This window comes from Callorhinchus milii, unplaced genomic scaffold, assembly GCF_018977255.1.
Source record: "Callorhinchus milii isolate IMCB2004 unplaced genomic scaffold, IMCB_Cmil_1.0 Scaffold510, whole genome shotgun sequence".
Lineage (NCBI taxonomy): Eukaryota > Metazoa > Chordata > Chondrichthyes > Chimaeriformes > Callorhinchidae > Callorhinchus > Callorhinchus milii.
The window spans coordinates 1-58,847 of NW_024705251.1; the positions used below are offsets into that span (position 1 = coordinate 1).

General features: G+C 48.2%; 1 long non-coding RNA gene across 1 annotated transcript; it reads right to left on the reverse strand.

Moving 5' to 3' along the window:
* Nucleotides 1-27,139: 27,139 nt before the first annotated feature.
* Nucleotides 27,140-31,192, reverse strand: LOC103171899. Its single transcript, XR_006086061.1, has 3 exons — nucleotides 31,169-31,192; nucleotides 27,632-27,799; nucleotides 27,140-27,465 (listed from the first exon to the last, which is right to left on the reverse strand). It is a non-coding gene; the product is annotated as an uncharacterized LOC103171899 (long non-coding RNA).
* Between the last annotated feature and the right edge of the window lie 27,655 nt (nucleotides 31,193-58,847).

Genomic DNA, 58,847 nt, shown 5'->3' on the forward strand with positions numbered 1-58,847 from the left:
TCCACACCAGGATCCCGCCACACTGTTCCTTATTTAGCTTAGCCGCTCAGCAAAGGAGCATAATAATAGTTATAATATCTTATGGGGCTACGTATGTAAGAAGGGTATCCTGAAATGCCTCCAGGTTAATATGCCTGGCAAAGGATTGTCGGATCATGTCTGGCCTTGTGGCGGTCAGTAATCCGGTACTATAGCCAAAAAATAAATATTAATATAATAAAAGACCCTCCTTATCGACCATGTCTTCGATCACCCTCCTTCCGCCCCTGCCCTACACCCTCCACAATCGCGTCCCCCAGCGCAAGTCCGAAGTATTCATCATCCAACGACTAGGAAATGCGCTATGAAAATGCAATTTTGCTGTTGCCTTTGGTCATTGTACAGTTATAATTGTGATGTTTAATGTTTTTACAACTACAATTAATCTTTGTAACCGTTTAGAATATAGTATAGCCATAAGCTTTGATAAGGTTTGTTTGGTTTAACGACTAGTTCAGGAGGGGTTAAAGTTCCGTTGCTGGACCGGAATAAGTCAACTTCTGATTAAAATACTGCAGCCTCAGCCATCTGCCTATCTCAATAGTGAGAAACAAACAGGCGGTGGGAGGCTTCCCAGAGGCTGTCCATATCTCCCTATCTCTGCAAAGCAGCGTGTGTAGTGTGGTGGCTATTTCTGTGAGGAGAGCAGCCGAAGTTAGAAACACGTAAAGAAAGATGTAATTTTATTTTGCTGACACAGGCACAGTTCGCCAAATGGTCTCTTTTTGTCCTGTATATTTCTATGATTATTTGAAATAGTTGGAGGAGTGGAGAGGCTCAGCGCAGTTCCCAGTGAAATCAATATCGCGTCTACTGTATCAATGTCTATGTAAAGGTGTGAGGAGATTTGCCACCAGTAAGAAAGTTACCAGCAAAAGAGAAAGCGAATTAGTGGGGTTCGTAAGGAGCGCTTTCTCCATTGAGAGTTTGGGTGTTGTTGTGGGTAGTAAACACTTTGATTGTTATGCTGGAAAAANCAGTGATGATATATTATCAAAATTAATGCAGACACTGTTGATGCTTGTGTTTGCATAATGGACTATTTACTTTGAATCTCTGTGTCACTTGTGTTGAGTAACCTGGTGTTCTGGCAAAGTAACGATGCAAAATTAACTGGGAGACAGAAAGCATATAATACGTAGCAAATGGTTGTTTTCCAGACTCTCGTGCACCCGGGGTTCGGTTTTAGGTCCACTGCTCTTTTTGGTATATGTGAATGACTTGATTATCAAAAGCGACGTTTAAAATTTTGGAGATTGCACTAAAGTATGGAACGTGGTGAAGAGTGAAGTGGATGGTAGAGGATGGGAGGAGGATATAGACAGACAGTTGAAACGGGCAGACATGCGGCAGATGACGTTTAATGTGGAGAAGTGTGAGTAGATGCATTTTTGGAGGAAGATTGATGAGAGCCATTCCATGCTAACAAAAACAAAATGCCTGTCTGCGTGTCTCCCAAGAAAGCAATAAACGAATGATGCATAGATATGATTTACACCTCATCGGAGAGGTCTCGCAAGGGGATGCAACGTGGGCATTGGTGGGGGGGGGGGCGAATTTCCTATCTCCTATATAAGCTATAATAAAAAGTATGTTAAAAAATTCTTCAAGCACCCAAAGAAGTGTGCATGGTATTCTGCAATAAAGTGGCGACATAGGACACACATTCTTCTGAGAGATGCACTTATCTGGAGTTATGTAGCTCAGTGGTTAGAACACGCATCTCGCAAGCGAGAGACCGAGGTACGATTCCCGGAAGGGCGAAATCTTGCATAAGTTTCCTCATCCTAAATGCCTGATATTAAACGGACAAGAATAAAAAAATTGACAACTTAGTCACTCAGTCTAATACTGAGAAATCAGTGGAACACTGCTGTGTCCAATTTTACGTCGCATATCGCCCTTAAATATCCAGTCAATGCACTTCACAGTATACTCTGGGAAGCACTTTGAAACTTCTCGAAGACGTGAAAATGCTGTACCAAATGCAAGGATTATTATTATTCTATTTTAATCTATACTATTAAAGAACAAATGTTTGTCTGTGTCCTCCAAACCTGTGGGTCATCTCTACCAGGGGTCCTCCCAACCAGTCGTGCTCCCAACAATGATTATTCCCACCGGGAATCCTCCAACAAGTGACCTTCGAACACGGGTTCTTCCCAAAAGGAATGCTTCCAACCAAGGCTCCTCACAACATGGAGTCCTCCTAACATGGAGTCCTCCCAAAAGAAGTTGTTCATCTGAGCCTTCCACACGGTTCTCACACAGGAGTCCTCCCGAAAGGATATATGTACAAGTATGAGAACAAGGAATGTCAGCGAGTTCAATAACACACTTTGCTTAATCTTAATTGACAAAATTGTCTGGGAGCGAAGATCAAGCCTTTTAAGGAAAAACAATAATGTAGATGAAAGAGAGAAGACCGATTCAATTAAAGTGATTACAAGCCGAGCGGCAAGGTTACAGAGAGGGAATTAGACGGTATCGTTTTAAAGGGAGTACAGGGGTAGAGAGACCTATGGATTCACAGACATAGGTTGATAAGGACAAGCGGGTAACAAAGTGCGTTTCCCCACTGTGATTAAATGGTACTTTTCAAAAATGTGTCCATGTCCTGTGTGTGTTAACCTTTCCACACTCCAATTCAACAGGAGCACTGCAGAGAAGGGAGGAACAAGGCCTACCTTGTAATTGTGACTTATAAAGAGGGGCAGAAGCCCAAGGTAGAGCAGGCTTGGTTCCTGCACCAAAGGGAAACGCAGAGATGCCTACCCAAGAACCAACCGCCGCCCCCCACCCCCCCCAGCACCCCCACACACACCATACACCACCCCACACACACAAACCATGCCCTCACACACAAGGGTGATCTGCTGTAATCTGTGATAACAGGATAAAAATACATTTGTTTTTTTTTCTTTCTGTTTAAGGATTGCTTGTTTGAAATGAATGTAAATGTATATTCTATCTACAAACAAATATATCTATATTGTTTTTAAACTAATAGCTGTTTATCGGGACTGTCTGGTTAAATGCTGCTGGTGTCACACAAATCTCGGGACGTTCAGTTCCATAGCGTGGGCTTCCCTGCTGAAAAGGGCAAAAGCAACATGTATATCTAACACAGCTGAAATATATCATAAACATGTAGCAGCAGTTCAAACTGTGTTGGTTTGTTTCACTAAATGCGTAAATTTGGTTTAAATACTGTTTATTTGAGCGGTAAAACCATATTGTATTGAGTTCACTTGTACACCATGTTCTGGGCGTTCCCCACACAGCCCAAAGCTGCAGTTCATATCTTTATTAACAGAGAAACAGCAGCATTCCCACAAACATAACATTTCCTCTCTTGGCCTCATTGAGTCTCTAACCAGTAACTGACTGTAATACAAATATATACAGAGAGAGTGCGAGATAACTGCATACAAAGACAGATTGACATAGAGGCATACTTTTACACACATAGAGACAGAAAGGAATACACAAAGATTGAGGAAAACACACATACAGACAGATAGATATACCCAGACAGTGAGCAATACAAATACAGACACACTCAGACACAGAGAGAGATCCAGAGACACAGAGACCCCTCTCGCTCAATCCCTCCGCATTGCCTCCTCCATTCCCACTTTCAAATCCTGGCTAAGTATCTTCCTTTTTGATCGTGCTAATGGTCACCTACCCCCTCTCTATCCCCGTAGATAGGGGTCAGACTCCACCACTGTCAAGTGCTCACTTCGTTAAGCGTGCTGTGTAAATGTACGTTGTTGTTGAAAGATACAGAACTCCACAAATCTGCAGATCTAAATTGAACTGGTGCTGAGGAAAAACAGTAATGTAAATGACGTTGAGGTAATTGATGCCCTCAGCCTACCTTGGTGCTGCTATATGTGGTCCAGTTGTTGACGCGGGTAAATTGTTTGCTCCTGGCCTCTCACTCTCTGAGCTGCCGATCTCCTGTTCAGAACAAATGAAATGTTCACTTGCTGATTCTACCTCAGACACAGTCACGTACAAAGCTGCTGCTGCTGAATGTCTGTCCTGTTTATGGTGACACTATCTTCTCTCAGAAACCTGGTTGGCCCCAGTTCCTCATAATGTGTTGCAAACATCTGATTGGTTTGATTAAAGAAGCCCATTCGGCCCAATAATCGCCTTTTTGAACCTGCACTTTCCCTCCTGCACATCACAGTACAGAGCTGTGTTTGTCACAGACTCCTTATCATAACCATCACACACCCCCACCACACCCTCACACCGAACCGCCACACCATTCCAGACGTTCCCGAGCCTCTTAGTAAACATGTGTAAAACTCTCAGTTAAGAGGCCCGGTGTCTGTGTAAGAAGGGTCTACTTGGAGCTGAACTGGCAATGGAATATCGGAAACATATCACCTCTAATATCATTATTAGTAGCAATGTTAATAATTCATGTTATTTTTCATACTTTTAGCAATATCAGTATCATAGTTTCAGTTGTAAAACCATACTGTAGCGAGTTCACTTTTGCCACCACAATTAGGGTGTTGCCCACACGGCACAGCCCTGCAGCTTATATCTTTATCAACAGACACACCATTCACTCTCTGAGCCTCAGTGAGCCTCGAACCAGTAAATAACTCTATGGCTATGGATCTTCTCATCAGTCACTCTTTGCCCTCACTGTTAGATTAGTTTAACAGTTGACAAGCTTGACCACGGAATGTCCGAATCGAGTCAGGTCTCTCTGACGGTCTCTAGTCCACTTTTTGAGCCAGGCTGGTCCAGGGTATTCCAGGGCACTGTTAGTGACAACACAGCCCAGCCTGGTTCATTGGCAGGATACGGAAGGGCCGACTAGTCGCTGGTCAGTGATTCTTGCATATCAGCTCCTGTTACCCCTGAAAACCAAAGCCAATGTGTAGGATGGTCGTAGCTGGACAAACAGCAGGAATGTTTGTCAGATAGCAATATCAATGGTAACCTGTGCAGTTTTAGCTCATTAGACTCCAACAATTACCCCAACACAAGCTCTTGGGGCCCCAAAGCACAGGTTGGCTCTTGCAACCTGTACTTTATACTCCAAGGAATTAGGTTAGCAGCAGTTGACCCTCCAGGAAGGGAGTGCACTTTCCAATCCAAAAATCTATCTCAGGAATATGCAGGTGGGATGCATGGAATTCTCTGTTTCGTTTGCAGACGCTTCATCACGGTGATGGGTTTCTGTGTATATTAGACACCTGGCTAAACAACAACAACAAAAATCTGAATCATAAACAACATGGCTTCCTTTGCACGGAGGACATGTCACTGGATATCTAGTCATCCATTATACTGCAACAAAACAATCATAGAATCTCATATTCCTTCAGTTCTGACAAACAAATGTGGAATTGAATTCACAGCCTGTGTCTTACAGACAGCTATTGTCCAACTAACTGACCCTTGTCATGTTTGTTGTCACTTAACACAAATAAATAGACGCTGCCACAAGACCGCGCTGTCTCCAGTCTCCTCGTCCCACTTCTGAAGCTTTCACATCCATTGTCTTACACCCATCCTGTTCCTCAGAATCGCCGGCCCAGAGAACTTCCTTATCACAAATGTTCCTGTATCTTTGTTTGTCTATGTTTGTGTCTTGTTTTCTCTGTGAGTCCAAGTGGCAGAAGGTGCTGTGAAAGGGAAGATGTGTGTGCCTGTTTTGTGCATGTGTGTGAGTGTCTGCAAACACCAGGACCTTGACCAGCAAGTCTTTATTCCATCTCTGTCACATTGCCAAGCTCCATCCGTACCTCACCAAAATCCCATGCACTTCCCGGCTGAAATTCCTTCACTTGGAATATTGTGTAAAGCTCTTGTCACTGCAAAATAAAAAGGATATTGCAGCGATTAGGGGGATACAGGGGAGGGCAGCCAAAATGATGGAGCGGTTGGAGCGACTGGACTACGAGGAGAAATGAGATAAGCTGTGCATTTTCACACCAGAGAAGAAATAGTGGAGGGGCAATACGACCGCCGTCTTTAAGATTCTGAAGGAAATACTTTATGTCAACCATGATCAGCTGCATTATCTTGTACAGTAGAACCACAAGACCCGGCAAGCCATTCAAAAGGTCTCAATTCAGAACAAGACTGTGGATACACTCGTTCAGTGAGCGAGAAGTAAATCTATGGAACAGGCTCCATCGGGACACATTGGAAGCAGAAAATATCATTTGTTTCAAGAACAAATTGTGTAGATTTCTGCCAGGTTATAATAACTCGGCATATACAGCAACAACATCTACAACAGCAAAATTGAATTTATAGAGCGCCTTTCTCGTCGGATGGAATTGATACTGTTTGGGACTCGATATGTCAAACGAATGCTAGTTTGGTGGCAGACGAATTATATGGACCTTGGTTTTCTTTCGCCAGCAAATTCCAGTGTCCTTTTGTTCTTATTCTCATGCTCTCCTCGTTGGTCTCCCCAGCTCCAGTATACACACAATTCAATCAATCCAAAACTCTAATACCCTGATACTCACTCTCACAAATTCTGTTTCCAAGTCCTTGCCAGGCTCCACTGGCTCCAAAGTACTGAATAGATCAACTTCAAGACCTGTTCACTTGTTTTCAATTCCCTTATCACCCTCGCACCTCCCCACCTATCCCAATTTGCTTACATCCCACTCCACCTCCTGTTGTCTCAGCTCAGTTGGCTCCGGCCTCGTGTTTGCCCCACGTCCGTCGCATTCCACGATCGGTGGCTGTGACTTCAGCCACTACAGCCCCAAAACTGTAGAACTCTCTCCATCAACACTCACTCCATCATGTCCCCTCCTTTCAAATCCTACCTAAAGTAAGTGCTTTCTTTTTTGCTTAAGCTTGCGATCACTCCCAAAGCTCTGCGCCTCTCTCTCGCCTTTTCTCGGAAACACTTTCTGCCTCTGCCAAGTGCTCCAGGACACCACCCCTTGTAAAAGCTGCTATGTCAATGCAAGTTGTTGTAATTGTTTGTGGGTGTATCACTCATTCAATGTGTGTGTGAGCGATGGCTTATCTGTCTCTGTGTGTGAGTGTGTGTGTGTTTTTCTCTCTTTTATTGCACCTGAAACGTTTAATGGCTGTGCATCTAATTGTCTCTCACCGTGTGTGTGTGAGAACGTCACCCACAGTCTTTATGAGGGCACTGACCTGCTCCATGTCTCCCGCCGGCCCACCCGATCGTTGGAGGTCTGGCCTTCAGTCTTTCTGCTCCCACCCTCTGGCTGAGTTTACGATGTGCTCTCTCAGCGTGAGCTCACATCGGTCTGTGCTTGATTTGAAAAGGAGGAAGCTGCTCACAAGAGAATATTCTTTGCCAAATATTCCAGAATTCAAAGCACAAACCAAACAGAATATGATTCACTTTATAATGTGAATGTCTATTATGTCAGGATCAGTGATGAGAAGTTTACGCTGACAGTGTATGAGGGTGATCTGCCTGTGGGGATATACAAAGGGTCTTTACAGTACACAGTCTGGAGACAGCTGATACACATCATCAGCCGATGTAAATGACTCCCATTCTCACCCTGAAGCTGTGTCAATAGACTTATAATCACCTGGATCTTAACAAAATTAACATTACAACGTTGCGATGGTATTCGAAGGAGGCAATGGATGGGGCAAGACGGAGATGACAAAACATAGAGATCCAGAAGGCTGAACGCCTGACTGCTGATGGTTGAGCGAGCAGGCGATGGGTGTTTGGAGCACACCAGAGGCCCCTGAGTAGAGGAATTGGTTGGGTTATTAGGGAGGAGCAAGACCCTGGAGGGTTTTCAAGGTGAGGATGAGGATCTAGTACTCAACAAAACCAATAACAACTTGCACTTATATAACACCGTCACATGGATGGATACCCAGAAAGCTTGACTGTGGCGGAGCATGACGCCGAGCCAGGGGAGAGGGAGGTGACCATATAAACCAACGACGAGGAAGGTTTTCAGGTGCTACCTGAAGATGGGGAAGAAAGGGACAAGGCAGAGGGATAGATAAAGAGTGTTCCAGAATTTGGGGCGTAGCGGCTGAAACTGCTGCCGATGATGATGTAACGGTGGGCACAGGGAACAAGCGGAGGCAGCAGGGAGTGGGTTGGGGCGTTAATGAATGGTTTGTGAGGTACCGGACATGAGGGGCATGAACTCCATATTCTGAGGAATGGTGAGGCAGTCGAACCCGGTCAGGATGGCGCTCATGATCGCCCTTTGCTGCTGCCCCGGCAACGCTGGGGCATCAGTGCTCTTTAGTCTGGATTCAGGAAAAATTACACAGTGATGTGAATCTGTCACCAGCTCGCAATCCCTAACCTCTCCGTGCACAGCACAGAATCCTGCCTTCCCCGCCCACCCTCCCTTATTCCCCACACTAGCTCAACCCCACGCTGACCTCTCCCTTACACCCTCACTCATCTCCCCTCACTCCCCAATCTCTTGTCCCCTCACTTCACTCTGTGTTGTCTCTGTTCTTCAGCTCCGGCCTCTCTGTCTCTGGATCCTGACACAGCCCATCCTGATTTCATTTTGTCTTAGGACCCAGTCCCTCCCCATCCTTACACACATCCACATCCCGTCTCTCCTCATCCTCACCCACACTCAGCCCCTCCTCATCTTTATGGTGAGACTCGGAGACAAACGGCAGCAGCTCCCTGACTCCCCAAATTGCTTCGACAAAAATAGAAATAGCTGTGAACTGTCAACAGGTCAAGCAACATCGAGGGAGAAAGAAAAGTTAATCCACGTGGAACTTTCAGCTGTTCACAGCAGCTGATACAAACCAGCCTCTCTGTGCCCCGCCCAGACTCCTGTCCTACACACACACCTCTCTCATCTCCTCTCCGTCACTACCTCCATCTCCACCCAATTTCTTACACAATCATTCCCTGCTCCCAACCCCCACTGGTTTGCACCATCACTCCATTCTTGTTACCCTCAGCTCCGGCCACTCTGTCTCTGGATCCTGACCCAGCCACTCCCTGTACTCACACACAGTCCATCCTCATTCTTACCGGCACCCAGTCCATCTGCATCCTTAACCACACCTTGACCATCCTCATACACACCCACACCAGCCCTCCGCCTATTCAGCGTAAGTCAAGGAGACAAATGGCAGCAGCTCCCTGGCTCCTCAAAGTGGTGTTCGACCTGGGCTCTAAAGGGTTCCCATCAAGGAGACATTACTGGGAGGAGCAGACGGCCAACAATACGTTGAGGCATGTGGGAAAGACCAGAGCGTCCATCAATAGGGAAGGATATATCACACCGTCACCAGAGAACAGGCACTGGATTGTGAGGCTGAGAAACAGATTAATATTCAGCTTTGACATCACCTGACACCGTCATACCACAGAGAGAGATCCAGGAAGTTGGGAGTTTGCCTGATCGACGAGTGGGGTGTGGAGGGGAGACAGGAGTTATTCTACAACGATGGTAACATATCTCATCTCCACACTTTCACCCAGACTTTAACTGAGAATTTTTATCCATAATTCAATCCATGTTTGAATGACGTACGGAAATGCCTGAGCCGCTGAAAATCTGCTCACTGACTGGTCTTTCACATCTTGACCCACAACTGGACCCTACCCATCCTCACACACACAGCCATACTCACCCACCCCAACCCCCTACCCACCCTCAGGCACACCAGTACCTCCCCAACTTCACTTACACCAACCCCGCCCAACCCTCACATATCCAGCATCTCCCCATCCTCACAGACACCAAAACCCTCCCCAAAATAACCCACTCGGCTCTCTTCACTCTCACGCACAGATCTTCCCTATGCTCAGCGACAACCAGACACCCCCACCACCCTCACCACACACATGCTCCCCACCGTCATACAAACAGCCCCTCCCCAATCTCACACGCACCGACCATCCCTACCCTCACTTATACCCAGCCGATCCCCATCCTCACCCTTACACAGCCCCACCCCACGCTCACCTACACCAAGAATGTCCCCACCCACAGACACAACCACCCACTCCCACCCTTACCTAAACCCAGCTCCTCCTGATCCTCACCCACACCGAAACCCTCAGCCCTTCCCTATCCTTACCCACAGAGACGTACGTACAGACAGATGCAGGGAACAGTCAGACAGAGTAGATGTGTGCGAAGGCTGATCAGATGGTAAGGGTGAGCTGTGCATGTGCGAGGGGAGGCATGAGAAGCGGAACTTGAACCTTTCCCACTGTTGGACCCCATTACCAATTACGGCTTTGGTTTGCATGGTTGACAGGTGCTGAGTGGGATGATACCCTTCCCCGACATGACTGGTCTGTCATTACAGGTCCTGCCGATGAGCCAGGCCGAGCTATGCTGTCATCAGCAGTGAGTGCCCTGGAATACTGCGGCCCCTCCTGGGTCAGTAACCGGACTATAGACCATCGCGGAGGGTTGACTGATTCTGACATTCTGTGGTCAAACTCCAGATCAGCTCCAGTGAGACTCTGTTCACCTCCAGTCAATGAGGACAAGTGATATCACTGAGAACATTGTGGGCAGTTACACAGCGCAACGCCATCTGCAGCTAATAATTTTTAATTTGAACACAGACTCATCGACAGAAAATTATTATAGGACTGAAATACATGACAGCCTTCAGGAGAGATGAAATAAAGGTGAATTGATGTCTCTGCCTTACCGCGCTCCAGCGTTAGATGGTGATAACCGGATCGAGGGACTGAGGAATAACATTAATGTTATGGGATTCAGTGGGGAAAGCAGTTGCTTATTTACATACACATATGAAAACGTGTGAACAAAACGAAAAGCACTGCAGAAGCTGGAAAAATAAAAACAGAGAGATCGGGGAAGCCTCAGCAGGTCAGGCAGCATCTATGGAGAAAGGAAAGTGAATCAACGTTTCTGACGACGTGTCCTGGACCCGAAATGTTGACTCACTTTCCTTTCTGCACAGAGGCTGCCTGATCTGCTGAGTGTTCACAGCACTCTCTGATCTTGATAGTGAAAAGGAATGAAAATGTATTCGTCCATTATAAAACAACATTGAGGAACAGCAGCGAGTCGCGATCCTACGTGAAGGAAGACTAAGTAAACACAGGTTGTCTGTGGAAGTTGTAAAAGTAATGTTTTTGAAGTGAATTTTCTTGGAGCAGCAATGCCGCTATCAGCCAAAGGGAGGCGGTGTTGTACTGTGTACATCGGGTGGGATTCTAGTGCAGCACCGCCACCTGCTGGACATATGGCTGTATTGGAGGCGATAAAGCCATTCCTATCTGTCTGGACTTGGCGTCAATTTCAATTCCCCCCATTCAGTGTGTGATTACTGTGAGTTGTGCGGAGACGGGAATTGTAGATATGTGTGTAGCCATGTACTGTGCAGAGAGTGCATTTTGGTCAATGTGTAACCAAAGTGCGTCCGGAAAATGTATGTAAGTCTCCGCCCATCAAGCGGGGAGATGCGGAGAGTGGTGCAAGCGCTCAACAACAACAACCTCAAACTTGTATTAGTACAGAGCCGGGACCAGCCCCACCCGTGTCACTGATCACTGTAGTGTAGATAAAGGGAACAGGACCCGGCGGGGAGGCCGCGGGGACAGGGTCGGGACTGGTTGTGTGTTGAGTGGATGTGAGCGGTTTGTGTGGCCGTGTCTCCGGGTGTTTACCGTGTAAACATGTGTGTGTGCGGTGCGCATCGGGGCACCGGCCATGATCGGCCGGTGTGCTGTGGTGGGGTGTGTGTGTGTGCGAGCCGGTGGCAAATGATGTAGTGCACACGGGGACGTGTCCTCACTGTATTTAAAAGGAGTGTCCCCCCAAAATTTGCGGACATCCTGTGTGTTGTTAACCTGTCCGCACTGCCCATAAACAGCAACTCCTTCACCTCTCTCTCCTGCTCACTCCCTCCCCTCTGGCATCACGACAAAAGCTACATTCAACAACAGCAACAACTTGCACTTATATGGCGCCCTCCATGCAGGGTAGCTTCTCAGAGCGCTTAACGTGGCGGTGCCTGACTCTGAGCCGGGGTGGGGGCTGTAGGTTGCCCCGAGCACGGTCGAAAACGCATTCATTTTACACAGTGCACAGATATCTAAGCATTTATTTGTTATTTATAATGAATAATAACCCTTAAATTTGATATAGCGCTTTTCAGTTCTTCTCGACATCTCAAAGCTCTTCACAGAATAGCTTGTAAAGTTTGAAAATCACCAATCCACCACTGTTTTGTTTTGGAGGGATTATTATTTGCTGTGTAGCATAAGGAAACCTGTCGACGGTTTCGCTCTGCCGGGAATTAAACCCATGTGTCTCACTTGGAAGGCAAGTGCTCTAACCACTGAGCTACAGGACCCCACTGCAGATATACACATCTACAAACCACTGCTGATCGGTCTCCCCAATTCCTCCCTCCACAGACTGCAGATCATCCAGAGTTCCGACGAAACATACGAGTGGTTGTGGGCAGCGGGTTGTAGGTTGAGGAGTAAACTGGTCGGGAAGGTAGGGAGGTGCCAGGACATAAAGGGATTGGAGGATACTGGAATAAATATGCTGTTGATACGGAGCCCGTGGACCGTGGCCAGAACTGGTGTGTTGGGGCGCGGTGATCTGCACAGAATTTCTTAATCAATGTCTTCAAGGTCCGATTTCCCCGTTCCACCGCTCCGGAAGACTGGGTGGTGGTGTGAGATGAGCGATCTCAGTTACATTCCCAGCAGGATTTGGGTTTCAGAGAAAATTTTACCTGTAAAGTGCGATCCTTGGTCTGAATCCCCTTGTACAAGTATTCCCCACCTGCAGATCACTTGGCGTAAGGGGACTCGGGCTGCTGTTAGCGCAGTGTTAGTTCTCGTGGGAAAAGCCTCAATCCATTTTGTAAATTTGTCGAGTATTACAAGTCAGTGCTAAAACCTCACTTTGTCGTTGGTAATGCATCAATGAAATAATCCCGTACATGGGTCAATGGGCCATGGGGTGGTGGTGCCGATTTAAGCCTTTTTCGGGGAAGGAACAGCAATCGATATACACGCACTGTCCCTCTGGAAGAGGTGTCGGATATATGTTGAAACTTGGTGCGTGGGATCGGACACTCGAGGGGTCTCCGTCGTAGAGCAGCTGATGAGGGAGAAGTGTTATTGGTTGTAAGGTACTCTCGATGTCCCACTGTCCCAGGATCGAGGCCCATCGGTTCAGCGGTTGAGAGGACCCCGAGGTATCTCCGGGGCTGAGCAACAGTTTCAACGGAGTTTGCGGTGAATGTATCTCCAGCTTCTGGACACCGGTCACAAAGGTAAACTGTGCGATGGCTCAGGATGTGGCAGTCGGTGTCGCTCACACACCTCAATGTGGTTCTCACCCCCCGTCAGGATGCGGGAGGCGAGTGCAATCGCAGTCAGTTTGCCGCGGTCTGGGCAAAGCACTGCCGTTAAGCTCTGGTCGATCGCAGTGACCTCCGGGTGAAAAGGCTCCCGCGGAACCGGAGAGACCAGAGCTGTGGTCTGTGTGACTCCTTGTGTTAAAGCCGCCACAGCCGCAGTGTGAGCATCAGCCCAAAGCTCCGGCTCGGAGTCTCCTCTGGTCCTTTCAGCAATTCCTTCAGCGGTTTGGCAGCTCAGCAAAGGGAGAGTGAACCACCTTTGATATCCCACCAGACCCAGGAGTGATGGCAGTGATGGTTTTTGCAGTAGTACTCCGAGAAAAGTTACAGTCGTTTGCAGCAGCTGAGCCTTCATTGAGTTAATTTCCAGTCCTGCTGCAGTCAGTCGGTTCAGTGTGTCGGTCAATGTCTGAATGTGAGTGTCGTAGTCAGCGGTTGCAATTAAAATGTCACTCACACACTGAAACACACACTCAGATTTCACGCCTTTTTATAATATCAGCCACTCGTTTGTGAAAGTGTGGAAGCCTTGGGTTCTGCACATCCAGGTGTGTTGCTGGTTATCAAATGTGAATGCGAATTTAAACTGATCCTCATCTCTGATGGGGACACTCCAGAAGCCGCCAACGTGGAAAAAATACAGACTTGTCTTGGGAGAGGAGTCAATGGTGTCGGGGAATCACTGACCACTGGGGAACAGGACGGTGTCACTTTATTGAGTTGTCGGTAATCAATTATAACCTCCAACTCCCTTCCGACTTTGGTACCGGCCAAGTGGGCGATGGTTATTGAACCTTCTCGAATGACACCCTGTTGTTTAGCGAGTTTACAGTATCTGCTGTACATGGGAGGCTATTCCCGTGGTATAGGATATAGTTTGCAGGGTTTGTCCGTGAATAGTCTCAATAGCAGCGACGTCTCCACAATCACACTTGGGGAGGTCAGCCACCACTGAGGGTTGGTCGGCAAAGATTTTTGCCACAGTATTATCTGGGAACTGTCTGGAGGGTAAATTTCACCCATTTTCATTGGAAATACCGCATGAAATTCATCAACCGGTGCTGGATATGCGATCGCCCACCTCCCCTGGGATCCCCTGTCCACAGGTATTGATTTGAAAAATCAACAGTAACCGCATCATTTAAAGGATCATCTGCCCACAATATCACTCTCTTCTGGATCGTGTTGATCGCTGCTGCACTCGGTTCGCCTAACGTACACCACCCACTTTCCGCCGCGAGGGTCAGTTTGGCATAGTCAAGTGGCCCCAAAACACAGCACTTCCAGTCAAATCCGCACAATTCCACACAACCATCGGTAGCCGCAGATTCCCAGTCGGAGAGTCAGAGTGTATTATCGCAGCCTCAGACCTGGGGGTCAATTCACATCAGTTGTGATGGTCCTCCATTCACCACAGGTTTAACATCAGGTCTGACTACCAATACAGGTTCAAATGGTACCCAGAGATTGGGGGATGTTAGTGGGGAGGCCGGGACCCGTCAATAGGCGGTAGGGGGGTCGGGGGGGGGGGGGGTTGTTGTGGTGGGGGGGGTCGGGTTGTTGTGGGGGGTGGTTGTTGTTCTGGATTGGATGGTAAATCTCTGCTGCGGGACACACGGCTCAGACAGACTCTGTCCCGTCGACCTGTCTCTGCTGTGGCCGCTCAGGGCGGTCCATGGATTATTCCCGGGTTTTGGCCCTTCTACACAGCGAACCTCCTCTCTCCCCTCCGACCCTGACGCCTGGTCTGAGGGCTTCTCACAGCCTTCCCAGGGCTGTCACTGCCATTGGGAAAAGCTGACCCCAGGAATCCTCGGCTGTCACTGCCATCCCTGGTTTAGTCTGGACTTTTGGGTGGCGTTTGGCAAGAATTTTTGTTGATAAGGAACCTGCCCGAGGGGCTCAGCCCGGATACCCTTCACCTGGGGAAGCTCGGAAAGCGCCGAGAGTCGCCTATCGTACCCGGTCGGGTTGTTTCTTACATCCTGTCCCGCTGCGAGGAAGTGTAATATAAGTGGAATAAATTACAATGTGACTACACAGGATTCACTGTAAAGTGACTGCACGGCATTCACTGTAAAGTTTAGAGTGACTGCCCATTATTCAATGTAAAGTTACTACACAGGATTCACTGTAAAGTGATTGCAGAGGATTCACTGTAAAGTGACTACACAGTATTCCCTGTAAAGTGACTGCACGGGATTCACTGTAAAGACACTACTGTTGGGAAAAATGAACCCCGAGTTCGATCAAAATACTCGACAATTACCAAATATGGCGTAACACACCTTTAAATGCTTTATTTCGATCCCCAACAGTTAACATCAATCACACAATACAGAGAAAGGTAAATGGTCCAATAAGCAATAGCAGAATCCGATGATTATATCAAAGTAGAACGATTATAATTGACTATATTAGACTAAAAACACACGGGTTACAGCAGTTAAGAGATACTCACACTACCGGTGTAAAGGAATCAGCCGCAGCCGTTCTTGTTCTTTCCTCTCTGGAGCCCCAGAAGCTCAGTGATAGACTCACACACTTATGGTGACCCTCTGATCTCTGATCCGGGACTCACTGTCTCCCTCTTGGAGTCGCACTGCTCTTGTTTTGCTCTCCCGAGAGCTGCGCTCGTTATACCCCGTCTCCAAATGTCCTTCTCCCAGAGCCCACCTCCTAAACTCATACCAACCCCCCGCCCCCTCCTCACCCACTGCCAACCCCCCGCCCCCTCCTCACCCACTGCCAACCCCCCGCCCCCTCCTCACCCACTGCCAAACCCCCGCCCCCTCCTAACTCCCCTACCAACACCCCCGCCCCTCCTCACCCACTGCCAAACCCCCGCCCCCTCCTCACCCACTGCCAACCCCCCGCCCCCTCCTCACCCACTGCCAACCCCCGCCCCCCTCACCCACTGCCAAACCCCCCGCCCCTCCTCACCCACTGCCAACCCCCGCCCCCTCCTCACCCACTGCCAACCCCCGCCCCCTCCTCACCCACTGCCAAACCCCCCGCCCCCTCCTCACCCACTGCCAAACCCCCGCCCCTCCTCACCCACTGCCAAACCACCCGCCCACTCCAAACCCCTAACCAACACCCCCGCCCCCTCCTAACCCCCTACCAACACCCCGCCCCCCTCCTAACCCCCTCCCCCCCCGCCCCCTCCTAACCCACTGCCAACACCCCCCGCCCCCCTTCCTAACCCCCTACCAACACCCCCGCCCCCTCCTAACCCACTGCCAACACCCCCGCCCCCTCCTAACCCCCTACCAACACCCCCGCACCACCCCTAACCCCCTACCAACCCCCCGCCCCTTCTTATCCCCTACCAACACCCCCGCCACCTGCTAACCCCCGAGAAGCCAAGAGGACGGACGCATTCTCATGCGACCGAGGATGGGGCGGTGCGTGATGGTGGGGGTGCGGGGGAAGGCCGGGGAGGGAGCGGGTAACTGAAGCTCAGGCGCAATGGTCGGAATGGCCTCCTTCCCCGCTGAACGCCTCTGATTCTCCGCCTCGCGCGCATTTCTCTTTCCTGTTGATATATTTGGTATTAGTGCAGAATTGGGAATGTTTTGCACCGATGCACTGAAAATCCCGGGGATCCGGGAGTTCATAACGCGCTTCATGTCCTTATACATTGGGGTTTAATCCACCGGTTTCTCCGGAAGTCTCGCGCGGTCGCTGCCCCTCCCGCCCGGGCTCCCTGGTGACGTCACCGACAGCCGCGCCGCGCGTGCGCAGACGCTGCCCCTCTCCCACCCGGACTCGTGGGCCGCGAGTTCGAGCCCCGACACCTTCTCTCCTGGTGACGGTTCATAATCCCGGGGGGAAAAAAATCTTCATTTCAATTATTTTTCGCGCTAAAAAAACAAAACACTCGCGCGACTTCTGGGGCTGAAATTTTTAATTTTAAATGTTATTTCGCCTCGAAATACGAATTGAGGACAATTGACCCCAAAAACTCTGCGGGAAGAGGGTTTGCATCAGTGCGAAACCTTCCTCATTCCTCATTATTCCCAATGATCTCAATGGGGTTTTGCATTGACTTTGTGTTTCAATAATAACCCGCTCTCCGGGTGCAAACACGGGAAAGGGGTTTGAAAGTCCCCGGATCTCCGGGGTTTAAAGTGCATCAGCGCAAAATATCGCTAATTCTGCATTAATCTCAAAGATATCAACCGCTTTTTGCATTAACTCTCATCCTCCCTCTGACATTCACCCCTTCTTTCTCTCTCTCTCTCTCTCTTTCCATGAGAATTAGCCGCTGGAAGCTCTGTAGCCATTTGAAAACGGGTAGGGGCGGGGCTATAGCTGGGGGCGGGGCAAGCGCTGGGTGCGGGGCTATTTTTTTGGGCGGGGCTATAGCTGGGGGTGGGGCACGAGCTGGGGGCGGGGCTATAGCTGGGGGCTGGTCAAGAGCTGGGGGCGGGACTATAGCGGGGGTATAGCTGAGGGCGGAGCTATAACTGTGGGCGGGACTATAGCTGGGAGCGGGGCTGTGTCTGGGGGCGGGGCTATAGTTGGGGGCGGGGCTATAGCTGGGGGCGGGGCCATGGATGGGGGCGGGGCTGTAGATGTGGGCGGGAATGTCGGAACGATTTCAGTCTGTGGACCGTATTTGTGAATTAAATCGATATCGACCCTCTCTTAAAGCGGAGGAGGTTTACTTGGGGGGGGGGGGGCGGGAGGGGGTTAACCCTCTTTTTGTTATGATGATAATCCTTGTGATTGACATCGCGCCCCATCACATCTTCGAGACTTCTCTTTCGCGCTTCACACGACAGACTTAAATATAGTGACTGTGTGGTTTGTGGGATGGGGAGAGAGGGAGAGAGAGAGAAACGAGGAGAGAGCACGTGTTGTAAAGTGAAGTGACTGTGTGGTTTGTGGGATGGTGAGAGAGGGAGATAGAGAGAAACGAGGAGAGAGCACCTGTTGTAAAGTGTAGTGACTTTGTGTTTTGTGGTTTGGGGAGAGAGGGAGAGAGATAGAGAGAAGAACGAGGCGAGAGGACGTGTTGTACAGTACAGTGACTGTGTGTCTCCCACTCACATTCTCTCTCTCTCTCCAACTCTCTCTCACACTCTGAGTCTCTCTCTCACACACACAAACATGTCTCTCTCTATCCCTCTCACTCTCATTCACTCACAGTCTCTCTCTCTCTCACACGCAGTCTCTCTCTCCCTCTCTCACACACACTCACAGTCTCTCTCTCTCACACACACTTAGTCTCGCTCTATCTCTCTCACTCTCAATCACTCACAGTCTCTCTCACACACACACTCATAGTCTCTCTCTCTCACACACTTAGTCGCTCTCTATCTCTCTCACTCATTCACTCACAGTCTCTCTCACACACTCTCTCACTCTCACACACACACACTCTCACTCTCACACACACTCTCTCACTCTCTCTCACACACACTCTCTCACTCTCTCTCACACACACTCTCTCACACGTATTCTCTCACTCTCTCTCTCACACACACTCTCTCACAAACAGAATCTAACGCATAAAAGCTGCGGAATTAGTTGATAGTTTGCGAAGCGCTTTGAGCTTTCGATGACGTGATGAGCCGCTATAACGAAAACAATTATCATTATTATTTTCAGCGCCTTGGGACGTCCTCTCGACGTGAAATAGGTGTAGTGACTGTGTGCTTGACTGTAAAGTGTAGTGACTGAGTGATTGACTGTAAAGTGTAGCGACTGTCTGTTTGACTGTAAAGTGCAATCACAATGTGTCTGACGGTAAAGTTTAGTGACTGTGCGTTTGACTGTAAAGTGCAGTGGCCGTGTGTTTGACTGTAAAGTGTAGTGACTGCGTGCTTGACTGTCAAGTGAAGTGACTGTATATTTGTGTGTCTATGTGTGTCTCTGTTTGTGTATGTATGTGCGTCTGTGTCTGCGTGTATGTGTCTGTGTGCGTATGTCTGCGTGTGAGTGTCTGCGTGTGTGTGTGTGTGTGTCTGCGTGTGTGTGTCTGTGTGCGTATGTCTGCGTGTGAGTGTCTGCGTGTGTGTGTGTGTCTGCGTGTGTGTGTGTGTCTGCGTGTGTGTGTGTCTGTGTGTGTGTATGTGTGAGTGTGTGTTTGCGTGAGTCTGTGTGTGAGTGTTTGTGTGTGTGTGAGTGTGTGTGTGAGTGTGTGTGTGGGTATACCAAAAGTTGTCAGGTTTCCCCCTATCCTGTCCCCTTGCGAGGTGAGGGGTCTAACCCCTGAGCTACAGGGGCTGTGGGGTGGGGGGTGAACGGTCTTTACTGTGTCTCTCACCCTGACCTGGGAGTGTAGTGACTGTGTGTTACTGTGTCTCTCACCCTGACCTGGGAGTGTAGTGACAGTGTGTTACTGCGTCTCTAACCCTGACCTGGGAGTGTAGTGTAGTGACTGTGTGTTATTGTGCCTCTAACACTGCCCTGGTAATGTAGTGACTGTGTGTTACTGTGATTCTCACCCTGACCTGAGAGTGTAGTGACTGTGTGTTACTGTGTCTCTCACCATAAGCTGGGAGTGTAGTGACTGTGTGTTACTGTGTCTCTAACCCTGACCTGGGAGTGCAGTGACTGTGTGTCACTGTGTCTGAAACCTGACCTGGGAGGGTAGTGACTGTGTGTTACTGTGTCTCTCACCCTGCCCTGGGAGTGTAGTGACTGTGTGTCACTGTGCCTCGTACCCTGCCCTGGGAGTGTAGTGACTGTGTGTTACTGTATCTCTCACTCTGACCTGGGAGTGTAGTGACTGTGTGTTACTGTGTCTCTAGCCCTGCCCTGGGAGTGTGCACAGTGTAGTGGGAGCGTTACTCACTCCTCTCGGGGTCTGTCCTCTTCGCTCTGTGCTGCTCCTCAGCGGAGTCACTCGCTGACTGTACAGCACTGGGTCGCTTTCTACCGTTGACCCCACGCAGCTGTTGCTCTGGATCGCTGCGGCGACCTTACTGAGGGGCTACATTGTCGCTCGACTCTCCGGCCTGTATCAACACATATTCATCGATCGGTCGATCGATCAAGCAATCAATCAATCAATCAATCAATCAACCCTGACTGTGTGTCAGTCTGGCTCAGTCGCTGTGTGTGTGTGTGTTTGTGTCAGCTTGGCTCAGTCGCTGTGTGTCAGTGTCAGCCTGGTCAATCGCTGTGTGTGTGTGTTTCAGTTTGGCTCAGTCGCTGTGTGTGTGTGTGTGTGTATCAGCCTGGCTCAGTCGCTGTGTGTGAGTGTCAGTCTGGCTCAGTTGCTCTGTCTATGTGTGTGTGTGTGTGTGTCAGTCAGGCTCAGTCGCTGTGTGTGTGTGTCAGTTGGCTCAGTCGCTGTGTGTGTCAGTCTGGCTCAGTCGCTGTGTGTGTGTGTGTGTGTGTGTCAGTCTGGCTTAGTTGCTCTGTGTATGTGTGTGTGTGTGTGTCAGTCAGGCTCAATCGCTGTGTGTGTGTCAGTCTGGCTCAGTCGCTGTGTGTGTGTGTCAGCCTGTCTCACTCGCTGTGTGTGTGTATGTGTGTGTGTGTGTGTGTGTGTGTGTCAGTCTGGCTCAGTCGCTGTGTGTGTCTGTGTGTGTCTCAGTCGCTGTGTGTGTGTTTGTGTGTGTGTGGTTCAGTCTGCGAGAGAGATAAGACTGTAAGAAAGAGAGACTGCGAGATAGAGAGAGAGAGAGAAGGATAGAGAGATAGACTGAGAAAGCGAGAGACCGTGTGCGACAGAGAGAGACAAGAGAGAGAGACTGTGAGACTGTCGAGCGTAGTGACTGTGCATTTTGTGGGTGAAACGCGGCAGCCGATTGCCCCCAGCGACGTGCGAGTGTGTCAGCCTCGTGTGTGTGTGTCTGCGTGTGCTCGTCTCTGTGTGTGCGTCCGTGTGATGTTTGTGTGTGTGTGTCCGTGTTGTGCCTGTATGTGTGTGGGTGTGTGTACTTGCGCGTGTGTCCATGTGTGTGTGACTGTCCGTGACGGCGGGTTTGTTTTGGCACTTGTATGTGTCCGCGTGTGTGCTTGCGTGCGTGTGTGCATGATGCCTGTGCACCCCCGTGTATGTGTATGGTGCCTGTGCGTGTGTGCCAGTGTGTGTGTGTGCCTGCTTGCGCACGCGTGTGTGCATATGGTGCCTGTGTGCGCGTCAGCGTGTTTGTGTGTGTGCCTGGTGTCTGTGTGGTGCTTGTGTGTGCGCGTTTGCATGCGCGTGTGTTTGGTGCATGTGTGTGTGTCTGCTTGCGCGCGCGTGTGCATATGGTGCCTGTGTGTGCTTTAGCATGAGTGTGTGTGTGTGTGCCTGGTGCCTGTGTGTGTGTGCATGGTGTCTGTGTGGTGCTTGTGTGTGTGCGTTTGCATGCGCCTGTGTGTATGGTGCTTGTGTGTATGTGTCTGTGTGTCCCCCGTCTGCGTGTGTGTGTGTCCGTGTGTCCCCGTGTCTGTGCACATGGTGCCTGTGTGTGTGTTAGCGTGAGTGCGTGTGTGTGTGCCTGGTGCCTGAGTGTGTGCACTTGCATGTGTGTGTGTGCATGGTGTCTGTTTGGGCGTTTGCATGTGCGTGTGTGTATGGTGCTTGTGTGTGTGTGTCCCCGTCTGTGTCTGTGTCCGTGTGTCCCCGTGTGCGTGCGTATGGTTTCTGTTTGTGTGTCCGTGTATCCCCGTCTGTGTGTGTGTCCGTGTCGGTGTGTATGGTGCCTGTGTGTGTGCCCGTGTGTGTGTACGGTGCCTGTGTGTGCCCGTGTGTCCCCATCTGTTTGTGTGTGTGTCCGTGTGTCCCGCATCTGTGTGTGTCCGTGTGGGTGTATGGTGCCTGTGTGTGTGTATCCCCGTGTGTGTGTGTGTGGTGCCTGTGTGTGCGAGTGTGTTGGATGGAACTCACGTATTGTTGCAGCAATAATAAGGATTATTATTATTATTATTAATATTAATAATATTGACCTGAAATTCGAAAAGCATCTGCTTTACGACGGCTTTGAGCCGCTCTCTCTCCTCTCGGCTGAGGGACGCTTTGCCGACGTGGGTCTGATACCGCTCTCGCATGATGGCGTGAGTGAGCTCACTGTCAGGTGGAGAGAGAGAGAGAGAGAGAGGGGGGAGAGAGAGGGGTGGGGGGAGAGAGGGAGGGGGGAGAGAGAGAAGGAGAGAGAGGGGAGAGGTGGGGGGATAGAAGGGGGTGGGGGGAGAAAGGGAGAGAAAGAAGGGGGTGGGGGAGAGAGGGAGAGAAAGAAGGGGGTGGGGGAGAAGGAGAGAGAGAGGGGGGAGTGAGGGAGAGGGAGGGGAGAGAGAGAGAGGGAGAGAGAGAGCGAGGGGGGAGATGTGGGGGGAGGGAAGGAGAGCGAGGAGGGGGGAGGGAGCGAGAGAGAGAGAGATAGAGAGGGGGAGGAGAGAGAGAGGGGGGAGAGAGAGAGGTGGGAGGAGAGGTGGGGGGAGGGAAAGAGAGAAGGAGAGAGAGGGAGAGAGGTGGCGGAGGGAGAGAGAGGGGGAGAGAGGGGGGTGGGGGGAGAGAGGGAGAGAGAGAGAAAGAGGGGGGGGGGAGAGAGAGAGAGAGGGAGGGAGAGGGGGGAGAGAAAGGGGACGGGGGAGACAAACAGACAGAGACCAATTTCTCTCACACTCTCCCTCTCTCTCTTTCTCTCTCACATTCCCTCTCTCTCTCTCTCTCCTCCTCTCACACACTCACTCCCTCTCAGTCTGTCGCTCTCACCCCCACTCTCTCTCTCTCTCCCCCTCGCGCTCCCCCTTCTTTCCCTCTCCCCCCACACCCTCCCTCTCTCTCTCTCTCTCTCTCTCGGTGTCTCTCCTCCCACACCCCCTCTGTCTCAGTCTCTCTCCCCCCACTCTCTCAGTCTCCCCTCTGCCTCTCTCTCTCAGTCTCGCCCCTCCCCCCTCCCCTCTTCCCAGTCTCTAACCTCATCTCTCAGTCCCCCCTCTCCCCTCTCCCCCCCTCTCTCTCTCAGTCTCTAACCTCAACTCTCTCTCCCTCTCCCCCCTCTCACCCTCAGTCCCCCCCTCCCTCTCTCTCTCTCTCTCTCTTTCTCTCCCTCTTCTCTCTCATTCTCCCCCTCTCTCCCCCTCTGTCTCCCACTCTTCCCCCTCTCCCTCTCTCAGTCTCTAACCTCAACTCTCTATCTCTCAGTCGCTCAGAGACGAATCTCCTCATCTCCGCCATTTTCAAAAGCCACAGAAACCGGAAATGGCGCGTGACGCGTCACCAGCTTTGGGGGGAGGAAAGGACTGAGCTGCCATCTTGGTATAGTGGGCAGCTACCACACTGGTAAGGGAAGCCACTGACGGCCATCTTGGCAAGGGAACGCCAGCAGCGGCCATCTTGGCAAGGGCTGACGGTGGCGGCCATCTTGGTAAGGTATAAGCCGGTGACGGCCATCTTGGTCAGGGTCTGCGGCGGCGGCCATCTTGGTCAGGGACGACAGTGATACCGTCTGAGTGAGGGAGACGGTGGCGGCCATCTTGGTAAAGGAAGGCAGTGTGGCTGAAAGGGTGTGTAAAGCACTCGCTTTGAGCTACAGGACTCCACAAGCGAGAGACCTGAGTTCAATCCCAGGCAGGTCAGCAGGAAGCCTTGGGCAAGTTTCCTTACTCCACACAGACCCTAATAATAATCCCTCCAAAAAAACAATAATAAATCGGTCATTTTCAATCTACGAATGTTTGTGGGACATCGCTGTGCGCAATTGGCTGCCGCGTTTGCCCACAAATATACAGTCACTTCACTTTCCAGTGTGTTCTGTGAAGCGCTTTAGGACGTCTTCCCGATGTGAAAAGTGCTATATCAAATGCAAGGATTATTATTATTATAACGGTGTGTTTTAGCTGCTCGGCCCTCGGTGTGCGCGGGTGGAGGGGGCGGAGCTCACCTCAACATCACCGGATCTTAGCATCTTTCTCCATCTTCAAAATGGAATCATCAGATCACTTTCCGGGGGTAATAATCCCTTCGGAATAATAATAATAATATTTTGGTCACTTCAACCCCCGGCTGTTTGTGGGGGCGTCGCTGGGGGCCATCGGCTGCCGCGTTTCGCTAAGAAAACGCAACAACAACAACAAACATTTTCTACTGCGCCTGAGTTTCACATCACGAGGACGTCCCAAGGCACTAACAGTCACGGATTTGGCCCCGAGGGGTGGAGGCAGATAGAGAGAGACTGAAAGAGACAGACTGAGAGAGAGAGAGAGAGAACGAGAGTCAGGGATTTGGACCCGAGCTGGGCGTTGGGATCAGGAAGGAGTGGAGGGTTGAGAGGTGGGGCAGGAGGAGGGTGACCAAAAACGCCGTCGGTCGAAGAAGAGTGTCTTGAGATGCACCTTGAAGGAGGTGAGGAGTGGACGATTGAGGTGGAGGCACCGTAGGATGGAGTTCCAGAGGGTGGGGGCAGAGAAGCTGCAGGACCAACCGCCATTGATGAGGTGGGGCATGTGAAGCTGGAGACTGAGCGGAGGGAGCGTACAGGTTGGTAGGGGGTTAGGAGGTCACAGAGGTGGGTGGGAAGAAGCCATGGAGGGCTTTGAAGGTGAGGACCCGAATATTGAACCGCATCCTCTATGTAATGGGAAGCCGGTGGAGTTGGGCGAGGATGGTGGTGATGGGGTAAGTTGGGGTAAGTGTGCGTGAGGGGAAACATTGGTAGGTAAGAGCTGTGTGAGTGGGACTGGTTGGGGTGAGAGCAGGGGAGTGGAAATATTTGGGGTAACAGCAGGGGGACTACTTGGGGTAAGAAGGGGAAAGTGGGATGAGTTGGGTACTGTCCCGCACCAGGCTTCGCGACCACATCACTCCCACCCTCGCTCCCCTCCACCGGCTCCCCATCCCCCCGAGGATCCAATTCAAGACCCTCATCCTCACCTACAAGGCCATTCACGGCCTCGCTCCCTCCTACCTCTCCGACCTACTATCCCCCTACTTACCTGCCCGTACCCTCCGTTCCTCTGGCTCCGGTCTGCTCCACATCCCCCGCCCCAACCGCCCTACCATCGGTGGCCTTCAGCCTCTCAGCCCCGAGGCTCTGGAACTCTATCCCCAGTGCCTTCGCCGCCTCCTCCCTTTCCTCCTTCAAGGCCGGTCTCAAGATCTTTCTCTTTGACCGTGACTTCAGCTCCACTCTCGACTCTCTCCCACCTCCTCGCTCCCTGCCTTCCCTCCCCTCACCCTGACCATTTCCCCCCTCCTCGCCCGCTCCCTTCCCTCACCCTCACCATTTCCCCCCCAATGCTCGGGTCCTGACCCAACTGTACAGTGCTTTGGGACGTCCTCCCGACATGAAAGGCGCTCAATAAATGGAATCTTGTTGTTGTTGCTCTGACACACACACTGACTGCTCTCTCACACACACACACACTGACTGCTCTCACACACACACACTGACTGCTCTCTCTCACACACACACTGACTGCTCTCACACACACACACTGACTGCTCTCTCTCACACACACACTGACTGCTCTCTCTCACATACACACACACTGACTACTCTCTCTCTCACACACACACACACACTGACCGCTCTCACTCACACACACACATACTGACTGCTCTCTTACACACAGTGACTGCTCTCCCATACACACACACACTGACTGCTCTCTCTCACACACACACTGACTGCTCTCTCTCACACACACACACACTGACTGCTCTCTCACACACACACTGACTGCTCTCTCTCACACACACACACTGACTGCTCTCACACACACACACACTGACTGCTCTCTCTCACACACACACTGACTGCTCTCTCTCACATACACACACACTGACTACTCTCTCTCACACACACACTTACTGGCTGCTCTCCTACACATTGACTGCTCTCTCTCTCACACACAGACTACTCTCTCTCACACACCACACACTAACTACACTCTCTCACACACTCACTGACTGCTCTCCCCCCCCCCCCCCCCCCCCCCCACACATATACACACATACTGACTGCTCTCACATAGACACACACACATCTACACACACACTGACTGCTCTCACATAGACACACACACACCTACACACACACTGACTGCTCTCACACACACACACACCTACACACATACTGACTGCTCTCACATAGACACACACACACCTACACACATACTGACTGCTCTCACACACACTGACTGTTCACATACACACACACAAACTGGTCTCTCACACACACACTAACTACTCTCTCTCACACACACTGACTGCTCACACACACACACACCTACACACACACTGAGTGCTCTCACACACACATACTGACTGCTCTCACACACACACACACTCTGACTGCACTCTCACACACACTGACTTCTCTCTCACACACAAACACACACACATTGACTGCTCTCCCACACATACACACACACTGACTGCTTTCTCTCTCACACACACACTCACTGACTGCTCTCACACACACACACTAACTGCTCTCTCTCTCACACACACACACTGACTGCTCTCAAACACACACTGACTGCTTTCTCTCTCACACACACACTGACTGCTCTCTCTCACACACACACACACACTGACTGCTTTCACATACACACACACTCACTGACTGCTCTCACACACACACACTGACTTTTCTCACACACAGGCACACACACACACAAACTACTCTCTCGCCCACTATCTCATAGACAAGCACTGACTGAGGCAAACGCACACACAGAGAGAGATAGAGAGAGAGAGAGAGAGACGGAGACTAAGAAAGACAATGAAAGAGACAGAAAGAAATAGAGAGACGGAAATATATACACTGAGAGGGACTGACACAGAGAGAGAGAGAGACTGTGAGAGAAAGTGCATCAGTTGTGGTCGCTTACAGCAGTTTAGCAGTGACTGAGGGTCGGGGCTCTCCAGCCGCCCGCACGGCCGTAGGCGGTGTGTGTCAATAACGGTCCCCAGAGCAGAGATGGGAGAGGAATCAGGATCAACATCTTTAATAATCAGTCACTACAGTGTCCAGAATATATTCCATATTACACAGACTGTGTGAACAGTCAATCCCTCATGAGGAGAAACTCACTGACAGCTCAGCTCTGATTTCCTGCAGTGACTGCAGCTGCTTCTTTCCGTCTGAACTGAACCTATTCCCCCTCAGCCTGAAACACATTAAACAGGAAATAAACCCATGGGATAATGGTACAAACTGTAAGCTGTTCGGGTCGCAGTTTAATACATAAATAAATCCCTTCAAACTGTTCCCATTCTGATACGCAGCCCTTTCTCTGTGTGTTTATCACATTAAACACTGACACAAACACTCACCTGATCCCCTCCAGACTGGTGCAGGTCTGTATGAGGCGGCGGAGAGCGCGGACAGAGCCGTCTGTGAAGGAGTTATACCTCAGGTCCAGGATCCTCAGTGAGCGGTTTGTACTGAGAGCGGAGACCAGAGCATCAGTGCAGCCATCGGTCAGTCTGTTACTGTGCAGCCTTGAGATCAGAGACACAGAGACATGACAGGGATCAGAGTAAACACAGTGTATAACCCACTGTCACTCACAGTTTGTTTGATGCCGGACAGGTTGTAGGAGTTCATACACACAAACACACACACACACCAACACACACAAACACAGACAAAAACATCGCCGCAGATACACACTTACTCTCACACACACAAATACACACAAACACATGACCCACAGAAATATACACACAAACACACACAGAGTCACATAAACAGAGAGACGCGCACAAAGACACACACATACACACATAAATACACACACTCACACACGCAGACAAACAAACACACAACCACTCTCACACAAACGCGCTCACACAGAAACATACACAATCACACCCAAAAACTCACCCACGCAAACACATACGTACGCAAACAAACAAAGTAACTCACAAAAGCAAACACACACACAAACAATCAATCATTCACACACATTTGCACACACATATGCACACAAACACAACCGCACGCAAACACACACACAGAAAAAAACCCACGCACGCACAAACACGCATACACACACAAACATACATAAACATTCACACAAATACACACACACAGAAACACACAAACTAACAAACGTATAAGAAAACAGACTGACAAACACGCACACACAAAATCTCACAAAAATACAAACACACATAAAGATACACTCAAAAACATACAAACACCAACAGAAAAACATAATGTACAAACAAACACATATAAATAGACATACATAAATAAACACAAACACACACAAATATACACACACACAAACTCACACGCTCACACAGAAACACACAAATACACACAAACACTCACAAAAGCACTCAAAACCTAATACACACAAAATCGAACATACGCCAACACACACACTCAAACACAAACATAAACACAATCACTCACACAAACACACACACAAACATAAACAAAATGGCACACAAACACACACACATAAATACAAACATACACACACAAACACATGACCCACAGACAAGTACACACCCACAGACACACAGGCAAACACACTCATGCAACACACACACATACACACACAAACAAACACATGTTGAACAGACAAATAGAGACACACACATTGAAACACACACACATACACAGAGAAACACACAGAAACAAACGTACACTCACAGAAACACAAACAAATGGACACATACAAACACACGCAAACATACACGTAAACACACACACAGAAAAAAGCACACAAGTACACACAGAAATACACATACACAGACATATACACACAGAAACACACAAACAAAGACACACAAAAACAAATTCACAAATACGCACACACAAAAACACAACACACAATCACACACACACACATAAACATACATAAAGACAAACAGACACACACTCAAGAAAACACAAACAAACAAAGAAACATAAAATCAAATACAAAAACAGACATAAATACACACACAGATTCACACAAAATACACACAGAAAAACACAGAAACATAAATACACATACACACAACGAAACACACAAACCTGCAAGCACACAGACACAACCACGCACATACCAGCAGACATGCGCACACACTCACACACACACACACACACGCAAATGCACAATAACATCAATAAAATTGCATTTACAGAGCGCCTTTCAGGTCGGCAGGACGTCCCAAAGCGCTGAACAGTCAGGTGTCGGGGCCTGAGCATGGGGGAGGGGTGGGGAGGGGTGGGGGAGGGGTGGGGGAGGGGTGGGGAGGGGTGGGGGAGGGGTGGGAAGGGGTGCCGAAGGGTTTGGGAGGGGTGGCGAGGGGTGGGGTTGGAGTGAGGGAAGGCAGAGAGGTGGGAGGGAGACCAAAGCCACGATGGAAGTGAAGGGTCTTGTGACCGACCTTGAAGGAGACAAGAGAGGAAGTGAGGGGAAGGGACCGTGGGATGGAGTTCCAGAGTGTGGGGCAGAGAGGCAGAAAGCCCGGACACCGATGGGAGGGCGGGTCGGGCGGGAGTCATGGAGCAGCCCGGAGCCCACTGGACGGAGGGAGCGGGCAGGTTGGTGGGGAGTCAGCAGGTCAGAGAGGGGAGGAGGGGGCGAGGCCATGGATGGCCTTACAGGTTAGGACGAAGATCTTCAACTCGATCCTCTGGGATACACACACACACAATCGCACACTCACAGGAACACACACAAACACACACACAATCGCACACACTCACAGGAACACACACAAACACACACAACAACAACAACAACAAGATTACAGTTGTATGTCGCCTTTCATGTCGGACGTCCCAAGGCTCTGCCACACACACACACACTCACAAGCACAAAGTCACACAAGCAAACACAGTCGAACACAAATACACACTGAGAGACAAGAAACTGCAGAAACAAACACACACAGAGAGACACAATATATATATATATAGATGTACTCAAAAAGACATGCACACACACAAACACAGAAACAAAGACAAACACACACACAAACAATCGCTCACACAGACACACACACACTTTCGAAAGCACTCACAAAAGCACACAGACCCACATACACAGGCAAACGCACACATACGCAGAGACACGCAAACATACACACACACAAATGCATATGCATTGACACACACACACACACATACATACACACACACACATACACAAACGCATGCATTGACACACACACACACAGAGAGACATACATACAAACTGTTATCTTGGATTAGTGTTAAAGTGTGGTTCAAGAATCTAAAATAGAAGTGCAAAGGCGGCAAAGCTCAGTGACTGAAGGCAGAACTCAAAACAATGGCAATATAAGGTCAGGACTTACAAGGACATGGAAAGTCCTTGTGGTTAAAGGGAGAATTGAATTGAAACATATTATGGATATAACCATATAAGGAGTTGTTTTTCTTAAAAAAGAGGTTTGTCTGGAGATATACAGTTCTCTTTAAACAAAGGTGTGTTAGATATCTCTCGGGAACGGTAGCGGAGCAGTGCGAGACACGACCAGTGCTGTGACAGGAATCCGGTCGGTACCGTTTTGTGTCTTGTGCATTATTTTATTGTTTCATTTACTTGTGTATTACCTGCAGTTTTGACCTGAATGTAGTGACTGAACTGAACCAATTGGTAAACTGGAATCGGATCATTGTAAAATTGTTGGGAGTGTGTTGCAAATGTTTCTAACAACAGTCACACACACACTCACTCACACACATTAATCCATCTTGAGAGTTTGATGTAAACGATGTCTTGTGGCCTCACAATGTCATACCGATTCCTGTCACAATATTCAGCCGCACTGATCAGACAGTCACAATAAACACATTGAGATATTGGAGTCATTCAGACTCTGGAGACACAATGTGTTACTTACCGCAGTCTCTGTATTTTACACTCCGGGTTCCTCAGAGCCTCACACAGTCGCTTCACTCCACAATCTCTCAGTTTATTATTATTCAGGTTCAACTCCGTCAGTGAGTGGTTTGTGCTGAGAGCGGAGGTCAGATACTCGGTACAATCCGCTGTCAGATTGTTACTGACCAACCTGGAGATCAGAGACACAGAGACATAACAGGGATCAGAGTCAACACAGTGTGTGTCACCCACTGTCACTCACAGTTTGTTTGATGCCGGACAGGTTGTAGGAGTTCATACACACAAACACGCACACACACAAAAAGACAGACAAAAACATCACCGCAGATACACACTTACTCTCACACACACAAATACACACAAACACAAACACATGACCCACAGAAATATACACACAAACACACACAAACAGAGTCACATAAACAGAGATACGCACAGACAGACACACACATACACACATAAATACACACACTCACGCAGACAAACAAACACACAAACACTCTCACACAAACGCGCTCACACAGAAACATACACAATCACACCCAAAAACACACCCACGCAAACACATACGTACGCAAACAAACACAGAAACTCACACAACCAAACACAAACACACACACAAACAATCAATCATTCACACAAACGCACACACATATGCACACAAACACAACCACACGCAAACACACACACAGAAAAAGACACACGCACGCACAAACACGCATACACACACAAACATACATAAACATTCACACACACATACAAATATAAACACACAGAAACACATAGCCAAACAAACGTACACGAAACCAGACTGACAAATACGCACACACAAACACCCGCAAACATACAAACGCACATAAAGATACACTCAAAAACACACAAAAACAAACAGTAACACATCACATACAAACAAACACACACACATATAAATAGACATACATAGATACACACAAACATACACGCACACACAGAAACACACAAACAACAAACACAAACATACACAAAAGCACTCACAAACTCATACACACAAAATCGAACACACGCCAACACACACACTCAACACACACACACGCAAACATAAGCACAATCACAATCACTCACACAAGCTCACATACAAACAAACAAAATAGCACACAAACACACATACATACATGCACATACACAAATAAACAAACACATAACCCACAGACGAATACACTCAGTCATACACACAAACAATCACATAAATACATACATACACAAACACAAACACATGACCCACAGACAAGTAGACACACACAGACACACAAGAAAACACACTCATGCAAGCACACACACATACACACACAAACAAACACATGTCACACAGACAAATACACACCCAGAGAGAGATATAGACACACAGCAACACACGTACACAGAGAAACACACAGAAACAAATACACACACTCACAGAAACACAAACAAACGGACACACACACAAACACATGCAAACATACACGTAAACACACACACACCGAAAAAAGCACACAAGTACACACACAAATACACATACACAGACATACACAAATATACATAACCATACACGCGAAAACACACGCACAAATACACACAGAAACACACAAACAAAGACACACAAAATCAAACTCACAAATACGAACACACAAAAACACATAGAAATATACATAAAGACAAACAGACACACACAAAAACACAAAAACAAACACAGAAACACAAAATCAAATACAAACACAGACATAAAAACACCTACATAGATTCACACAAACATACGCAAACACATACACACAAAACATCCACAAACAAACACACACAGAAAAACACACAAACATAAATACACATACACACAACCAAACACACAAACGTGCAAGCACACAGACACAACCACGCACACACCCGCAGACACGCGCACACACTCACACACACACAAACACACACACGCAAATACACAATAACATCAATAAAATTGCATTGACAGAGCGCCTTTCACGTCGGCAGGACGTCCCAAAGCGCTGAACAGTCAGGAGTCGGGGACTGAGCATAGGGGAGGGGTGGGGGAGGGGTGGGGGAGGGGTGGCGAGGGGCGGGGGAGGGGGTGGGGAGGGATGGGGGAGGGATGGGGAAGGGGTGGCGAGGGGTGGGGGAGGGGTGGGGAGGGGTGGGGGAGGGGAGGCGTAGGAGTGAGGGAAGGCAGAGAGGTGGGAGGGAGACAAAAACCACGATCGAAGAGAAGGGTCTTGAGACCGACCTTGAAGGAGACAAGAGAGGAAGTGAGGGGAAGGGACCGTGGGATGGAGTCCCGGAGTGTGGGGCAGAGAGGCTGAAAGCCCGGACACCGATGGGAGGGCGGGTCGGGCGGGAGACACGGAGCAGCCCGGAGCCCACTGGACGGAGGGAGCGGGCAGGTTGGTAGGGAGTCAGCAGGTCAGAGAGGGGAGGAGGGGGCGAGGCCATGGATGGCCTTAAAGGTGAGGACGAGGATCTTGAACTTGATCCTCTGGGAAACACACACACAATCGCAGACACTCACAGGAACACACAAACACACACAGAATCGCACACACTCACAGGAACACACACAAACACACACACAATCGCACACACTCACAGGAACACACACAAACACACACAACAACAACAAGATTACAGTTGAATATCGCCTTTCATGTCGGACGTCCCGAGGCTCTGACACACACACACTCACAAGCACAAAGTCGCACAACCAAACACAGTCGAACACAAATACACACTGAGACACAAAAATCCCCGCAGAAACACACACACACACAGACAGAGACACTCATATAAACACATCGAGACACACAACATATATATACAGATATGCTCAAAAACACACATACAAACACAAACACAGAAACAAACACAAATACACACACAAACAATCGCTCACACAGACACACACACAATTACGAAAGCACTCACAAAAGCACAGACCCACATACACAGGCAAATGTACACATACACAAAGACACGCAAACAGACACACACACAAAATCATATGCATTGACACACACACATACACAAACACATGCATGGATACACACACACACACACAGACATACATACACACAGTGTTGTCATGGGTTAATGTTAATGTGTGGTTTAAGAATCTAAAATAGAAGTGCAAAAGCTGCAAAGCTCAGTAACTGAAGGCAGAACTCAAACCAATGGCAACATAAGGTCAGGACTTACAAGGACAGAGAAAGTCTGTTCACACTTACACACTGGACGAAGGGACTGATCAGGAGAGAATAAAATGTGGTTAAAGGGAGAATTGAAACATATTATGGATATAACCATATAAGGAGTTGTTTTTCTTAAAAAAAACAGCTTTGTCTGGAGATATTAAGGTGTCTTTAAACAAAGGTGTGTTAGAGATCTCTCGGAAATGGTAGTGGAGCAGTGCGGGACACGACCAGTGCTGTGACAGGAATCCTGTCGGTACTTTTGTGTCTTATTTATTATTTTATTGTTTCATTTATTTGTGTATTTCCTGCTGTTTTGACCTGAATAAAGTGACTGAACTCAACCAATTGGTAACCTGGAATCGCATCATTCTAACATTGTTGGAGAGAGTTGCAAATGTTTCTAACAACAGACACACACACACACAGACATACATAAACAGACAGACACACAAACACACAGACAGAGACCACACACACACACAGACACAGACAGATTCACACACACACACAGACAGACACACACACACACGCACAGGCACATCACAGTCTGTCGCTCTGTCTCTCTTACTCTCTCTCCATCTCTCTCTCAGTCTCCTTCTTTCACTTTGTCTCACAGACTCCCTCTCTCTCCTCTCTCTCTGTGTAACTTTCGTTCTCTGCCTCTCCACAAAACACAGTCACTCTACATTATAACATGTTGTCTCTCACAGTCTCTCTCTTTCTCCCAGTCTCCCTCTATCACAGTCTCTCTCACTGTCTCAGTCTCTATCTCTTGGGCTCTTTGAAGCTGTTCCTCAGTCTCTCTTCACTCGGTCTCTGAGTCACTTTCTCCCTCAGTCTCTACCTCTATCTCTCCCGCAGTTTCTCCCAATCACTCTCTCTCTCTCCCTCTTTGACTCTGTACGATTCCCCCAAAAAACAACATTCGCTACACTTTAAAATAGATTTTCTCTCAGTCTCTCTCTCTCTCTCCCTCTCTATCAATCTTTCTCAGTCTCTTTCTTTCTCTCTGTGTGTCCATCAGTGTCTCTTTCTGTCTCTCTCTCAATCTCTCTCTCACAGTCAGTCAATCTCTTTCTGTCACTATCTCTGTCTCTCACTGTCTCGCCTGCAAATCATACAGTCACTACACATATATTCTCTCTCCATTTCCGTCTCACTCAGTATTTCAGTCTCTCTCAATAGCTCTCTCAGTCGTTCTTTAAGACTATGTCTCTCGCTCCCTCTCTCCCTTTCTCTCTCTCTTTCAGTCTCTTTCACAGTCTCTCTCTCTGCCTCTCCCTCAGGCTCTCTCTCTCATTCTCGCTCTTAAGTCTTTCTATCTCTCTCTCCCTCTCTTAGTCTCTCTCTTTCACAGTCTCTCTCGCAGTTTCTCCCTCTGCCTTTCCCCCAGTCTCTCTCACTCTCTCTCTCTTTCTGAGTCTCTCAGCCTCTGTCTCTCAACCTCTTTCGCTCTGTGTCTCTCAGACTCTCGCTCACTCTATCTGTGTCTCAGTCTCTCTTTCTCTCAGTCACTCAGACTATCTTTCACTATCAGTATCTCTGTATATCTTTCTGTCTCTTTCTCTCACAGTCTCTCTCACTCTGTGTCTCTTAGTCACTTTCTCTCTCAGTCTCTCTCTTTGTTTCTCTCCAACTCTTGCGGTCACTCTCATTCTCTCACTCAGTTTGTCTCTCTCAAACTACGTCTCTCAGACCATCTTTCTCTGTCGGTGTCCCTCAGCCTCACTATCTCTCTCTCTCTCTCTCTCTCTCTCAGTTTCTCTCACTCTGTGTCGCTGAGTCCCTCTCCCTTACCCACTCTCTCACTCTTCCATTCTCTCAATCTCTCGCTCTCTCGTTCTCTCTCATTCTCTCGCTCAGTTTGTCTTTCTCAGTCTCCCTTTCCAAGTCTCTCACTCTCCCAGTATCTCACTCGCTCTCTCAGTCTGTCTCTCAGTCACTCGCTCTCTGAGTCAATCTCTGTCTCTCTGGCTTTCCGTCTCTCTGTCTCTCTCCCAGTCTCTCAGTCTCCCTCAGTGCCTCTCTGACTCTCTCTCTGCTCCTTTCTTTCTGTGTCTCTTTCTCTCTTTCTCTTCTTTCTCTCTCTTTGTCAGTCTCTCTCACTGCCTCTCTCTCTGTTTCTCTCTCTCTGCCTCTCTTTCGCACTAACACTCTCTTCACCCACAAAACATAGTGTCACTACACTTTGTAATATCTCTCTCACACTCTCTCTCTCTACATTTTCCTCTCTCTCATTCTCTCTCTGTTTCTCTCACTGTGTTCCTTCTCTTATTCAGACTCTCCCTCTTTCTCTGTCTTTTTGTCCGACTGTCACTCTCTCTCTCTGTCAGTTTCTCTTTCAGTCTTTCTCTCTCTCTCTCTCTCTCGCTCAAAGTATGTCTCACAGTCACTCGCTCTGGCTCTCCCAGAAGACACAGTCACTGTTGGTTATAATATATTTTTGTCTGCGTCTCTCTGTGTCTTTATCTGTCTCTCTTTCGCTCTCAGTCGCTATCTCTTCGTCTCTCCCAGAAAATATACAATCACTACATGTGATTTCATCTTCCTGATCCTCTTTCACTCTGTCTGTCTTTCTCTCAGTCTGTTTCTCTATCAGTCTCCCCCTTAGTTTCTTTCTCTCAGTCTTTCTCTGGTTCTCTTTCTCTCCCTCTTTCTCTCTCCAACTCAGTTTCGCTCTCTCAGTTTCGCTCTCTATCAGTCTGTGTCTCGGTCTCTCGCTCTATGTTTCTCTCACTCAGTCTCACTTCACTATCTGTCTCTCTTATTCTCTCTTTGTGTCTCTGTTTCTTACTCCATCTCACAATAAAAGTCAATAAACGTTACATTTCTTTTCCCCTAGTCTCTCTCTCTCTCTCTCTCTCTCTCTCTCACTCTCTCTCTGTGCCTATTTCTCAAGCTATCACTCTGTCTTTCTCTCACTCAGTCCCCCTTCTCTCTCAGTCTCTCTTTCTCTCTTTCCGTCTCTCTCTCTCTCAGTCCACTTCAATCTCTCTGTCTCACTCACAGTCTCTCACGAAATATTTATTTGAAGGGATTATTAACCCTGGAAAAGCGATCTGCAAATTGTCTAACAACCGGATTGTGACTGATTGTGAGGCAAACAGACACAAGTGGAATAAGGAAACATCCTTAAGGTTTTGCTCTGCCAGGAATCACCCCCAGGCCCTCTCGCTAGCGAGGCGAGGGCTCTAACCACTGAGCTACAGGGCTCAGACTGCAGTGTGTGAGCAGACACAGGCTAACTCAGGGCTACAGCTGTGTAGACTTTATTCTGGGGAAGGGTTTTGCACAAATAATTTGACTGCAAAAATACCAACAAAAAACTACCTCAGAATATGATTTTTCCACAATTTGTTTTCCATCCGGGAGATAAAGCCAGTAGGGAATATGGATGGAATCATTGACGTGAGTGTGTTAAAGGTCTCAGGATTAGGGAGGAAGTCCCAACATCATGCATGTCTGAGCCGGACAGGTTGAAGTAATGCACGCATACAAACACACACATACACACGCATAAACACATCACCGAAACAGACCCATGTACATACAAACTCAAACATACACACACATAGGAACAAGTAAGCTCACACACACATAAAAATACATACACATACATTATCGCACACACATGCATACATACACTCAAACATAGAAACACACAGACACACACACACAAACATTCATGCACACAGGACACTTGGGCACACAACACGCCATCATATACAAACACACCACACACAGAAACACACATACAAACTCACAAAAATACACACAGCAAAAAGGACAGAGAAATACACACAGACACACAAACAAACACCAACACACAATGACACACACACACACAGATACACACGCAGGCCCACACTAAAACAAGGGACACGCAGACACACATACACACATACAGAACCACACTCATGATTAAACACAAATGCACAAGCACACACTATTCAGTGTGCTCCGAGCTCCCAGTGAGGCTGCTTCTAGATTCACCCACAATTTGTCTTGAAAGTCCCCCAGTGGATCAAAAGCTTCCCCTTTCTTGGAGAGAATGGCCTCCATTCCACACACACAAATCTCCAGTCAGATGTGGAGCTGTCAGGGGGTTGGTTTGGAGAGTTTGAAGCCTGAGGACAGGATTGTCTGTGTGTGTGTCAGACACACGGCTGACAACAGTAGAGAACTACAAACCCACAGTGTGTGCAGGGATTGACGGGACCAGGGCAGGAGCTTCGGGATTAGATACAATGGGAGCGGGTTTGGGGCTTGAACCAGTTTAGGGGTCGGAGCTGTCCTCATGTCACTAGAGCTTGGGTTTCCAGCACATGGTTTCTTATTAACACATGTTGAGAATTTGATGTAAACGATGGCTTGCGGCCTCACACTGTCAAACCAATTCCTTTCAAAATATTCAGCCGCACTGATCGGACAGTCACAATAAACACATTGAGATATTGGAGTCATTCAGACTCTGGAGACACAGTGCGTTACTTACCGCAGACTCTGTATTTTACACTCCGGGTTCCTCAGAGCCTCACACAGTCGCTTCACTCCACGATCTCCCAGATTATTATGACTCAAGTTCAGCTCCGTCAGTTTGTGGTTTATTTTGAGATCGGAGGACAGGTCCTCGGTGCTATCAGTTGTCAGATCGATGTCGCTCAGCCTGACAATCACAGACAAAAGAACATAACAGGGATCAGAGTAAACACAGTGCGTATTATTATTTATTACACAGCCTGGAGATGAGAGACACGGAGCCATAAAAGGGATCAAAGTGAATACATCGCTGACTACCATGAGAGACTGTGGATGGGATGATTTTGTGGGACAGGAGGAAAGGGCCGGGGCTGACATTTTTTCACCTTCACATTAATATATCGCTGTACGTGGAACAGACACTCACATTCAGGATTGCAGGATTGGGTGTAGTTTGGTGCAATTGGAGGTTCAGTGACCACACAGTGTGTGTTGGGGGGTGGGGGGTTGGAGTGTAGGAACCTTCAGTCTGGTTCACTGTGACTCTTAATTTTGATCGATATATAGCGATTTGTTGCCAACAACTATAAACAAAATATTGCGTTGAGAAAGCTGCTTGTGTTGTAATAGCCGTTGTCAATGTGAATGGGCAAAACATTCCCTGTCATTTTGTGTTGACGTCAGTCAAATAGTTACTAATATGCCCTGGGGGTGCGCAATGAATACCTGGCCTCACAAGCGGGAGACCTGAGTTCAAATCCCAGCAGGGAGAAACCTTGGTCAATTTTCCTTACTCCACATGCCTGACAAAAATCCCTAAACAAAAACAATAACAATTTGGTCACTACAATCCACAACAGTTTGTAGGTCATTGCTGTGCACAATTGGCTGCCGCGTTTCGCCCACAAAATTGCAGTCAATTGGCTTTACAGTATTTTCTGTGAAGCGCTTTGAGACGTCTAGAAAACGTGAAAATCACTACAGCAAATTCAATTATTATTATTATTATTACTATTATTATAGGTGATGCTGCAGTTTAATCAGCTAAAGCTGTGTAAGATCCCCCGTGAGAGGGAAATATCCCTCTATTTTCCGGATAGGACACCCACGAAACTTAATACTGTGTCTCACAGGGTGAGCAGCAAGTGAGTGGGAAGAACCTCTGCTCCAAGTGACTTGTCCTCAAAACCTTACCGCTGAGGCAGTCCTTGTAGCTTTCAGGAACTTTTAGAATTAACATTGTCCACAGCTGCTCAGGATAATAATAAGCTGTGTTTAGAGCCAACCACTGACACCAAGTCCACAGTGTGTTACTTACCATAGATTCGGTATTTTACACTCCAGTTTCCTCAAATCCTCACACAGTTGCTTCACTCCGCAATCTCCCAGATTATGGTCCTGCAGCCTGGACACAGAGACACAAACACAGTAACAACACAACACACAATACACATTCACATGTATATACATGAGCCTTTCACGTGGGGAGCAAGTCCCAAGGCGCTGGGACCAGGGTCAGGCACACCCGCATATGCCCACACACAGGCAGACACACACAGGCATCCTTCCTAAGTTGTGGTAGATCGAAACAGCATCTAACATTTATATTAATTTCTTGCAGGATCATGTCACAGAGCTTTACAGGGACGGATTTCGAAGGTTCGAGTGGCTCCAGTCTCTGCGGCAACAACATCAAATTGCAAGTTTAGGGCCTCTCATGTGAGTAAGACGTACCAAGGCAATGAGGGTTTGCACCTGAGCTGCGGGTTGGGATCAGAGATGGGTGGTGTACAAGGGATTGGCGTAGGAGGATAACCGAAGGCAGTGTCAAAGTGGAAGGTGTTGAGATAGGTATTGAAGGAGGCAAAAGAGGAGGAGAGATAGAGGTTCTCCAGGATTGAGTTCCATAGGGTGGTGCTGGAAAGACTGAATGTACTAGAGTTGATGGTGGAGCGGAGAGGGCGGGGGACTGCATTCCAGTGCACACTGAGTGGATGGAGCCAAGAGGTTGGTAAAGTTGGTAAACACCACTTCCTCCCTTGTACACACCCCAGTGTCCCTGGGTTGGCTCCTGCTCCCTCTCGGCTTCTCTCCTACTCTGATTCCACCAGCTCAGGCCCCAGAACACTCACTCCACGCACTCACAGCCAAATCTCCTCCGACCCACGTCATTTGGCCACAGGCTTCCTGTGTCCTGTCCTCAGGGCAGCAGGTCCTCCCCGAGCTGCCGCCCAGAGCAGTGAGAGCTTCCTGGGGGCTCCCTCACTCCTTGTGTGTGACACAGTAAAGGGGTGACTGAGCTCTCCCTCACAGCCCAACACATAGCACCCCCCCACCCCATAGCTACCTCTGCCCTGAAAGTTCTCAGGCGTTACAGCCTCAGAGCGCAGTTTACCCGAGTTCCCCACGGCAGGTATCCAGAGCCCAGAATAACAGTTAAGTGACCTGGGTATGTGCACACGGCAGTGGGATCAGCTGATGCCATTGGCGGCTGTTCAGGCCACGAGGAGCCGCGACACAGTCCATCAGCATCACATGCTGAGAGAGTGAGTGTGCATGTAACATGATCAATCAGCGAGTGGCTGGAGGGAGTCTACTCCTCCGAATGATGGACACCAGATCCTCCGTGTGGGGGGGGGCTGTGGGTTGACAAGGGAGAGTGTGTGGGTGGGTATCAAGTTTGAGATTATCTGTCCTCAGGGCCTCTCACTCTGGGGCTACAGTCAGTAAGGCCTGAGGCCTGGCCACATGGTGAGGGCAGGGCTCCTGTGTGGATATCCTTTCAGTGTCTCTAGATCTGGGCTGTGTCTGTGAGCACTGAGTACTGTGTTGAACAGAGGGGATCTTTATGTGAGAGTGGTGTGGTAAGAGAAGATACCAACCCTGACTATGACCTGTCAGAGGCCATGTTGTGTGTATTTATGGCCACTGTAGGACACAGATGTGATTTTTTCCCATGTAATTGAATTCCACAGTGTGTTACTCACTCCAGAACCTGTATTTTAAACTTTGGGTTCGTCAGAGCCTCACTCAGTCGCTTCAGTCCACCATCTCCCAGAATATTTTCTTCCTGCCTGCACACAGAGACACAAACATCGTGAATATAGTGCAGCAATACAATACACATTGACATCTATACACAGTAGGCTTCCACGTGGCAAGGAAGTCCCAAGATGCAGGGTCCAAATGTTGGGATCAGAGAGGCTGGAATACCGGCCGCTAATGGCAGGGTAGATTGGGCTGGAGATATGTAGGAGGCGGCAGAATGGAGGGAATGGACAGGTTGATACGGGCTTTGCTGGTTAGAGAGTTAAGAGGGAGCAAGGTCGCGGAAGGCTTTGAAATTGAGAACAATTATTTTATATTTGATCACTGAGGAGTGGGGATCCAGTGGAACCGAGCGAGGCTGGAGGAGGTGGGTTCACAGAGCCTGGTGAAGGAGGATAGGAGCTGCAGTGTTCTGGATGATCTGCAACTTGTGGAGGGAAGAGTTGTGGAGGCTAAGAAACATGGCTTTGGCATATTCGAGTCTGGATGTAAAAAAGAGGTAAGACAGTGATGGAGTCATGTAATGTTGCCGCGGTGGGGGAAGGCAGAGCGGGTCATGGCATGGACGTGGGGAATGAAAGACAGTTGAGGATCGAACAAGACACCTGGGTTCCTGACTGGCTTGGTGAGGTGGTATATGCATCCATTGGTACTGATGCTGCCAGTGCCTGAGTTGGGAGGTGCTGGTGTGAGCTTCAGTCTTGCTGATATTCACCTGCAGAAAGTTGGCACTTATCCAGGACTTGATATTTGACAAACATTCTGTCAGTCCAGCAGTGGTCATAGGGTTCATGTTGGAGGCAGAGAGAGATGAATCTGAGGGTCATGTGTGGAAGTTGACTCAATGTCTGAGAATGATGTTACCAAGAGATGGCATGTACAGGTTAAAGAAGAGAGAACCGAGGACAGAGCCTCGAGGAACACCACACGAGACGGTGAGGAGAAGAGATTTGCGGAGACAAAATGGAAATGGGTGTAAGAGATCCGATGTGAACCAATCAAGGAAAGAACTTTGAAGGCTGATATGAGAGGAGAGATATTGGAGGAGGATAGAGTGTCAAAGGGAGCAGAGAGTTCCAGGAAGGGGAGAAGACAGAGGGAGTCCTGGTCACAGATGAACAGAGTGCCATTTGTCACCTTGATGAAGGCTGTTTTGTGCTGTGGGCAGGAAACCCGATTGAGGGGTTCATGACGGGAGAGACAGGTGTGGACGGAGTGAAGCTGGGAAGTTATAACTCTTTCAAGGACCTTGTAAAGGAAAGGGAGGTTGGAGATGGGTGGCAGTTAGTGAGCAGGGATGGATGGGTCCATGGAAGGTTTTATTAGGAGAGAGGTTGATGACAGCTGTTTTTCATTATAAAGTAAAACCGCACATTGTGTTTGTTTGTGCATTAATTTCTGGGATATTTGGTAAAGATCATTTCATACCTTTTTTTCCGAGCAGCTTCCTCCTGATGAAATCAAACACAGACAGAAGTGAGCTCACACTGAGACACCAACAATAACTACAAAAGATTACATGTGTACAGCACCTTTCACGTCAGGAGGAAGTCCCAAGGCACTGGGCGTGAAAGACGCTGTACACATGTAATTTTTAAGACACCTCATTGTAAACTCAGACACACAGAACAGAATTTTACAGCACAGAGTTGACTGCCATTATTACAGCAAAGTTATTCACTCAAAGTGATTTACAAAGGTAAGAGGATTCAGATATACAGCCACCATAAAGTGTTATTTGTGTAAGTTTATAGCTAGAGACATAAAGTCAGACCTGCTGACACACTACGATATACTAAATTAGCAATTCAATCTCTTATCTCTTTATCAATCAGTATTAGATGTTTTGCTCCAGACTGTGTGCAACTGATATGGAGCTCAATTATAATGTAATCTCTTTACCTGCAAAAAGATCGGCCCGTCTTTTTCCATCTGTGTCTGTAACTCTGAGATTTCTTGTTGAACTGAATCTAAATTGCTCTGAATCTCTCGCAGGTTTGTCTCCATCCGTTGTAAAATCTCCTCCTCTCGCTGTCTGAGATCTCTCATCACCCGCTGCTCTCTGTCAGTCAGGATCTGGTGTATTTTAGCAAAATCGTCCTTGACTTGGGTCTGCAGACTGCTCGCCTGTTCCTGCAAAACATCAGACATCACACCGTGTATACACAGTAAAGAGAGACATCACACCATGTACACACAGTAAAGAGAGACACACTGAGATATCGCAACCTATACACACAGTAAAGAGAGATACACTGAGACCGCAGAAATCAGCCCAAACAAAACTTACCTTAAGTTGTGAAATATTTTGTTTCTGTTTGGCTTCAGCTTGTAGAGCAGTTTCCTTCCTCTGTGTGAGAGAAGCTGAGGAGGATTTCACTTGTTCCTGGAGTAAACACACAGAACAACAGTGTTTGTACTTGGAATCATCAAGTGGGATAGATTTACTCCCTCATGAGGGGTACTGTTACCTTGTAGATTTCAACAGCTTCCTCAATGGGCAGGAATCTGTGATCTCTGTGTTCTCGCGCATCTCTGCAAACTAAACACAGCAATTTCTTGTCAGATTCACAGAACAGCTTCAATTCCTCCCGGTGTTTCTCACAGTGAAGTTTAATTTCCGTCTGTCTCGGGGTCAGGCTGAATTTCCGAGCTTTCTCTGCTAGACTCGCCAGGGCCCGATTAACCCTGTGGCTCTTTTCTTGAAAAGTCTCCTGACAAACAGCACAGCGGTTTGTCTCCTGCTTTTCCCAGCTCAGGGTGATACAGGAGCGACAGAAGTTGTGGCCACAGTCCAGGATAACAGGATCAGTGAAGAAATCCAGACAAATCGGGCAAATGATCTCCTCGGTCCAGCTCTCAGTCTGGAGCCCAGAAGCCATTTTCCCCCTCAGCACTTCCTGATTCAAACTGGTTTCAGTTTCAATGTGAGTGTGTGGGCGGCTCCCAGTCACTGGGCTGTCAAACCATCTCCTTTAGTCTCTTCTTGTGAAATCAGCTGATTGTGACTGTGATCCCAGGAGACCACGAGAAAGACTTGTACATTCATCATCACCCTCACAGGAGTCACTAATCTCTCTGCATTTCACGATGGTCATGACTGTTGGAGCCAGTGATATTCCTGGGCTGAGAAATGGGAAGAATAACAACAAGCCGTGTATTTGATACAGAACCTGTAACGGAGCTCAAAACCCTGCATTTCTGTACAGTGACTGTCGGGATTTGGTGAATGTGCAGCCAATCTCCACACAACCAGCAAACAATCAGAGGGACCGGCCAATGTTATCTGGGGGATTGTTTTGTCAGCCGGGAAATCAGGGAGAGAAATATCCGTCTCTTTCTCAAATTGTGCTGCGAGATCTTTAACGTCCAGCAGAACAGACAGAAATGGAGCTTGGTTTGTTGTGGAGTCTTGAAGTGTGTTGATTACTCACACCCGTCTTCAAATCACTTTACTTCCTACCACCGCCCTAACCTACCTCTCCGACCTCCTCAGTCCCCAATCTACCACCCGGGCAATGCCTCCGCTCAACCGGCTCCGGCCTCCTGCTCATCCCTTGTGCCTTTTCAGCCACTAAGCCCTGAAACTCTGGAACTCTCTCCCTCAATCCCTCCGCTTGGGCCCCTCCCGATGTTTACCGAGAAGTCAGCCAGAACATCTATGTTAGTTAATTGGCGGTTTGGTGTTTCGTGGGGAAATTTTCCGTGAAAATAATAATAATAATAGTGATGATGATGAGAAGGAGTTCATTAATAACTGGTGAATTTAATGGATGAGGAACAGAGCCGGGAGAGAGAGACTGCTTGATCGTGTTGGCCAGTAGAGGGGTGAGGAGGGGTTGTCGAGTGACCAACAGCTGGGAGATGACAGTTGAGAGGGAAGGGCAGAAATAAGGGTAATGGAGAACAGGGCAGTGTTAGTAGCCGTGACAGAGATGGGTGAGGGTGTGTGGGGGAGAGGGGGGAAGCTGGCGGAGGAGGTGATTTCAAGCTTTGAGATGAAGTCGACTCTGAGGCGGTGATGGTCAGAGGAAGGTTTTCAGACAGCAATCGAAAAAGGGGGAGAGGGACTGTCTGTCTGTCTGTCTGTCCGTCCATCTGTCTGTCTGCCCATCTGTCTGTAGCTGGTTACAAGTGGCTGACAATGACTTCTCACCACAACAACAATATTTCATTTATAGAGCGCCTTTCGCATCGGGAGGACGTCCCAAGGCGCTGGACAGTTGGGTCAGGACCCCAGTAGGGGAGAAATGGTCAGGGTGAGGGGAGGGAAGAGAGGGAGCGAGGAGGGGGTAGAGAGTCGAGAGTGGAGCTGAAGGCTGAAGGTCAAAGAGAAAGATCTTGAGACCGGCCTTGAATGAGGAAAGGGAGGAAGCGGCGAAGGCACTGGGGATAGAGTTCCAGAGCCTCGGGGCTGAGAGGCTGAAGGCCCGGCCACCGATGGTAGGGCGGTTGGGGCGGGGGATGTGGAGCAGACCGGAGCCAGAGGAGCCACTGTTTGTCTTTCTCTCTTTCTGTCTGTCTGTGTGTCTGTCTGTCTGCGTGTCTCTCTGTCAGTGACAGGATTTGAGGAAGGGAGGACAGCTGGGGTTCGGACCGGATGCCTAAGTTGCGCATTGGTTTGTCGTGTCTCAGGGAGGGCCCAGTGTGGTTGAAGCCTTCAGATCCACAGAAGTGAAAACAAAGATGGGAGCCACAGAGTATGGCTTCTGGATTGACTACATTAAGCTGCGAGGAGTTTACACTCATCCAAGTTCTGATGTGTGCCATCTCAAGACCCTATTCTTCAACATTGCTTTTGATCCAACCTCCACCATCCCAACCCTCAGCTCGGGTCCGAAGCACTGATTATCCAGTACCCTGTGGCATCCTCTGAACGTGAAAGGCAACTTACAAGTGTAATTTTCTTGTTGTTGCTGTAAAGGCTAACCTTTAGATATTCAGGTTTTTACTGGTTTCTTTCTTCCTCAAAAGCTGACCACAAGCGAGATCGTCATGAACTGTTTCCACAAGATATTTCTTCTTCACATTTATGCTGATGGGTAAACTGGAAGCCACAACAAACCCACGATTCAGTGCCATACCAGCGCTTGGCTTTCAATGTGCATGTGGTGACAGTCCAAGATGCATTGATTCGGGGGAAATGTGCTCTTAACCCATCACTGTGTGGGCACTTATTGGCTGTATTAAATTACACGTTCGCAGTGTAGATTATTTAGACAATCTGATTTTCCACAACTTGTACAGTTTTCCTGCAACTCGCACTGTTCCTCGAGTCCTACAGCTCAGTGGTTAGAGCGAGCGCCTCGTAAGTTTGACCACATGGATTCGATTCCCGGGCTGGTGAGGGCGATACCATAGGCAAATTTCCTTACTTGACAAGCATGGCTCTGTTTACCTGGCAATAAATCGGAAGGCATTAGTCAGTCAATTGTTGGATCACTTTCCGGGGTTATTTCCGGGGTGGGGGGTGACTGGGGGGGTGGGGGTGGGGGGTAACATGGCCGCACTGTTGTCTGTCTCTCTCTCTCTGTGTCTCTCGTCGACTGATGAACAGCAGCGCCTGACTTTGGCGCCTCTTTTTCCCTCTGACTCGGCGCCTGCGCAGTGGTGTCCCTGAGCGCGAGGCCAACGGTATTTTTTTGAACTCGGCGCCTGCGCAGTGCCGTCTCCGGGCGCGGGGCTGACGGTGTTTCGGGGCGCGGCGCCTGTCTGTCTGAGCGCGAGGCGGGACCGCGGGAGGTGGTGATGGCGGCGGAGACGACGGTCAGTGTCGGTGACAGAGAGAGAGAGTGTGAGAGACACAGACACAAAAACACACACTCTCACTCTCTATCACTCTCTCTCACACACACTGAGCCTGAAACACACACACACACACAAACAGACATACACATACACGGACACACACTAAGACATTCACACACACACAGACTGACATACGCACACACACAGAGACTGACACACACACACACACAGAGACTGACACACACACACACACACAGAGTCAGTCTATCACACAAATACAGACACACACACAGACTGACACACACTCTCACTGTCAGTCTCTCACCCTCTCTCCCACATTCGCTCTCACTCGCTCTCACACACATTGAACCCACAGACACACACACACACACAAACCCAGACACCGAGCCAGGCCAACACTGTGTGTGTTTGTGTGATAGCCCGACTCGGTGTCTGTGTGTGTGAGAAAGAGGAGAGAGAGAGTGTGAGAGAGACTGACAGAGAGTGAGAGTGTGTGTCTGTGTGTGTGTGTGTCTGTGTGTGTGTCGGTGTGTGTGTTTGTGTGTGTGTACTCGGTACTAAACACAAGGATTGTAACTGCTATCAATCAAATGACGAGTGACTGCACTCACTTCGACACCACAGGACTCCACAGATTAAACCGCTCCGCACAGATCACATCCCCGCAAACCGCGAGAAAAATAATACCCCGAATTAGAAATGAGTGAATAAATGTGGAAGAATGTTGTTGGAGCTTCAGTCCCTCTCTCCCCTCGGCCTGGAATGAAGGTCCCGTCTGATCCCACAGTGTACAACAGGCAAATGAGACGGGAATATCATCCGCCCCGAAACCGCTCAATGTTCCTCAATACATCATCACAGAAGTCACATCAGTTCGGACCATAAAACTTAATAATATTATACACAGAAACACACAGTTCCACTCTCTCTCTCACACAGTCTCTCTCTCTCTCACTCTCTCTCTATCTCTCACACAGTCTCTCTCTCACACTGTCACTCTCTCACTCTCACACAGTCTCTCTCTCACACTCACTCTCATAGTCTCTCTCTCACACACTCTCACTCTCTCACACAGTCTCTCTCTCTCACACAGTCTCTCTCTCTCACACTCACTCTCACACTCACTCTCTCACACTCACTCTCTCACAGTCTCTCTCTCACAGTCTCTCTCTCACACAGTCTCTCTCTCACACAGTCTCTCACTCACACACTCTTACTCTCTCACACCCTCTCACTCTCTCACACAGTCTCTCACTCTCACACTCTCACTTTCTCACACAGTCTCTCACTATCTCACAGTTTCTCTCTCAAACTCTCACTCTCTCACACAGTCTCTCTCATTCTCTCTCTCACACCCTCACTCTCTCAGTCTCACACTCTGTCACACAGTCTCTCTCGCTCTCACACAGTCTCTCACTCTCTCACACAGTCTCTCACTCTCACACAGTCTCTCTCTCACACTCTCACTTTCTCACAGAGTCTCTCACTATCTCACACTCTCTCACACAGTCTCTGATACAGTCTCTCTCTCTCTCAATCTCACTCTCTCGCAGTCTCACACTCTCACACAGTCTCTCACACAGTCTCTCTCTCTCTCAATCTCACTCTCTCGCAGTCTCACACTCTCACACAGTCTCTCTCACACACTCTTACTGTCTCACACACTCTCACACTCTCACTCTCTCACACAGTCTCTCACTCTCACACACTCTTTCACACTCTCACTCTCTCTCTCTGACTCTCTCACACAGTCTCTCTCTCACTCTCTCACACAGTCTCTCTCACACACTCACTCTCGCTCTCTCTCACACATTCTCACAGTAGCTCTCACACAGTCTCTCTCTCACACAGTCTCTCTCTCTCACACTCACTCTCACACTCACTCTCTCACACTCACTCTCTCACAGTCTCTCTCTCACAGTCTCTCTCTCACACAGTCTCTCACTCACACACTCTTACTCTCTCACACCCTCTCACTCTCTCACACAGTCTCTCACTCTCACACTCTCACTTTCTCATACAGTCTCTCACTATCTCACAGTTTCTCTCTCAAACTCTCACTCTCTCACACAGTCTCTCTCATTCTCTCTCTCACACCCTCACTCTCTCAGTCTCACACTCTCTCACACAGTCTCTCTCGCTCTCACACAGTCTCTCACTCTCTCACACAGTCTCTCACTCTCAAACAGTCTCTCTCTCACACTCTCACTTTCTCACAGAGTCTCTCACTATCTCACACTCTCTCTCACAGTCTCTGATACAGTCTCTCTCTCTCTCAATCTCACTCTCTCGCAGTCTCACACTCTCACACAGTCTCTCACACAGTCTCTCTCTCTCTCAATCTCACTCTCTCGCAGTCTCACACTCTCACACAGTCTCTCTCACACACTCTTACTGTCTCACACACTCTCACACTCTCACTCTCTCACACAGTCTCTCACTCTCACACACTCTTTCACACTCTCACTCTCTCTCTCTGACTCTCTCACACAGTCTCTCTCTCACTCTCTCACACAGTCTCTCTCACACACTCACTCTCGCTCTCTCTCACACATTCTCACAGTAGCTCTCACACAGTCTCTCTCACACACTCTCTCTCACACTCTCTCACACTGTCACTCTCTCACACATTCTCACAATCTCTCTCTCTGTCACCGACACTGACCGTCGTCTCCGCCGCCATCACCACCTCCCGCGGTCCCGCCTCGCGCTCAGACAGACAGGCGCCGCGCCCCGAAACACCGTCAGCCCCGCGCCCGGAGACGGCACTGCGCAGGCGCCGAGTTCAAAAAAACCGTCGGTCTCGCACTCAGGGACACCACTGCGCAGGCGCCGAGTCGGAGGGAAAAAGAGGCGCCAAAGTCAAGCGACGAGAGACACAGAGAGAGAGAGAGACAACCGACCGACAGAGGCGACTGAACCCATCGACCGTTTAAACCTCACACTGAGGCCTCCCGACGCCAATGAATAACCCACACAAACAATTCTGGAATGTTTTCCCAAATGACAAAGGCGGATCCCGTCACTACAGTCATCCACGCACTTGATCCACAGAGAGCCCAGACATTGGGGCCTCACCCAAATATATTGCCCACAATACACACAGTGAGTTCACTTTACACTATATCCTGTGTTGCGCTTTAGGATGTGATGAGGCGCCATAACAAATGCAAATATTATCAGTGTTATCTCTGAAATTACTAGTGTTTGCACTAACTGCTTCCGCTACAGGACTCCACCGATTATATCGCCGCCAACAAATAACACCCCCGGAAACCATAAGGGCACTAATGTTCAGCATTGGAAATAAATGAAGAGATGTGGACGCTTTGGATTAGAAAAGATTCCATTCTGATCCAACAGACATCAAATAGCCATCCAGCAACACCTAAACATTATACTGTTAAAACATGACAGAAGTTGTATCGGTTCAGATCATAGCATTTCAGATGACGTATTTAGTACAATAATAATAATAATTCTTGCATTTGGTACAGCGCCTTATCGCGTCTTCACAGAATAACCTTCAATGAATTGTCTGTGTTCTCTGACACTGAGAGCCAAGCGCTGGAATGGCACTGAATCGCGGTTTACTGTGGCTTTTAGGTTTCACATCAACGTCAATATGAAGGACAAATACCTCGAGGAGAAAGTTCATGACAATCTCGTTTGTTTTGTCAGCTTCTGAGGAAGAAGGCAACCGGTGAAAACCTAAACATCTCAAGGTTAGAACAAGAATAACATCACATTTGTACGGCAGCTTTCACATCGCGAGGATGTCCCAAGGCAATAGACAGTCAGATCTTTCATACAACCACCCAATTTACAACCCCCTTTCCTTGCCCCTTGGGGTTAAGCAGAGCTTTGCTGGACTGATCGAGGTCAGCTTCCTAATACATTCCATATTTTGCAGGAAAGAAGTTCACACCTCTGAGATAAAGAGCAGTTGGATCCTTCAGCACAGATGTAAGACAATTGGACCACAGAAATTAAAGGCTGTAGCTTCAGACATCTGGCGAACTGAAGTCTGAGAAACAAGCAGATCGAGAAAGGCTGCTATGCATGTATGTGGATGACACTCAACTCTACCTCTCCTCCTCTACCCTCAACTCCACGACCACCGATGTCCTGACAGCTGTCTGTCCGACATCAAGTCCTGGACGAGAGACAACTTTCTTCAGCTCAACGTGCACAAAACTGAGGCCCTACTGATTGGCTCATGTCAGCGCCTCCGCACCTCAGGCACTGACAGCATCAGCATCTGAGGCCGCACTCTCCACCTCTCAAAGCCATCAGGAACGTCGAGGTTCTGTTGGACCCTGAGCTGTCCTTTCTCCGTCATATCAGCGCCACAACTGGCACTGCCTTCCACACCTTCGAAACATTTCCTGACTACGGCACTATCTCACCCCTCACGCGGCTTAAACTCTGGTCCACGCCTTTATCACATCAAGGATGGACTATGGGAACTCTCTCCTCGCGGCCTTCCCGGCCCTCCCTCCACACTGCAGGTCATTCATTGCTCTGCAGCTCGTGTACTGTCCCGCACCAGACTTCGCGACCAAATCACTCCCACCCTCGCTCCCCTCCACCGGCTCCACATCCCCCAGAGGATTGAATTCAAGATCCTCATCCTCGCCTACCAGGCCAATCACGGCCTCGCTCCCTCCTACCTCACCGATCCACTATCCCCCTACTTACCTGCCCGTACCCTCCGTTCCTCTGGCTCCGGTCTGCTCCACATTCCCCGCCCCAACCGCCCTACCATCGGTGGCCGGGCTTTCAGACTCTCAGCCCCTAGACTCTGGAAATCCATCCCCCAGTGGCTTCGCCGCTTCCTCCCTTTCCTCCTTCAAGGCCGGTCTCAAGACCTTTCTCTTCAACCGTGCCTTCACTTCCCCTCTCGAGTCTCTACCCGTTCCTCGCTCCCTCCCTTCACTCCCCCCAACCTGACCATTTCCCCCCTGCTCGGGTCCCGACCCAACTCCAGCGGTTAGGGACGTCCTCCTGAGTTGAAAGGCGCTCTATAAATACAGTCTTGTTGTTGCTGTTTTTGTTGTTGTCCTTGTTCTACCTATTGCTTCCTGTCATGTGCACTTGTGCCCACAGCTCTTGGATTTCCTTCATGATTTTCTTGTGGATTGTGGGGCTTAGAACAACAATCTTCTGACTGAGAGGCCAATGAGCTACCAACTGAGGCAAATGACACACTCTGAAGCTGTAATTGGTATAATTAGGACAGACCCGAGCAGGAGAATCCACACCTGTCAGAGGTATCCAGTGAAAGAGATTCATACATACAGAGTATGGTTGGTACAGATCAGAACTATTTTGATGCACAAAGCAGTCAGTATCTGGAATGCCCTGTGGGAGTATTGGTTGAGGCCGATTTCATACCGGCTTTCAAATGGGAACTGGATAAATACTGAGAAAATTGAAAGGGTGCCAACGGGCACAACAAGATTGCAAAGATGCTCAAAGGAATGGCGGGGTCAATTAGGGAAAACTTCTAGTGGTGCAGAGAGCACGGCTGAAGTATTGAAAGAATGCTTCTGTCATCACAAAAGAGGATACTGTCAATGTCACAGTAAAACCGGGAGAGGTAGAGAATTTGGATATGATAAAAAGGGAGAGAAGATACTTAAAAGATGGGATGCATCCTGGATTGCTGAGAGAGTTTCAGTTGGAAATACCGGATGCTTTGGCCTCAATTGTTTAAACCTCCTTGGATATGGGAGCAGTGTCCGAGGACTGGAGGGTTGCAAAGGTTATAACAACTGTTCGAAAAACGGCAGACAGACGAATCAGCTCAAGTAAACCATCAACATATAGCAACAGCTCAAACTGGGGCAGTTTGTTTCACTGATAACTTGAAGGTTGAGAATGTAGATTTGGTGTCAATCCTGTTAGTTTGAGCTTTAAAACCATGTTGCAGTGAGTTCAATTGTGTCAACATAATTAGTGCGTTAAACACACAGCCCGAAGCTGCAGTTTATATCCTTATTAACAGAAGAACAACAGCGTTTCCACAATCACAAAATTTCCTCTCTCCACACTGACTGGAATACAGAGGCACATAAAGGCATAGCGAGAGAAAGAGAGAGAGAGAGATAGAGTCACGTACAGGCAAAGTGAGTTCGATGCAGAAACATACATTTGCCCCCAAGAGACAAATAGGGATACACACAGACAGAGCAATTAAGACACAAAGACAGGCAGAGAGTGACATAAGTACAGATACTCATAGACACAGAGAGAGGTTCAGTGATACACATCATACATAGACATAGACAATGAGAGATACAGAGAGAGATGCAGAGACGCACACAGAAAGAGATGTACAGACACAGGAAAACACACACACACGGAGGGAGTTACAGACAAAAAAAGAGACAAAATGGATTTTTACCGACAGAAAGCAATCCACCAATCGACTAACAAGCGGGATCCCACTAAATAAGTGGCGTGTGTTTGGAGGAAGGAAACTTGCCGAAAGTTTTGCGCTGCTCGGGAATGGATCTCGGGACCTCTCGTTTGCGAGACGAGCGCTACTTTGACTGTAATCAACCACTAAGCTTTCAACTTCAAATTCAAGATCCTCCAACTCGTTTTCACATCATCTAATTCCCTCACTCCTTCCAACATATCCGATCTACTTACCCCACCCCCCACCCACGCCAACACCCTCCACTGCTGGTTCCGGACTCCTAGTTCCCCTCGTGTCCTCCGTTAAATCTGTAATACACTGTAAAGTGGATCAGGACGCTATCTCTTGAGAATGGCGCTGAGTAAATGTGTGTTGTTATAAGCTACAGAACTCCACAAATCTGCAGATCCAAAGTGACTTGGTGCTGAGGTTAAACACTAATGTAAACGATATTGAGTTAATTGATCCCTTGAGCCTACCTTGGTATTTCTCTCTGTGGCCAGTTGGTGACGGTGGTGAATTCCCACCTCTTGGCCTCACTCTCTCTGAGCTGCCGATCTCCTGCACAGGAGAAAGGAAATGTTCACTTGGTGGTTCTGCCTCAGACACAGTGACCTACAAAGCTGTTCTCTGTAGGTCTGTCGGGCTCCTGGTTGCACAATATCCTCCCTGAAGGCTGGATGGCTCCAGTTCCTCATAGTGTGCTGGAATTATCTGATTGGTTGCATAAATAAGACCTTTTAGCACATTTAATCTCATTCTTCAAGAACAACCCATTGCCCTCCTCAGCCCATCACAGCATATTTTATCCTGGCCTTATCCGCAGTTCGCAGAGAACTGTTGCATCGTCCATTACCATCTGAGCATAGAAAAGCTTCATGGTGTCTCTCCTGAAATTGCTCTTTGTGACTGTAATCCTGTCTCCGCTTGTTCACACTGGGAATGTAGATAAAGACAATGTTGAGGATATTGTGTGTGTGTCAAACAGCGTTTGATAAGGTGCTACAAGGGAGATTGGTGGAGACATTCACGGCTCATTGAATATTGGGAAATGGTACTTGGAACAGGAAGCTGATTTAAGGATAGGAAACAGAGAATTGTAGGTAAAGGACGTTTTCCTGCTTACATAAGCTAATTAGTGGCATGGCTCAGGGGTCTGTGTTGCGGTCTCTCTTCCTTTCTGCAGATGTGAAAGAGCAACGACAAACACATTACATTTACACAGTGCCTTTCACGCCGTAAGGACATCGCAAGACTCGAGACAGTCAGGGATTTGGAACCGGGAATGGGGATCGAATCAGAATCGAAGGAGCGTAAGGTAGTGGTGTGGGAGCAGAGGAGGGTCTTGAGATATGCCATGAAAGAGGCGAAGAGATAGCACTGCAAAGGGAATTTGGTATGGAAATCGAATGAATGTGGTCAGTGAATTTGAAGACCCGACTGCCGATGGTGGCACAGGAGGAGGTCGGAAACTACTGAGGACAGATTTCTATGGGATAGAAAGGAATAAGTTCGTGGAGGGCCTTGAAAGTGAGAAGGATTGTGAACTATCGTCTGCGGGATGGGTAGTCAGTGGAGTAGGGTCAGAGATGGGTTGATGAGGACATGGATTCCGGTGTGGTAGAGGACTGTGTGTGAAGGCCGTGGACAGTTGAGGGTTTGCACATGAACTGGGAGTTAGATTTGGTAGGGGTGTGGTCGAAGAGGGGTTGGCGAAGGGGAGGAAAATATCCAAATGTATGTTCAAAAAGAAAGGTCTTGAAATAAGTGAGCATGTGATTGAGTTGAGGGGAATACACACCATGAATGCGAGTCCTTAACTGACGTTTAGTTTCACAATTCATTTAATCAACCACAAAAGTAAACCAACTTGAGCAAGATATACACCACCATTACCTCCACCGAGCCTTCCACAATCATTCATGCTTGAATGTGACAGAGCACCACTTTCACACAAGAAGAGATGATCTCTCCATAGCCGTACACATTGAATTTCACACCAATCTTCCTCCATGGATCTACAAGCACCAATTTCAGGCACAATAAATCATGGTGTCACACAGTCAGTCGAACAATCCCCGCATATTTCTTTGATTTGTGAAATACATACCTATTCAGTCAGCAACAAAAACAGCTCCATACCAGTAACATCCTTTACCCAACCTGGTGCTTCCAAGTTTCTAATCAAGTCCAAGTTGATACGGTGCAGAATTTGACACTATGGAGCTGCACAATCAAAGTAACTTTATACCATTCCCATGTATGTCACATCACACAAACTTCAGGCAGGTGAATAAACCTAATGTTAAAGCATATAATCAATAATATTTTGTCCAATCAATTCACAACTGTATGTGGGACACCGCTGTGCCCAATTGGCTACAGCGTTATGCACAGAACATACACTGTCAATCTACATTACAGTATATTCTATGAAGCGCTTTGGGACCTCTCGAAGACATGGTAAAGCGTTGTTTCAAATGAAAAGATTATTATTAAATTATTAAAATTACAGAAGCCATCATTCTCCTCTTCGTGTTGTAAGATTGCTCAAGACATTCCAATTATTATTATGTTTCCTTTAATCTGTTGCTGGAAGCATGTATTCGAAAGTACAAAAGGGGAAGAAGAAGAATTTGAAATTTCCAAACTATTTAAGGAAAGATAGCGAGAAATCAACAAACACATTTTATCACTCTCAAGGTAGTGATTGTAAGATAAATCTAAAATGATAACAAAATATTCAGTTTAGGGTAAGCAGCTCAGTTGAAAGGGCCAGGGCTTCAGAAAATGTTGCAGAAGCAGTAACTTTGAACAGAAAGTCTAATCTGTCTTTAGCATTTGATAGTAGGAAGTAGTACAAATAATTGAGGAAGCAGATCCTCTGTACAGATTCCGCAAATCTGTACAGTTAAAACAGTCAAATGCTGAAGCCACATAACCTTATACGGTCACCGAGTGCAAACTGAGAAGCACTTAGAGATATACCAAACACGTTCTAAAGCGCTATATCAAATGAAACAATCATTATGCTTTTCATTATTATACCTAAAGGAGTCGTGGAGAGCTTAGCCGATTAAGGAAAGGTGCCAAGTGAAAATAAAAGCATGAAGCAGAATAACTCGGAATAGTAACTGTGACAGGCATACATCGTGGAACAAACGTATATATTGGTTTCTTGTAGGAATATAGTGACAATATTAACACAGATAATTAATAAACAATGATTATCGAGTGCAGAGTGTTTCTAATAGCACGTCATTCATGGTGTGAAGTATAGTATAACGCTGTGGAATCATCATGGGTAAGTTTAATGTCTTATGTTTTTGTTATTATACAATTAATAATTAATGGATATACTGTTTGTTTCAATATGCAGTGAGCGTAAGTTAGTTAAAAAGGCAAGAATGGCCACTTTTGTTTGCACGATCCATGATTCTCTGAAGACAATGCAAAAAAAGGAGTTAAAAGCTTTCTTAAAGTCGTGAGTGATCAGAAAGAGATTAATTCACCCACAAAATTGGGATTGTAAGGATATTTGAACACTGCAGCAAATGATTAACCTGAACAAAAATATGATGCTTTGCGAAACTATAGTCAAGCTATAGAAGGAAAGCATTATGAGCGTGTTATTGTATAAAATACAGCTGATTTGTGCATTTTGTTAATAGGGCTTAAAGAAAAAAGAAGTGGTCAAGTGCGAATACTCAGACAGAAATTAGGGAACTGACATTCGTGACTACAGCCCTATGTGCAAAGACAGAAATTAGGGAACTAGTGCATTTGATTTGTGTTTCATATAAAGAGAGGTCTGAGACAGGGAAAATTGAAGCGATAGAGGGTCAGTGCGCTTCCCAGTGGAAATCGGAATTATCGATTTTATTGTATCTATGGTCTCCGTTTGCAGAATAAGTTAGTGTAACGTGGCTGTTTGTATTCCTTATTTAATAAAGTATTAGACGATTCAACCAATTGATGATCTGTTCCTGAATCTGTCACAGTGTGTGTGGGTTTCAGAATCTCTTGCGATGTGGACATTGATGAAACTAAAACCACAGGTTGTCAGTTGGGATTGTGCATCCAGAGAGTTTGCTGAAGAGTTTTCTGAACTGATCACCCGACCAGGAGGTGGTGATGGTAAAGCAATTAATCCTTTACATACTGAAAAGACAGACTTATCATCATAACACCATGACGACCAGAATGGTGAAGGGATGAGCCGTTCTGACTGCACCTCAACATGACTTGGGACAAAGGTTCTGCACTGACGGTACGAATGGTGACCCTGAGCGAATCGGAGAAAGGGCAAAAAGATTCAGTACAGCAATTCCTGACATCAAACATATAACAATGACATTATTAGCCGCTCCCAGTCGTCCCCCCCGGAACCCTCCCAGTCTCCCCCCCCCGGAACCCTCCCAGAAACCCCACCCCCGGGACCCGTACCCTGATTGACCTCTCTCACCTTTTCGAAGTCCAGCCTGAAAACCTTCCTGGTCGACCTTGTTTACGGAAGGCGTCCATCTATCAAACCCACCCCAACCCCACCGCCCCCAACGGGTCGGAGGTGGACTCCGCCGCTGTTAATTGCTCTGAGACGTTACTGTATTGGGAGCTGTATAAATACAAGTTGTTGTGGTGGTTAAATGGCTCCACTCATGTGACCCGTCCCCCAACCCTGACTACCTGCCGCTCCCAGCCTCGCCCCCTGCCCCGCCCACCGCTTAACACCGTTCGTTACAACTGTC